Source organism: Polypterus senegalus, chromosome 10 (assembly GCF_016835505.1).
Source record: "Polypterus senegalus isolate Bchr_013 chromosome 10, ASM1683550v1, whole genome shotgun sequence".
Taxonomy (NCBI): domain Eukaryota; kingdom Metazoa; phylum Chordata; class Cladistia; order Polypteriformes; family Polypteridae; genus Polypterus; species Polypterus senegalus.
The window spans coordinates 11159689-11220636 of record NC_053163.1 but is presented as its reverse complement, the minus strand read 5'-3'; the positions used below and the strand labels follow the sequence as shown (position 1 = coordinate 11220636).

Sequence of the window (60948 nt, the reverse complement as noted above, 5' to 3'; positions counted from 1 at the left end):
CCTTGGAGGTCAATCATCACCCTGCAATCGGATAGTAGACGTCACGTAGTATTTGTGTACCAAATTTCAAGTCAATAGGTCAAACGGTTTGCGAGCTACAGGTGATTTAAAATCCTGGACAGACAAATGGACAGCCACGGTAGCGTGTTAAATATAAAGATTGGTTGCATTTCTTTTGGTTTTCCAATGGGAGCCCAGACAGATCAAGTGACTTGCTTTGGGTCACACATTGTCCGTTTGCAGGATCTGAACCCGCAACCTCAGGGTTTGAAATCTTTTTGTGGAACCTGGGTCAGCTGCCCCATTTGCTGTTTTGCATCATATGGTCCTTGGTAATTCCAACAATGGAAAATGTCTCTGGTGCCCCCCTTCCCTTGATGCCCTAAACATGTACTTATTATGCTTAATGGTTAATCCTGCCCCGTCCAGGTAGCTCCTCTGCCAGGCGCTTTACCGTATATCCCTCGTACAGGAGCAATACAATGAAACGCCTTACCTTCTGAATGTCGAACTTGGCATTGGTCACACATGTAATCTGAACCTGTGATTACAACTTGCACAATCTGCTCTTATTAAACACAGAACAATGACAGCGCAGGTGCTGAAGAGAAAGAAAAAGTTTATTTTGACGATTTCCTGGAGTTTTGTCAAATATTAAGTTAGCGTCTATTGCACTTGTATGTGTTTAAAAGCAATGTTAAAGGTGCTATATACGTAGAAGTTACTTCTTTATTTTTATGATTTAAATGTCATGATGAGTGCAACTCACTGTGAGGAATTCAGCTTAGTGAAATGATTCAGCTCTTTTGTACAAAACCTCTCAGAAGTTCGTTCATTTGGTCATGGTGCTAAACAAATGATATACAATCAATTTTCCGTGCTTTGATTGAATTCTCTTTAGCGCTTTTGATGGCTGGGTGGCACAGTGGTAGTGCTGCTGCCTCACAGTAAACGAGCCAACGTCTTCAGTTGGAATTCATGCCCGATCTTTGCCTGTGTGGAATTTTCACCTTCTCTTGGTGTATTTGTAGGGTTTCTTCTAGTTCAGTGTTTCTCAACCTTTAAGTATTTGCGACCCGAGTTTTTATAACAGTTTTAATTGTGCCCCCCTAACATTTTTTTGAAATGTAGATGCTTATTTTATTATACATACTTAACTTTTATCGACATTTATCTAACTCTATATTTATTTTTCTAGTATCAGAATGTAGTTTAAGTTAATTTGTTATAGTTTCATCCATCCATCCATCCATTTTCTAACCCGCTGAATCCGAATACAGGGTCACGGGGGTCTGCTGGAGCCAATCCCAGCCAACACAGGGCACAAGGCAGGAACCAATCCTGGGCAGGGTGCCAACCCACCGCAGGACACACACAAACACACCCACACACCAAGCACACACTAGGGCCAATTTAGAATCGCCAATCCACCTAACCTGCATGTCTTTGGACTGTGGGAGGAAACCGGAGCGCCCGGAGGAAACCCACGCAGACACGGGGAGAACATGCAAACTCCACGCAGGGAGGACCCGGGAAGCGAACAGATTGTTTTTTCATATTTTTGATTCTTGTTTCCTTTTTTTCACATCTTTGCGCACCCCCCTAGGGGGGCCCACCCCACAGGTTGAGAACCACTGTTCTAGTTACTTTTCCTTCCAAATCCTTAAAGATGTGTGTGTTAGCTCAATGGACAACCCAGAGTGGGCCCTGTAAGGGAGGGGTGCCCTGTACAGATGCTGTCGGCCCCCTTCCATGACTATGAATTGATTAAACGGTTTTTGAGATGTTATTCTATTATTTTTTTTAATGTCAGAAAACTTTTCTAACCCGCTTAGCAGGGTTGTAGGGGGTGCGGGAGCCTATCTCAGCTAGCATAGGGCACAAACCCTGGACAGGACACCAGTCCATTGCAGGGCCAACAACCACAATTTAGCATTGCTAATCCACCTGACTTGCACGTCTTTGGACTGGGGTCCGAGTTCCCTTAGGAAACCCACACAAACACAAGGAGAACATACAAACTCCATGCAGGGAGGCCACTGTCTCCGTTAAGTGGAAGTGCCAGTCGCTAGGGAATACCAACACCACCACTAAAAATGATAATAATAATTCTGTTAAATTCATATGACCAAGGTCTCAAACGGGAACAGGATCCAGCGTAAGGACTCAAAACTCTACTCATTCTCCTTTTTCGAACAAACTCTGGCATCCCTGACCAATTTTGGTCCGTAAACTATTTGTACAGCATTTATGAGTCATATAACAAGTTGTTTTGTTCTTGTTGATTGGAAAAAAGAAAAGTTTAGTTTTGGAAAAGGATCTCGGAAAAAGGACAATTAAGCAGCGCCAGAAAACCATATGAAGTCGGGTGCTCATTGGCTCATACGCCTGCTGCTGTTCTCCTCCATTGGAGGCGGGCTGTTTAGAGGAGGACTGACAGGCGTTCTTATTACGTCCGATCGCGATGAAGAAGAGAAGAGAAGAGTGAATCGGCGATAAGACTGCGCGACCTCACAGCTTTCATTACCTGGACGAGGGGAGCCGATATACGGTAAACGAACTAGCTTTTTTCTGTACGTATTCATGTAGCCAAAGAACTGAAAATAAATGTCTTATGGTAGGCGTTTATTACATTTTACGGCAGGTGAGGCTGTAGCTTTTGGGGTAGCAATCCTTAATACGCTCGGTAACTTCGGCACTCCGCCAGAGCAGTCTTATGCAATCGCCTGGAGCAGAAGGATGTTATCCGTCTTGAAGACAGTCTGTGTACTAGTCGTCCGTTGTTTTTTTTGTTTAATTCTCTTAATATTTGCGATTGTTAGAGGCTCTCCCGGAAGTGTGCGCACAAAGAATAATAAACCCATTGGTGTCAATCTATCACTGGCCAACAACAGGGCATCAAACCAACTACTGTAGAATGTGGGCAGTGGAGCTCATAATTATGCGGTCGGGTTCTTTGGACGGTGATTTTAGGAATCCGTGGAGTTGGCCCTTTATATGCCAAGGAGATGAGACATTATTTCTGCTCTACATAAAGCTCATATCATAGATTCATGTCGAACTCGAGTTATCGTCTGAAAAGGCAGTCAAAATATAGAGATAAATCAAAAATCTGTGTTTTTAATGTCTTTCTTCATATCCGACCCTTGGCATTAGGTGACTTAGGCAATCGTAAAGAGACGGGAGTATCTCAAATTTTTCAAGTTTTTTATTTTATGCCGTACGTCTCTAGCCTGAGTTTTGGCAGCGTGTGGGCACACATGGGTGGAACAGTCAGTGCCGTTCGAAGTCCGTTTGGAACCCTTGGTGAGTTGACGGACGTCACCAAAATCCCCTTATTTTTCACACCGTCTAGTCGGTATTATTTTAGGCTTCGACGATCTGGCGGGGGTGTCGCTCTAGTTGTCCGGGGCATGTACTCCTGAAAAAACAGCGCCCCACCATGGACCATATGGTGCATAACTGCAAATGGTGTCGCTGAAACAGGTTCCACAAAAAGGCGCCCCCACATTAAATTTAAAAAATGACACACTGTATCATACCATATCACATATTTATGATCTGCTTCTCGTAAGTCAGTTGACTTAGCGGGTGTTTGCTGACTGGCCGACCAACCACAAGTGTTACCTGTTAGATAGTCACCTACTAATTAGATTGCGATTAAAAACAAACAAACAAACAAAAAAAAAAAACAGCATGTAATACTCCGATCTGCATGCCAGATAAACGAACCAACCGCGTCAGACCTAGACGTGGACGAGGTTCGATCGCCGTAAGGGGATGCAAGCGGGCTTACACCTGACGAGCTCCAATAAGGGCAAAACACGTGTCGTGTAGTCATTGTATTATTTGGCAGATAGTGTATCACATATCTATGTTCTACATCTAGTAACTGAGAGGACGTGGCGAATGTCTGCCGACTGGCCGACCACCCACAGGTGTTACCTGTTAGGTAACCACCTAATAATCAGATAGCGATTCAGTCTTGAAAAAGGCATTTAAATAAAATAGTATATAAATTAAATCAAAAATAATAATATATCAATTAAATAATAGTAATAATCGATGGTAATGATATATGTTCATCTTGGGAATACTTCAATAGAATCTGTGGGGCACCAAAATCATTTAAGTGCTTATGACCTGTAACGGTCTTAACCCCGCCCCGCCTCAGCGTGAATGGTTCCAGAAAGAGCCCTTATTCATTTAGATTTGCAACAGGCTCCATACAGTAAATAATCATGAAAAAGATGGTAACAGATTTGTGAAATATTTTTGTTTCATCACTTTAAAAGGACTCTGTCTGCGTATAATGACACTCGGGTCGAGAGAAGCTCCGCGCGTCAGGCTTGTGGGGTTCTGCAGTTTCTGTATTTCATTATTTTGCTGGGTCATCCGCATGACGGTTTTCTCTGCACCTCAGAATTCCCCACGCGAAACGCACGAGAGAGAACCGATCTGCAAATTAACTAAATGGTCAATGAGGGAAAACTGCGCCAAGTGTGAGAACCAAAGCAGGGCATTATTCCTATGAAGTCTTTTGCGTTTTCTCAAGCAGTTGGCTGTTGGAGGCGAGGGAATTTTTAAGATGCGGCGATTTGTTTGCCACGCCCCCTTTTCTTTACAATTAGGCATCTTCACTTTCTATACTCAAAATAGTTCATTACGTGCAATGACGAGCTCTTTTTCATTGGTGGTCTTTACTTGTGAGTATACGTTTAAGTGTTTTATGTAATTGTTTTAATGTACACCTTTGCTGTCCCTTTATTTGTGAAATAAACAGTATACAGCATGTACAATTCAATATTTATTGAATCCTGTTGACGGTTTATTTTTAAATCTTGATAAAAAGTGATACTCCGTTAAGAGTCTGAGAGTGTTCAATGCTTTATAAGTGTATGGGCAAGATGGTGGTGGTTGGGTTAGAGATGTTTGAATGATGTTACTCAGCGCCCCAAAATGATGAGGTCCAGTGGTCTCTGTATTAATGGTCTTCGATCTTAGAATATCCATTTTACCTAAATGAGTGCCACATATTTCATAACAACACGAAGGCATCCATGCATCCATTTCAATAATATCCACTTGCAGAGCCATAGCTATACGTCACCTGCTGCTCATCCAGTTTCGGAACCCTCTTTGCCCATGGTACATTGCAAAAAATAATAAATAATAATAATAGAACACCGCGTACAAATAACATTAACTATATACCTAACGAGCGGAGTTAACAATTAGACAAGTGCCTATGGCCCCAAAGTAGCAAAAGGATCCATGATAAAATGCATTTATGAACCATTTTTTATTTATTTTTTAATTTCAAACATATTCAATATGCGGTTATAACTCTTATTTTCAATGAACGTCTGACAGCGTGGGGCTCACCCCGTTCAGTCCAGACTACAATGGACTGCTCCATGTCTAACTGTAACACTACTGAGCAGTCTGAAGTGAAGCCTGAAAGAGTAAACTTCTAACATGGCTAAGAAGAGAAGCTTGTAGTGTAGCAGGGTCAGTGCGTACCAATATATACAATAAAAAAAGAAGTTATTGACTAGTAAATGAGGCAAAGGTATACTCAAATGGTGGAGAAAAACGAAAACGAGGACGATAACTACAAAAAAAAGTTGTAAAGCTCACGAAGGTCATTTCTTTTTTCTTGAAATAACCTGCAACTTGTTACTAGATATTTTTTTAGATTGTCTTTTTAAAATGTTGCAACAAATCCCGTAGCCAAAGAGGAAAGAAAGCAACTGGATAATGCGCTGCCACTCTCCGCGTATCAAACACTCCTGATTGTAATAATGAAAGCATCGCCTCGGACAATCGGTGGTGGGCAAAGCATGAAATGTGGCACAAGTGCAAAAAGCCCGCGGGCTGCTTGTAGAAGTATTTTTATATTCTGTACCCAGGGAAGCTTATTCAGGCCGGGAATCTCTATAGGGGCCACAGGCCACACAATTCAGTTTTCTTGTCCGGGCACAAACACCATTTTGTGTTGGAATTTTTTTTTTTTTTTTTTTTTATGAATGAGGAGACATTAGATTCAGCTTTTACACGTACATTTTAATTTTACTCTGAAATATTAGTCTCAAAACAACCTAAAGTGTGGAACACTTCATAATTGCAAACACAATGTAGTTCTGTAATATTTATATCAAAACAAATGTGCAAACAGCGAACCACAAAAAGTCGTTGCCAATGGAGTTCACAGTGCAGAGATTAGGTTTGCAATTTCAACGGTGAGTCTGCAATCTCCACAGCCGAGCCGCTGTCAGTGTCTGGATGTTAATGTCGAAGACTCTTCTTCCACAAAGTTTGAAGCGTTAGTCAAAAAAGACCACTTTGAAATTCTTCAATGGACAAAAGACTCAGAAAATGACTCGGTGCCATAGAATTCTGTCAAGCATTTTTTTAAAGAACGTACTTAGTATACAAAAAAAACTATGAAACATTTCATGTAACCTTTATGCAGTCATTCTGTCATCATGGCGCTAAGGTTTAACTGTCAGAGCGCGAGAGACGCACTTAAAATATTAAAGTAAAGTAAAAAAAAAACAAGGCAAGTTGATTAACAAACTTATGAAATAAAGAAGACCAGGTACATTTAAAAAATCAAATCACTCCACTTACACACGTGTTTCATTAATAATAATAAAAAAAATAATAAAACATTTCGTGTAGCCTAAAAAAATGGTAAAAATGTGACCATACGCTACACTTCATTCAAATTTAAAACAAAAATAAAATAAATACACGGTTACAAATACCAAAATCCAATACTACAGAATGCGGAATGTCGGGTGTCTCTGTGGCTCTGTGCGTAAATCAGCAAAAAGAGGACCGTTTTACAAATCGAAATATGTGCAGGTTAAAAGAAGATCTATAGGGGAGGATTATTCCTATACTTGCTAGACATGCAACTCAGACTTCGTCGTGAGTTTGTATTTTGATTTCAGGATTTTGAAGACTGTGAGACAGATTTTTCAATTTTTTCGAGCTCCTTTTGCTGTTAATATGGGCGACTGCGACTCGTGACAAGAGGGCGAATTCACAATAAGCTCACTAAAGTTTCTTTTAATGATTTATACAGACTGCTCTTTGTTTATCCCCCCACACGGTTTTGCAAACATACTGGTAAGGTATCATTAAGGCATCCATTTCAATTGTGCTCAGGCGTTTTATAAAAACAAATAAATTACTTAAAAACACGTATAAATCCACATACCCATAAATTGTTGCAGCATCCAGCATGCTATTTAATAGTAACCAGATTCATGGTCATGACCAGAACAGTGGCATCAAATTACTGTTAATGGTTAGTGTTTGAGCATTGCCTTTAATAGTTTTTAATAAAACGTTTTATAATACAAACCATTTTTTGGATCATTTTTGAGATTAACACATACTGGGTTCATTACACACACACACACACACACACACACACACACAGAGTTTATTGAGACTGCTGCATGAGTCATTATTAATAATTTGTCCCGCTTCCAGAAAAGTCTGGTCACCCCTTCTTTACAGTAAATATTACAGAAAAGTGCAATCAATGGGATGTATGAGGGCATCATTCTTATTTTTGCCTTGGGCCCCCAAATAATTAAATCTGACTCTGGTATACTTTCACAGTAAAAAAAAACAAAAACAAAAATGTATTACAATATGCAGTTAAAACAATTATTTTAAACAGAAAAAATGCACACACATTTACAGGTAAGCAGTGTTTTAGCTGTCAGCCTCGCTCCCTATGCTTGCTGGTTTAGGCTCCAGTTCCCCTGCAACCCTGGACAGGATTAAATAGGCTTAGAAAATTATATGGTAGTATCATTAAATTGTTTCAAAGAGCAAGACTATTTTATGAATCATTGTTGTGTTGCTGTTCATTTACAATCACACAGAATTCAAAATTTTTGTAAAGTAAGTATTTTTACATAAGGAACATCCTCTTGGCGCTCCGGTTTCCTCCCACAGTCCAAAGACATGCAGGTTAGGTGGATTGGCGATTCTAAATTGGCCCTAGTGTGTGCTTGGTGTGTTTGTGTGTGTCCTGCGGTGGGTTGGCACCCTGCCCGGGATTGGTTCCTGCCTTGTGCCCCATGTTGGCTGGGATTGGCTCCAGCAGACCCCCGTGACCCTGTGTTTGGATTCAGCGGGTTGGAAAATGGATGGATGGAACATCCTCTTTGCAGCAATACTGTAAATTGTTCCTGATGATCCCCACACCTATCCATGCAGGCGGCGCAGTGGTAGTGCTGCTGATTTGCAGTAAGGAGATTGTGGGTTCTCTTCCCGGGTCCTCCCTGCACGGAGAGCACTTTGAGTAGTGAGAAAAGTGCTATATAAATGCAAAGAATTATTTTTATTAGGAAATAAAAAACCTTAGAGGATGGATAGCAGACTAATTTTTCTGTGAGTGCTGGATGTTTTATTTTTTTGTGGTTATGGAAGCTGATTTATGGTGAGTTGTTTTTGACAAACCTGCAAACCTGTAGCACACCCTACGTCACGAAAGCAAAATGTAGAGTTTCTGTTAAACGGTTTAAAAAAAGTGTAAAAGCTATTGTCTGACAAACAAAAGCAGTCATTTCTTTGATTCATTTTGTTAACTTCATAAAAGTGTATGAATTGTGTTTTATAAACTAAAATATATATCGCCAATTTTATTAGTATGAGTTGTATTGATCTAAGATAATTATAATATATACATTAAGTAGTGAAGCATATAATGATTGAATATTAATTGTTCATTTTACTGATATGAACTGCTCACTGGTCTACTATTCTGACAGTTTTTTGATGATTAAATGATTGGAAGCTCAGGTGTTGTTCCCGCTTTGTTCCCAGTGATTTCTGGGATAAACTCCAGCTTTCCCTCGACTCTACCCTGGATAAGGGGGCAAAGAAAGTGGATGATTGGATCTTAGTATTTGTATAGTAATGTATTGTACTCTTATTTTAACTGTATTATAGGATTATTTTATTATGTTATTTTTGTGCAAGTAGTCCCATTTCTCATTCTTGTATTGGGTGTAGTCATCTTGATGTTAACTTAAAAACTCTGTTAGGCTTTTAAAGAGCCCTACGATATCAAACCTATTCTAATTATATCACTCACATTATTATTCCAAACCTTCTTTGTTAATCCCCCTTACTATGTCCAACTTTTGAATAGGTTAATCTGTTAAGAAAAAGTATATAATAATGAAACAGATTAAAATGTAGAATATATATTAGAAAAAACAAGGAAAAATCTAAATTTTAAATGATGTTTGTGACAGGTCCTCTGATACAGTCTTCCTCAACTTCCTGCAATCGACTGATATGATTCAAATCAAGACTTGGCTTGGTGAGTATCCCTAACTTCCCTCTCAGTGAATGGGCAGGTGCTGATTGTGTGCCATACTTTAATGATTTAGGAGTAGATACAATTTTAGGAATTTCTATACAATACCACATGTGCTAATTGGTTGTCTAACACCTCAAAGAGACTGAAGATTCTAAAAAGGCCCAACTCTTACCCTGTTTGAAAAGCTTAGTAATATTTTCTTTTTATTTACTAATTTATCAAGGCCCACTCCCAGTTTAAAGAAGTGCTCTGTATCTGGATTCTGTGTCAAGTAAGCACAAAATGAGCACAAAGCAAAATAGAGATCTGCCCTCTTGTCTGGTCTGAAACCAATGAGCAGCCCTCACCAAGGGCAGCCTAGCCCCAAACACAAAATGCACAAAGAGTTCTAAATTTGAAAATATCAAAATAAATGCTCAAAAAGATAGGAGAGAAGAAGAAAAAAGTAACAAATCTTTGGTCCAAAAGGAAACACAACAAAGTTCCCTATTTTTAAAGACTAATTTAAAAAAAAAAAAAACCTAAGGAAGAAATGTAAGGCAAGAGCAAAATAAGTTTGACCAAAAGCACACAAATCCAACAAATCGCAAGCCAGAAATAGTAATTTTAAACAAAAGCAGAGGTTAAGGTGAGGAAATCCTAAAATGAGACAAAATCACAAATCAAAAAACGTTATAACTGCAGCTTCTCCTTATATACTGGTGGGGCTCGGTCCCTAGCTGCATAATTAGGTGGCCCGCCTCCTTAGGATCCATATACAGAAGACACTCCTTCACAAACAGTATAAATCAGACACCCATCTATATGTCAGCAGTTAAATTAAACACATCTTGATTTGGACACCTCTAGCTTTGGCAAAGACTTATCCACAAGCTTTTCTAAAGCAGTGGGCAAATAATTGTAATACACACAACTTAAAACGAATAACATTTTAATGTGCATGGGGTTATTTTGGTCACTTTTCTGTGAGTGACCACTGAATTAAATTCTTGTTTATGATGGAAAGAATAACCCATCAGCTGCACACATTTGTTGCTGCATGTATTCATTTCTGTATGTATTTGACAACACATGCTTTAGTCTCATGCTTTTTTGTCGGTTTGCCCATCCAAATCTTCCTTCTTTTACTAATCTCAGTCCATGTACTCTTTGGAGCCTCTGCATTCATTAAAAGATCATGGACAATCACAGCTCACCAGATAGTAAGGGGACATCATCTCTATTTGCTACCCTTACACCAATAATGCACAAATTATTGTATTGTTCTTGTACGTACTGAATGCATCATTCAAACATTCACTGTGTAATTTAAAAAAAAAAACAATTTGTTGACTTCAAAAAAGGTAATTGGAGTCGGGAGTTCGCAAACCTGGAGTCCAACTAATGAACACAATTGGGGATGTGGTTTCAGATCTTGCCTGAAGAAGGGGCCTGAGTTGCCCCGAAAGTTTGCATATTGTAATCTTTGTAGTTAGCCACTAAAAGGTGTCATTTTGCTTGGCTTTCTCTTCAAATGACTTGAAATTTTGCACACTTACAAACTTTTCATGACGATGCGTGAATCAATAATCAGTTTCAATGATTGATCAATTAATCCGTGTTAATTAAGAAATGAAATTTTCATGTGAAGCATAGTTCAAGGTTTCACCAAAAGATGACACTAGTAACTGATAGAAATATTAAAGGAAGTGTTAAAATATTGATTACAAAATTATACTAAAACAAACCCAAGTCTAAAAAGTTGAAAATAATATATATATATTGTGATGTATGGCCGGCCGTTCATCCCGGCCAATACCCCCAAGCCGCCAGATGGAGCCGTCCCTGCAGTATGGAGGTTCCCCGAAGACCAGCAGGGCATCATAGACATTGGAGTTTTTATACACAGCCCTGACTGGTACCATGGTTGCCTCTAGGAGATGCTGCAGGGAGGAACATTGTTTATTTACCCTATGCCCCGGAAGTATGTCCGAGTCACATGGACAAGTGGAATGACGTGCTTCCGGGGTGAAGAAAAGGACTTTTGATCTGACCCGGAAGTGATAGAAGATCACATGGACTGGGGATTGGAACACTTCCGGGTCAGGGACTATAAAAGGATTGTGGGAGCTCCCAGATGGCGAGCTGAGCTGGGTGGTAGGAGGGCAACGCGTCTGGGAGTGGTGGAGAGTTTATTATATGAGTTTTTGAGTATTGAGTATTGTTTAATGAGTATTGTGGAGGAGAGGGTGCTTTGTGCACTGTGGCTTATAAATAAAGTCATCTTTTGGACTTTTATCTGGTGTCTGGCGTCTTGGACAGGGGTTCAAATGGAGCAATACTGCCCCTATCTGTCACAATATATATAATATAAATATATATGTTTATATACAGTGCATCTGGAAAGTATTCACAGCGCAACACTTTTTCCACATTTTTTTTATGTTACAGCCTTATTCCAAAATGGATTAAATTAATTTTTTTCCTCAGAATTCTACACACAACACCCCATAACGACAACGTGAAAAAAGTTTACTTGAGGTTTTTGCAAATTTATTAAAAATAAAAAAATGAGAAATCACATGTACATAAGTATTCACAGCCTTGGCTCAATACTTTGTTGATGCACCTTTGGCAGCAATTACAGCCTCAAGTCTTTTTGAATATGATGCCACAAGCTTGGCACACCTCTCCTTGGCCAGTTTCGCCCATTCCTCTTTGCAGCACCTCTCAAGCTCCATCAGGTTGGATGGGAAGCGTCGGTGCACAGCCATTTTAAGATCTCTCCAGAGATGTTCAATCAGATTCAAGTCTGGGCTCTGACTGGGCCACTCAAGGACATTCACAGAGTTGTCCTGAAGCCACTCCTTTGATATCTTGGCTGTGTGCTTAGGGTCGTTGTCCTGCTGAAAGATGAACCGTCGCCCCAGTCTGAGGTCAAGAGCGCTCCGGAGCAGGTTTTCATCCAGCATGTTTCTGTACATTGCTGCAGTCATCTTTCCCTTTATCCTGACTAGTCTCCCAGTTCTTGCTGCTGAAAAACATCCCCACAGCAGGATGCTGCCACCACCATGCTTCACTGTAGGGATGGTATTGGCCTGGTGATGAGCAGTGCCTGGTTTCCTCCAAACGTGACGTTTGGCATTCACACCAAAGAGTTCAATCTTTGTCTCATCAGACCAGAGAATTTTGTTTCTCATGGTCTGAGAGTCCTTCAGGTGCCTTTTGGCAAACTCCAGGTGGGCTGCCATGTGCCTTTTGCTAAGTAGTGGCTTCCGTTTGGCCACTCTACCATACAGGCCAGATTGGTGAATTGCTGCAGAGATGGTTGTCCTTCTGGAAGGTTCTCCTCTCTCCACAGGGGACCTCTGGAGCTCTGACAGAGTGACCATCGGGTTCTTGGTCACCTCCCTGACTAAGGCCCTTCTCCACCGATTGCTCAGTTTAGATGGCTGGCCAGCTCTAAAAAGAGTCCTGGTGGTTTCGAACTTCTTCCACTTACGGATGATGGAGGCCACTGTGCTCATTGGGATCTTCAAAGCAGCAGAAATTTTTCTGTAACCTTCCCCTGATTTGTGCCTCGAGACAATCCTGTCTCGGAGGTCTACAGACAATTCCTTTGACTTCATGCTTGGTTTGTGCTCTGACATGAACTGTCAACTGTGGGACCTTCTATAGACAGGTGTGTGCCTTTCAAATCAGGTCCAATCAACTGAATTGACCACAGGTGGACTCCAATTAAGCTGCAGAAACATCTCAAGGATGATCAGGAAAAAACAGGATGCACCTGAGCTCAATTTGGAGCTTCATGGCAAAGGCCGTGAATACTTATGTACATGTGCTTTCTCAATTTTTTTATTTTTAATAAATTTGCAAAAATCTCAAGTAAACTTTTTTCACGTTGTCATTATGGGATGTTTATATGTAGAATTCTGAGGAAAAAAATGAATTTAATCCATTTTGGAATAAGGCTGTAACATAACAAAATGTGGAAAAAGTGATGCGCTGTGAATACTTTCCGGATACACTGTATATATATATATATAAAATACTTTTTAGAAACCACACTTATATTAAGTTAAAAGTAAAAAATAAGTCTCTCATACATCACTTGTAAAATAAAAGCATGGGTGCTTTTCATCAATCATCCATCCATTTTCTAACCCGCTGAATCCAAACACTGGGTCTGCTGGAGCCAATCCCTGCCAACACAGGACACAAGGCAGGAACCAATCCCGGGCAGGGTGCCAACCCACCGCAGGACACACACAAACACATCAAGCACACACTAGGGCCAATTTAGAATCGGCAATCCACCTAATCTGCATGTCTTTGGATTGTTGGAGGAAACCCACGCCGACACGGGGAGAACATGCAAACTCCATGCAGGGAGGACCCGGGTCTCCTAACTACCAGGCAGCAGCGCTACCACTGTACCACCATGCCGCCCATTTTCATTAATCAACATTCAAAAAATACTTCTTAAAATCTTAGCAAAAGCGCCCAACTTTTATTTTACGAGTGATGTATGAGAGACTTATTTTTAACTTTTAACTTAATATAAGCATGGTTTTTAAAAGTATTATATATATATATATATATATATATATATATATATATATATATATATATATATATATATATATATATATATATATATATATATATATATATATATATATTCTTGTCTATACTCTCGACTTAGATTAAGGTCAAATCAAAATTTTGACTAGTGTGAAAGATGCTCATAGACAGACACCGAGACAGCTAGATGTCCAACACACACACACGCACTTTTTATTTTCTTTTCGGTGCACAACACACCTGTACACAAATCACTAGTAAACTTAGTACTTATCTCTTTTTTCTGCCGCTTCTACTCTTCTTCCACCCGATTCCGGTTCCCAGAGTGGAGTGAGGCGGCCTCCTTTATGCTGCAACCGGAAATACTTCATGTGAGTTCAGCTCCTCTTCTGGCAGCACTTCTGGGTGTGGTGGAAGGCGCCCCCTGGCAGTGGCCACAGACCTCAATGGGGTTGAGCCTCCAAGCTCCCAATCCGTGGCCCTGATGTAATCCAGGGGGGCTGCGCCCCAGGAAAGATATTGCCCCTCTCCCAATTCATCCCGGTGGGGCAATGTCCCCTGTTATCTGCCACAATAGTTAATGCGGAAAAGCAGGTCAATCCAAAGGGTTCACATACTTCTTTCCATTTTATCTTTTGAACTCCAAATGGGCCATGGCTGGACTGGGATATATATATACTTTGCCACCCAGAATCAAATTACTACCTTTGATTTCTCATGGCATGAAAATGTACCTTGAGAAACGAAGCATGAGGGCAATCTGTAAATGATTTATACAAATAAAAAAATCCTGACCTGATCATGTTGACTTTATTCTTCACCTTACAAACCCTTCACATTCCACTTCCTGTGAATCGCTTTGTGAAAGCATACTTTGTATTGTCTTGTTAAAATGTAATGTTTGACTCTCATTCTGAAAATGTCATAATGAGCATCTGGTTAAGATAATAACTAGTGGTGTCACTAAGGTTGAGGTCAGCTAGGACCTTAATGAAGGCTAGATAAAGATAGGCCCCCTGGTTGACTTTATGTACCAAACTGCTAAGCAGAGAGTTGATCATACTTTAAACGATACAGAAGGCAGACACCTGGCAGTTTAATGGCACTGAAATAATTTCAATTATTAATGGCGTGTGGACACTCGATCATTTCATTGAGTTTCCCATTGGAGATTTTAGCCCATGGAATCATCAAGAGATGATTTTGGCTGAAACACTGCACAAAAATGTATACACTTTTGATGATGTTGCATAATACGTTCTGCACCCCCTTAGTGACACCACTGAGGGGGTGCTTAACAAACTAAGGGAATAAGTTAATATCTTTACTTATAAATTAGGGCCATGCCTAATTTGGCTTGACTATCAGCATTTCAAAAGACACTTGTTAATATTTTCTTAATTTTTTTTTTTTGTATTTTGCTCTCTCTCTCTTTCTCTTTCTTTCTTTATTTCTTGCTCATGGAATCAACACAAAATTCTTCCTTTCCTTATTTGTACTATAGTTAGGTAGGCCTAAAGTAAAAAGATTGGAAAAGCCATTTGGACATGAGGTTAAACTGAAGTATTTTCCAGAAAATTTAAACAACTGCCTGCTTGATAGAATTCTGAACGTGTGGGATATATATATATATATATATATATATATATATATATATATATATATATATATATATATATATATATTTTTTAAAGTGAAATATGTTGGCCCATGGTCCTAAAGTGAAAGGCAAATTAAAGCCAAGTTAAAAGATAAGGAGCTTTTGACACTTCTTATGTTTTGTAAATAGTACAAACCCTAATTTGGCAACCTTCTCAATTCTCTGCATACATTTTTGTCTCTGGGGTGATCGTCCATTCTTTTTCCTGGACTTTGTATTGCATGCCTAAGAGCCATTGTGTTTGTCTGCTGCTTAGTTGCTCTGTTATCAGGATGACTTCTAGCTTGTTGGTTTGGCTCAGCATCTTGTCTGCTTATTCCTTCTTGTTTCACATCACTTGAACACCTTCTGTGATGTGCTTGACGCTCAGCAGATATTGCGGTTCGTCTTTATCTTTCAGTCATGTCACTTAGCTATGCATTCACTTTGCCATAATATACGCTGTCACAGGCGGCTTTGGGTAGAGCCCAGCCGGGATGCCCAAGCGGATCAGAGGAGGGCTGGTGCCTCCTCCCGACCACGAGGGGGCGACCGCCTTGGTTTTGTGGGTGGCCTCGGGTGAGGGGCTTGGAAGCCCAACCCTGTAGGGGCCTGTGGCCACCGCCAGGTGGCGCCCTGGCGGCCTGAAGAAACCTGGAGCTCAGCACTTCCACCACACCAGGAAGTGCTAGGGGGAAGAAGACAGAGGACACCCAGAGGGCTTCCGGGTGCGCAGCCGGCACTTCTGCCACACTGGGGCGTGTCTGCGGAGGAATGCCGGGAAGCAGCTGGAGCCCATCCGGGGTGTGATAAAAGGGGCCGCCTCCCTTCATTTGAGAGCGGAAGTCGGGTGGAAGAAGGACGGAGCTGGAGAGAGGACTGGAGGCAGCCAGAAAGGCATTTGGTGACTGTGAGGCCTGGACTTTGGGGAATCGGTGCTGGAGGCACTGGGTTTGTGCACTGAAATGTTTACTGTATATAGTGTAAATAAACGTGTGTTGGGTGCAAAACGATGTCCGCCTGTCTGTGTCCGGGTCCCGTTCACAACCCACATGCACAGATAATTTTGCTGAGGTTGCCGATCTCTAAAGGTTTTTTGAATGTCCAGAAGATATCCGGTCATAAGCTTTCAGTTAAGGCCAAGATCAAGGTTCCAGCCTCAGTAGTCTGTGAATAATCATGTAACAGATGGACAGACCTTAACATTTTATTATACTGGCTGTGCTATTCCCATCTGAAATGCGTTGAAATTTAATTAATCAACATGGACCTGTCATTTCAATGGTTTTTCATTTGATTCTCTTTGTTCTAGTGATATGGGGCCTGCTATTATTTTGCTCAGTCAGACTGCAAGTCCAAGCAGATGGAGAACTGGAGAAATGCTTCATCGATCCCAACTATGAACAACTGCTAGAAATTGCTAAGACTGGTCTGAATAAGACAACTTCCCCTAAGCGCATCATTGTGGTTGGGGCTGGAATTTCTGGACTGACTGCAGCAAAACTCCTGGAGGATGCTGGACATGTGGTAGGAGCATTTTTATGTTTCCTATGAGGGGTAGGAGTCCAACTGAAACCCCAAAATATACACAAGTAGCCTTGCTTTCTGCTAGTCAACCAACCATTACAAGAATTAGAAAAATGAAGTTGATTAGGCAGTTCTGCGTTTATTGGGTCAACTGTCTCTACCTGGGATGAGCCTCTGAAAGTGGTAGTAGTTTAGGTTGAAGGGGCTATAAACAGTTTCCTGCTTTTTCCTCTCTCTTTAACAGTGCAGGTCATCTTTGAGGACCAAACTGCAAGTTATGTCCCTCTCCATGGCCCACATCACTCTTGGTACAGGCAGACCTGTTGCCACCTTTGTGTAATGGAGGATATGAAGATATCTTTGTTGATGGAGTTGGACTAATTTGAGATAAATGGTTCATTTTTTTTCAGCTGATTATTAATAGAACTTCATCTGATGATCTCTTTGATGACTTACAGTGGGTACGGAAAGTATTCAGTTCTATCTTGGTCTCATTAGACCAGAGAATCTTATTTCTCACCATCTCAGAGTCCTTCAGGTGTCTTTTAGCAAACTCCATGCGGGCTGTCATGTGTCTTGCCTCTCCTCAGTATGTGGAGACAACCAGGCAAAGGTAACCAGGTAAGTTACATTCTCAAATGGTAAATAGGAGTTGTAGCTTCCTGGATACCCTTGTGAGTATACCATTGATAGAAATAAGATTTTGGGATGCTGAAGAGTTGGGATATCCCAAGTTAAAAACCATTTATTGTTTTATCATAATCACAGTCATCATCATTATCATTATTAATATTATTATGCATCATTAAGCCACATTAGTTCGCTCTGCTGCCTGATTGCTTCAGGAGAACAAATCCCATGTTTCTTGAGGTTGTATGTTCTTATATCTGTTTGGCCCTGTCAGTGTGTCCTCTGGCTTCTTCAAAAAGCCTAAAGCCTAGTTTATACTCGAAACATCTATGATGAGTGTGAGGGCCACGTGGAGAAAATGACATCCAATTTGGAAAGATTTGGTGATTTCACTACGTGGTATGCACAGAGTATGCTCTGCGATGGACATGGCGTGACGTGAATCCGAAATGGTGAGGCTGTTTATGTTGGGTGCATTAATGATGAACAAACAGCTGAATATGATGCAACAGGTTATGAAAACATAAGGGACAGATACAAAATCATTTGAAATACACCTGCTCATCATGTCGGTCCCCCGTCACAAGAATATTAGATTCGCGCTTCGTTCACCACTTTCGGTCAATAGTTCTAACACTCCACCTTCTCCTTTTCCTCCTCTTAAAGTCAATAATAGTAGGCACAACAACTCTTCTGCCATCAGCAGAGTCTCAAACACTCTGCTGTCACATTTTTAGCTAATCAACAATAATAAGAAGGTGCTGTAGAGCCCGTTTTCATCGGGCTCCCACCTCATCTGGAAGTGCTTCCTGACCATGCTTACAGTACACCAGACATATCCCCGAGTGTTACACGAAAGAAGCCAGCTGCCTTAACTCCTGGAGCAGGAAGATGAAAGTTGCTGGGAGGCAGAGAAAAAGAAGAGAAAGACAAAGACTACTGCTTTGTACTAGAGTTTCCATGAAAAAAGAAAACTTTGTTTGTGGCAACTTGTGTTCAGAAGCTTGTTTGGAGAGTGGGAATGCTCCCTGCTGGCCACAAAGGAATCATGACTTCAGAATCATCCTGTGATCATCCCTTCCTTATTGTGCGCTATTCAGGATCATACATCTAAATAAATTAAATATTTTGACATTCCCGTGTGAAATTTACCTGACTCTAGAGCAGGGATGCCCACACTTTTTCAGCTTGCGAGCTACTTTTAAAATGACCAGGTCAAAATGATCTACCTACATTAAAAATGCTATATACTGAGTATCAGAGGTGGATAGTAACGAGTTACATTTACTCCGTTACATTTACTTGAGTAACTTTTTAAAAAAGTTGTACTTCTAAGAGTAGTTTTACTGCACCATACTTTTTACTTTTACTTGAGTACATTTGTGAAGAAGAAACGCTACTCTTACTCCGCTGCATTGGGCAACACTTGACTCGTCACTTTTTTTCCAGTAGATAAAGCCTGACAGATAGTTTTCAATCTGCTCTGTGTAGCTTATGCTGTCAAGTTGCGCACACGCCTTCCATTGCTTATCCAGCTCTGACGCAAGGTTTTTGGATGTTATACACATCAAGGCGCTGCACCTTTGAGGACAGATATTTCACTTTTCGTTTGAAAGCATTTACTGAGCTAATCATATTGACCGTGGTTTTCTCTTTTCCTTGCAGGTGTAAATTAAGCTCATTCAACATGTTGGTCAGATCGGAAAAATATGCCAAGTCTGGCGGCCATCGATCGCTATTAAATTGCTTGTTATTCTGCATTTTTAATGACAAGGAGAAACTTCTTTTTCTCCGGCCAGGGGTCTTGAAATCTCAGCAGGAAATTCTCTCTAGCCATCTGCCTCAACTAAGGCATCTTTTATCATCTCTCCATCTTGGAAGGACATCTTATGCTTAATGATCGAGTGACTCACCCAGAACGATGCTTCGGTGTGTCTGCCTTTGCTTTTGAATTCATCCGAGTGAAAAATGACGGCTGTCCGATTAACTGCGATTTTAGTTCCCTCTCTTTTCTCTTTCTCAGATCGCTGGAAGGAAGTCAGTTTCGTAGTTTTTATGAACAGTTCGAAAGTGCCTTTCCACATTTTCCTTCTTTGGAATAGCAATGATAGATTGACAGATCAGACAAACGCACTTCGATTGTGACATTGTGAGAAAGAAAATCCTCTTTCAATTCCAAATCCAGCCCATAACCAACCATTTTTTTAAAATCCCTAGTTGATATAAATTGGAAGGCTAACTAGATCACAGTCGGAGTTTTGTAGTAACTCGCGCGTTTGATCGTGCGTGCGGGATGACCAATTTGTTAGAAGGAAAGAGATCTCAGACTGGCAGCCATGTATGCCAATCAAGTGTCAAATGCCATAGGGAGGATATATGATAGACTAACATTTTAAAAAAAAAAAATGTTTTTTGAATGCAAAGCGATCTACTTGCACTGCCTTTCCGATCTACCAGACGATCGCGATCAACGTATTGGGCACCTTGGCTGTGGCAATATGTTTTATTTCTTTCTGTCCTCTTGGGTCTTTTTGATAGGTTACAGTGATTGAAGCAGATGACCGTGTTGGGGGCCGTGTGCGCACCTACCGGAATAAGACTGCTGGATGGTATGCCAATCTGGGGGCAATGAGGATACCCGCCAGCCACAAGTAAGACCCTTCTACAATATTTTATGGGATGAGAGGGATGGGCAAGGGGTAGTAGGAGCTTTTCATAAAACTGCCAGTACAAAAATAAATAGCTAAGCAATCAAACAGGCAAAAACCAGTCAACCAAAGCAAATAAACATCACACGAAGCAAATCAAAAAGGAGTGAGAAAAAAATGTATTTATGGCCAAATCCACAAAACACTCATTCATGCACAGAGTTGTGGGACTCTTTAAATCAACTACCAAGTCATATAGCTGAAGTGGAAACTTTTAAAATATATTAGGATGAGGTATTGGGACAGTTTAGTTTTTATCTAACCAGACAACCTTGATGTACTGAATAGTATCATTTGGTTTGTCAGAATTCTTCTGTTCTTACATGTTCAAGAAACTAAACAACCAAAAAAAAAAACCAACGATAACATCCAAACAAATCACCAAGCATCAAAAAAGCCAAGCATCTGACTGAGCAACCAATTAAGTGAGACACATCATAGACAACCATTCACATGAGCAAACAAACATCCATCTGGGGAAAGCAAATAAGTGACTAAGCAACAACCATACATCTAAGAAAGTGAATGATGAATGAAGAAATCACCTAAGCGATGCACAGCCCAAAAAACAAGCAAAGCAGAGGAAAGAGGCAAGCAACCAAGACAGAAAATGAACACCCAGACAGACAATCTATGATCTGAGCAAACAGGCAATCAAGCAAGAAAGCAAAGTGATGAAACAAATATCCAAATGAGCAGCCATTCAAATAACAGTCAAACAAACGAGCCTCAGAGCAATTTGGCTTTTGAGCCATTTGGCCATCAGACTAAGCACACTGTCCTCACTGTGAAACCAGATGGTGGCAGCATCAATCTATGGGGATAGTTTTCTGCAGCAGGCCCTGCAAGATGTCTGAAGGATATCAAGCATAAGGCCAGAACTAAACAGGAAAGGCTTCAAAACAACAATGTTAATGTCCTGAGGTCAGAGTTATAAATTTGTCATAAGCACAGAAACAGGGTGGAAATGTGCATACACAACTTTTCATGCCGAAGTCAGCATTTACAAAAAATATGCAGCATTGGCCCTCTTAAAAGGGAACTAAAGTACAGTTTGTGTATCATATTTATCACTTCTGGGGTTTAATATGTTTCTTATGCTGATGCACATCATAATAATAGCTCGGTGATATGAATTATTATGTGCATGAGTCGTCATTTAGCTGGTTTAGCTGTATTTTCCTACTTGATCAAAGGTGTTGTCATTTCTCAGTTTCTCCAAAATGTTGCTTACACATTGATCAGAATTGCCTTAAATATACACACATTCTCCCTTCAAGATTTCTTTAATGAATCCTGCAGCATGTTCTCTTGGCACAGTCGTGCAGAGTGTAGCACAATGCGTCACGACTGCTCTACAATTAAATGAATATCTTCATTGTAAATGCATATGAATGAGGTTCATTAGCATAATCCATATATGCTTGTTCAAGGGTGGCAACCAGACGGGGTTTGAGGCAGGTTCACATATGCAGATTAACATGGTGAGTGTGATTTACAAAAGTAAATTGCGTAGAAATGTTTGTACGCCAGGTTTTATAAATCACATTTTTTCTCTTTTGGCACATTTTCCCATTTTCTGATGCAAACGTATTTAAATGCTTGAATCTAGGGAAAGTTTCAGAAATGTGACCCCCAGAGTGACTGAATCAGAGTTCAAATCTCAGTCTAATGGAGAATCTGTAGCTGGAATTGAGAAGAGGCTGTGAACTCACGATTGACATGCAACCTGACAGAGCTTGAGAAATTTTGCAAAGAAGAATGGGGAAAAATGTTTCCGATTTTGGGCTGCCATCTGCTAAATAAATACTTCCTCAAAGGGGGTGAATAATTATAGCATCAGTTATTTTTTATTTTATATTTATAACTAGCAAAATACCCGTGCTTCGCAGCAAAGAAGTACTGCCTTAAAATTTTTATTAAGAAGAAAATTAAACCTTTTTAAACTGAGGGAAAATATACCAATAATTATTTGTTAAGGATCTCTTTGTATACCACATTGTGAGTTCGGCCCTCCGGTTGTAATATGACCAAGCTGTGCGCTGAGCTTACTCTTGAGTATGCAACATACAGTTGGCCATGTGAACAGTAATCTTGTCTCAAATCTCACAGCTTGGATTGCTGCTGTCATAATCGGTTTGAGTTTCATGGTTTGTTTCAAGTACGACAGTATTTGCAGGACTTGTGTTGAAGTGACATTCAGCAACTGTCAAGCGTTGTAAGCATACAACCAGTTTTATCGATAACTTCACATCCAGCTTTTAAGAGTTTAAACATTCATAAACATCAAAGTGTCCACTACTGAAATCGTCACTTGTGAATCTAAGATGTTTAAGAGGCATTGCCGGTTGTTGAAAAGGTGTAAAATATTTGGCCATTTCGGTACACTTGAAAGCGACAACCGAACAATTCAGTGGCAGTCATCAACTCACATGCAGATGCATAGGTGAAGGGCTTAAGCATTTCACTCTTCTAGTGCTCCTGTGTAGTATAATTATCTCCTGTACCGTCATCAGTCCACACCTTGAACCTGTCCCAGTCATTCAATACATAAGACACAATGTTCCTCCGGATATCAAGAGTGAGCCTGATATGGCCGTGCAATATGTGACAAAGAGAATGGAAAAGGCAGGTGCCATCTCCGAGCATGGAAACCACTCAGTAAGTGACAGTTCTTTGATCGATGGTGATCACCTCGATAGACATGTTAATACGGGTACGGTTGGAATGATAAAGGAAATGGGTACCTGAACACTGTAAAGTAAGTCTAAAATACCTACACAATAACTATAATCATAATAAATGAACAATAAAACATTGGAAAAGCTGTGGATTAAATAAAAAGGCTGTAGTTATTAGCAGGGAGACGTGAATCCCGTGGCGAAGCAAGGAAGGGAATGTAGAGACCAGAGCGACGGATGGCCTTATATAGGCAGGCAGCCAACAACGTGGGAGGGGTTGGGATGGGGGACCCAACGCCGCCTCACACGGTGACCGAGCTGCAGGCTATGAATGTATATATGTACGTAAGTAGGATTCAGTTAGTGTTGGGAACCCGCGTACCAAATTTCTTGGAGATGGGCCCATAAGTAACAAAGACCGTTGAAAAGTTCAATATGGCGGCCGACAGTGGCATCATACCACTGAAATAAGTACGTACATTGGTTTCGGTTAGCGCAGGAAAGCCGTCTGCCAAATTTTGTGAATATGGGGCCATAAATAAGAAAGTTCAACATGGCGAACGTTGTCAACCGTTATGACCGTTACGCGTAGAATTTCGAAGTGAAACCTGCTTAACTTTTGTAAGTAAGCTGTAAGGAATGAGCCTGCCAAATTTCAGCCTTCTACCTACACAGGAAGTTGGAGAATTAGTGACATTGGAAAGTTCAATATGGCTGACAGTGGCGTCATACCACTGAAATAAGTATGTACATTGGTTTCGGTTAGCGCAGGAAAGCCGTCTGCCAAATTTTGTGAATATGGGGCCATAAATAAGAAAGTTCAACATGGCGAACGTTGTCAACCGTTATGACCGTTACGCGTAGAATTTCGAAATGAAACCTGCTTAACTTCTGTAAGTAAGCTGTAAGGAATGAGCCTGCCAAATTTTAGCCTTCTACCTACACGGGAAGTTGGAGAATTAGTGACGTTGGAAAATTCAATATGGCAGCCGACAGTGGCATCATACCACTGAAATAAATACGTACATCGATTTTGGTTAGCGCAGGGAAGCCACCTACCAAATTTTGTGAAGATGGGGCCATAAATAAGAAAGTTCAACATGGCGGACGTTGTCGACCGTTATGACCGTTACATGTAGAATTTCGAAATGAAACCTGTAACTTTTGTAAGTAAGCTGTAAGAAATAAGCCTGCCAAATTTCAGCCTTCTACCTACACGGGAAGTTGAAGTATTAGTGATGAGTGAGTGAGTGAGTCAGTGAGGGCTTTGCCTTTTATTAGTATAGATTAATTTAGAATACTTTGTTGAGATCTTTTTATATGCGGAAATTAAAATTTTTGCTTTGCACCCTCCCCCACCATCATCTGTGGGGGAGGAGCGAAAGCTTTAGATTCGTCAAAAATTTCGATATCCGGTTTTTGATGGATCTCGATGTTTTAGGGTCCCCGGACACCGAAAACCATTAATAATGTTTGTGTGTCTGTCTGTGTGGGTGTATCTGTGTGTTACAGCTAAAATGGGTAGACGGAAAAACACCAAACTCAAAATTTAAGCCAGTTATGAGATGATGATGTGCTGATTGGTTTCTGAGCCAAATCATGTAAGAGAAAAAAGCACTCTAGAGGAATCCTCAAATACCGTAACTCTGCAATTAATGATGAATTCTTCTCATCTATTGCTAATGACCTATTCTATGATAAAAAAAAGATCAGCAGTAGATCAGAAAGATCAGAGTGGTAAATAATTACTGAAATGTTCTAGAATAGTTTTGGAAATTTGGTTCCTAGGGTGCAAAGCCTACTGATGCTCACGTCCGACTTTTTTCTGTTGATCAGTGTCAGAAAAAACAAATTTAATTCAATGTAATTTAATCTCTTTATATATTAAATCCAGCATGCGTCTGTCTGTCTGTATGTCCGCTTTTCACAAGAGAACTACTTCATGTATTTTGATCGTTTTTTTTCTATAATTTCCTAGAACATTCTTGTTGGTTTTGTGATTTCTCGCATCATTCGATGATAGCTTGAATGTGGCATCAATTTATTTGCGCAAATCTGACAGACAGGCTGCTGGCTGAGGGGAAGGGGAGTCGGGAGCTCAGGAGTGGATAGCCGGATGGGTGGAGCCCTCCTCACTCACGTGCCAGCCTCCATTTGAATCGCTCCACCTCTTCCACGTGTTGGAGCGTACCTTGCCTATGCTTAGCTAGCAATACCTCTTTGTTCAGCAGACATCATCACCTACAGATTGTAAAGGAGCAATGTTTAACGTTTTTGAGAGGGAGATCACAGCTACGTGTGTTTTAGAAGGTACCAGCTCATTGGCAGAAATATCACGGCCTCGTGCACTTCTCCCTCTCTGATCAGAGCTGATCACGATCAGATACAGTGGCAACGTTTGATGTTGGAGTGTACCAACCTTCTGCTTGGCCAGAGATACCTTACCAACGTTTTACATTTTTATTAAAGAGATCACAACTACATTCTCACCCCTGATAGCAAAACCAAAAATATTGTATATCAAGAGGCCCTCAGATATGAAAACTATCAATATAAATTCTTCTCAATATTAATTATTACATTTTTAAAAAATGTTTTTTATTGATTTTTTAAATTTGGAGCCATGGGGGACAGTTTGTATTGTATAATAATTAAAAAAGCTTCCAAGAGGTGAATGCTTTTTATAGGTACTCCATTACAGTGCAACATATAAAGAATCATAGATGCCACAACATTCGGGCAATGAGATGGCAGCTTGTTTTTTTCAAATTCACACTCTTTTTTACAGTCATTACCCATTAATTAGTCATTGGTGCGTAATATGGACAAATATGCACAACCGGTCCTCCATTTTCATGACTCCATCTTGCCTTTGGTTGTCCATGGCTTTTAGGCAAGCAAAACAGGTTAAGGTAACAAATGTCGTCATAACATAAATCCCTGAATCTGCTTCTCCTCTTTTATTTTTTTAATTTTTGCATTCAGGATTGTGTTAACATTTGTAATGAAGTTTGGGTTGAAATACATCCCATTCATTCAGAACAATCCCAATACGTGGTTTTATGTGAATGGGGTAAAGAAGCGGAACAAAGAGGTACTGGAAAATCCCGACATCCTGGGCTATGGAGTGAGCGACTGGGAGCGTGGGAAACTGCCATCGGTGCTTCTGAAAGAGTCCTTTGCCAAGGTAAGTGGTGGTCTTTCGAATGGCTTTAAACTAAAGTCTGTTTAATTGTTTTTGTGATTTTTTTTTATTGTAATTGCCTTTCAATGCACCTTGTGTTAATGTATGTTGCAAATAAAGCTGATTGTTAAATTGATGTGCCATCATTCTAAGAAGTAAATCACTCATAATGGAAATCACAATCAATTATGAGAAGCGGGACAGCATCATCTGCAAACAGTGGCAATAAGTGAATAATTGATAAGGTTTTGGCGATTTTGTTAAAATCATAAAGTGGAGAGGAGACTACCACTCTGGACACTGGAATGATACAAACTGCTCGGCCTGAGTCTTGTATAAAAACTACAGCTCTGAATCGAACACTGTTGTTCTGTCAAAACTGATTACCAAGCTCCTCAACTTAGGGTTTAGCACCTCTGAAATTGAATTTTGAACTTCCAGTTGGAAGATTGGTAGCATTAACCCCTCTCCATTTACCCTTGACATTTCACCTCTTGCTGTGTGCCCAAACTCGGGTCCACCTGCAACATTAAATTTGCTTATGGCGCCACCATCACAGGTGTTATCGACAGTAATAATAAGATGGCTCACAGACAGTAGATATGTCTTCTGAAATAGTAGTGCCAGGACAATAATGTCTTCGTTGCTGTGATGCTGGAGAGTTTTCATAACAGAGGCTGCTGATCCTGTGATACCAGCGGTATCCACATTACAGAAAAGAACCACTTAACCCTTCATATGACATCTTTTTGAGGTGCATACCCTTTTAACTGTTGAGAGAAGGAGTCACAAATATGACGAACGGGGTTGGGGCACCCAAAAAGACCCTTGAAGGCAGGCTAGCCCAAATGAAGCACACCCAGTCCAGTTGACCAAAGACAACTATCTGATTGCTTTGATTTGGCTAAGAGCAAAATGTGGAGAAAACAGGTTTCGCAATTCAAAATATAAAGAAATGTAAAAACATATGTCAAAAATTTCCTTACAAGAGAAAGGACTACCACAAATCCCTGGCTTGTAAACAGAATAACAACAAGGAATCAATACAGAGGAAGAATTTATTGAACAAAATAGGAGAAACAGAGGAAAAAGAAGTTCATTTAGGACTGAAGCCAGGAAGCACTTCTTTATTGAAGGAGTTGTGGAAATCTGAAATCAACTACTAAGCCATGTAGTTGAAGCAGAAAACTTGACAACTTTTAAGATGTATTTGGATGAGGTATTGGGACAGCTTAGCTATTATTTAAAAAAAAAAAAAAAAAAATCGGGAGTGATCTCCCCTCGACTTTCTCTTATACTCATATATGAGGATGGATATTTGAGGAGTAAGCCGCAAGACAATGATTATATTTTTAAATCATGTACATTAAAGAACCATCAACAACAAATCAAATTAATAATATATTGAACAATTATTATAAAAGTAATGTTGAATAAATCGGACTCTGCAGCTGCATGAATAAAATGTAAAGTATCACTATCAGTTAACGGAAATAGCCCAAAAGTTGATCTACGTCTTGTCCCTAATACTTGTATGCAAAAGTTTGTTAACCTAAGTGAAAGCATACTCAAGTTATCGTGTTTACATATACACACACAGACCTGATTTCAAATATGGTATTTTTCGGACTCAGGGAGGTCTAAAACGTTGAGATTCATCAAAATCTCGAAATGGAATTTTTGGACGATTACAATACTTTCCCTATACTTTGTATACAATAAAGTAAAAATGAACCTGATGGCTGAATGGTCTCTTCTCGTTGTCAAATTTATTATGCTTTTCTTAGGCAAAAGAGCAAAAAAGGATTAGCCTAATTAAACAATCTAAAGCAACCAATGTCCAGTATGCAGATCCCCAAAGGCAAATCCAAATTAACATGCAAGAAAATCCAGTAACCAGTAAACCAACATATAATAATAATAATACTAACAAAAAGACTCCAAATTAAAAACAAATTAACCACTGGCTGGATCTCTCACAGTGGCTTCCAGACTGAGACTCACATACAGACCTGCATAGTCAATCTGCGGATACCATTTTTGTCTTGGGCATGTGGAAAGAAAAGCAAGGGCAGACATAAAGAATTTCTGCAAACTCCACAAAGACAAGGATCAGGAGCTTAATTCAATCTCATAATGCTTCTTCTTCTTCTGGGTTTGTATGGCGGTTGGCATCTCATAATGTTCTATGATGTAGCAGAGCCTCAAACAGAAATGAATGAAAATATAAACAGATTGCTATTTTTTTCAGGTTAGAGATGATCTAAAGAAAAGTGGTTATAACTGCAGCAAAGTAATGGAAGAATATGATTCCTATTCAGTACAGGTAAGGAATGAAACCTATTTTTGCATGCAAAAATTTTTTTCCTCATCTTTCATGGAAAATAAAGGATAAAAATTTGAGTGCTTGATAGTGAAGAATGGAGGAACATGACATTTTTGGCCACCAAGAGTTGCTAGACCTGAGCTTTGTGACACTTCTCTTTTTATACTTTAGAAGATTCTGCTGGCAATTAGTTTCCGAAAGAATTAACAGCAGTGTTATTTTAATGAACCTTCATATTATGTGTTGACCTTGCAGATGACTTCATTAGTATCATGTTTCAGTTCGTAGTAAGACAAGTGAGATAAGGATTTAATATGACAGTGGCACAGATAAGAAAATGATTTCTATCAGTGGTTTGCCATGTCTGTTAGATATTTCATAGTATCTATTACCAGAACCATAGTAGCCTCCCTAGCGTTACGTTTACCCCTGGAAAAACAGTCAAAAAAGTTACATTTTTTTCAACAAGAAAAAATGATATTGTGTATAACAGAAACATGTAAATACCAAAATGTGTACGTAAATACAGTGAGAAAGATATGTCTGGAGTCCTCTGCTGTACTGATGCAGATTTAGCACACATCCTTTGTGTGATGTGTTTTGAGACAGTCAGCGGCTCAATCGTGACAGTAGAAGTGTGTTTTTTGTGCACTTATAATAATTCTTCTATTGTTTATGCATGAGTAAAATGCCAATGCCTGATCCACACCATCAATCCATCCATTGTGTTATTGTAGGCTACCACAGCACAAGGCTTAGTGACTTCCACATTTCCCCGACACGAACATTGACAGTTTCCACACTGTGAACAGTGAAGTCTTTCTTGTCCTTACACCTGATTGCCATCATTTTACCTTTTGCATATCGTGCTGGTTCAGTTGTACAGTGCAGTATGCATCAGTTTTGCTATCCTTGTCAATGCTTGATGACCAATACACATTGCCGTCAGTATTACTTGATTCAGCTAATGTAGGGCTGTCAAACTCAGAACCTGCTACAGGTTTTTGTTCCAGCCGCTTTCTCCATTAGTAACCAGTGACTGCTGTGAATCAGACTTCTTTTGGTTAATTTTAATTGACTTCTTAACACTTGGACCTCTTAATTGTTTCTTTTTTTATTTATTAACTAGTAGCTCGTATTCTACCACACCAGACATTTTTAAAAGTAATGTTTTTTTTTCTTCTTGAGTTCGCCATTAGAATGTTTTGTGGATCAAAACAGATCAATATTTATCACACTTTCACGGGATGGATACACAGGTGCAAGTCAGATCAGCTTAGCTTGTAATGTTGGCTCACTTTGTATATCATTATTGTTTGACTCCTGAATTAAGGATCTCTTAAAAAGCAAGCAAAATAAAATTGAGGTGAAAAAGTCTGTTTCGTTATCAGTAGTAATTGTCTAGTAAATAACAAAGTGGCTTGAACAAAAACCTGCAGCCATTGCAGCTCTCCAGCATATGAGTTTGACACCCCTGAGCTAATGGTTTCAAATTCAATTTGCTCTAAAACTGGCTTTACAACTTCTTGTTCACACACCATTTTGTTTTAGTTGAAGGCGTCGTCCTACTCACGAATATTGATAAGTTGCCATTAGAATGGCAAACTTCATTGAAATATTTCTGATTTATGTGCAGTATAATTCTATTTGATCTACAACATGGCAGCAAAATAATATCCTAAGTGTTATTTGGGCTTAACGCTCTACATTACAACAACTATATACCTGGAGACACTCGGGCTTAACCATATTTACATAGAATTCTGAGCCGAGATATTCTAGGAATTAATACCAAGGAGGTTAAAGAAAAATAAAAAAAAGAACAAAAGTAAATCAAAATTATTTACCTAATAGTTTTTTTAAAGGTTTCTCAAGCACAAATCTCTCACTAGTCGTATGCTTAAGTGGTCTTAAGATTCAGATTCCCTGTTCTGTGCTCAGCCATCTTTTATACTGGGAACATCAAGATGTGTAACCATTATGTCACCATGGACACAAAATTGTACTACTGCAATATCACCTTGATAATGATAAACTATTGAAAAATTAAACTAGTACCTCAGGAAACCTGTGAAATTATGGAGAATCGAATCGAATTGATAACTAACTCTCTTCTAATGATTTGCTGGTCTTCACTTTACATACATACTAGGGGGCTTTGCCCCCTGCTTGCTTCGCTCACCAACCCCACAACAAATCCCCCACCCCTGGCCTGCGCTACACGCCAGCCACTTCACGTCTCTGTCACTCACGTAAATAGATTTCACTTTCACCAAACAACAAATCTTTTAATTATTGCGGATACGCCTCTTCATTGGGAAGAAACACTACTTTTCTTTACGATGTTCTACTTTGTCATCTACTATTTGTCTTTTATTTCTGGCCCTGGGCATGGTTAAATCTCTTGGCACAAAGTCTTGTCTCGTGGGACGTGAAAGTATCTTTCTGAGAAGGTCACGTCTCGTCCCAGGCTAAAAAGTCTTGTCTCATCCCAGGATTCATCTATACTAATAAAAGGCAAAGCACGCACTCACGCACGCATTGTGTCTTATGTACTGAATGACTGGGACAGGTTCAAGGTGTGGACTGATGACGGTACACGAGATAATTAGACTACACAGGAGCACTAGAAGAGTGAAATGCTTAAGCCGTTCACCTATGCATCTGCATGTGAGTTGATGGCTGCCGCTGAATTGTTCGATTGTCGCTTTCAAGTGTACCAAAATGGCCAAATATTTTACACCTTTCGACAACCGCCAATGCCTCTTAAACATCTTAGATTGACAGGTGACGATTTCAGTAGTGGACACTTTGATGTTTTAAACTGTTTTAAAGTTATCGATGAAACCGCTTGTATGCTTACAACGCTTGACAGATGCTGAATGTCACTTCAACACAAGTCCTGCAAATACTGTCGTAATTGAAACAACCCATGAAACTCAATACGATTATGACAGCAGCAATCCAAGCTGTGAGAAAACAGTAAAAAGGAGGTGTGTTAGATGTCGTGGTTCATTTTCTGATGCAGCTAGACGATAACAAGTTTCTGATGCTGCCGCCAAATACTCACAGAAAAATCCACAAGTTTATAAAGACGCTGTCGCTAAATACTCGCAGGCAGATCCACAGGTTAATATTGGGAATGCCTGTTAAAGTTCTTAGATTCACAAGTACCGATTTGGGTACTGAACACTTTGATGAGGGCGACACGGTGGCGCAGTGAGTAGCACTGCTGCCTCGCAGTTAGGAGACCCAGGTTCGCTTCCCTAGTCCTCCCTGCGTGGAGTTTGCATTTTCTTTCCGTGTCTGCGTGGGTTTCCTCCGGGTACTCCGGTTTCCTCCCACAGTCCAAAGACATGCAGGGTAGGTGCATTGGCGATTCTAAATTGTCCCTAGTGTGTGCTTGGTGTGTGGGTGTGTGTGTGTGTGCCCTGTGGTGGGCTGGGGCCCTGCCCGGGGTTTGTTTCCTGCCTTGTGCCCTATGTTGGCTGGGATTGGCTCCAGCAGACCCCTGTGACCCTGTAGTTAGGATGTAGCAGGTTGGATAATGGATGGATGAACACTTCGATGAATGAAACATGTTATCTTTACAACGGTTGACAAACATGGAATGTAACTTGAACACATCACGTCCTCCAAATACGAACCTGATTGAAAGAAATAATGATAATGAAATCCTTGATGACAGCAACACTCATAACAGTGACAAAACAATTACCTTGACAATCACGTTATGTTATTTTTAAAATGTTTCCTTTTCTTTTTCAGAACTTCTTTTACACACTACTTCTCCGCTCTGAAGTGCGGGTATTTTGCTAGTATATATATATATATATATATATATACACACTGTATATATAATGAATTTTTGGTGAATACCTTTAAAGATGGATTGGAGGGAAAGGATTGACAGGTGGATCACAATTGCTATTTTTTTGCATTCAAATTTACCTCGATACTTCTATACCGAGGTTTGACCACATAACACTACATAAAGGGGCCCACCTAACTACAGTATCATGGTCTGCTAAATTCTTCTGACTGTATCCCTCCACTACTTAAAGCACCCTTGACTTTTCATATTGACTCCTCATTTTGTCCACACACAAGTGGTGGCACAGTTTTTCCCAGTTTACCTTGTTCATTTGGAACTTCTTGTTTGACCACATATAAATGCTGGACTCTGAATTTACGTTTTTTCCCAACAGATAATAGTAGCCTTTGCCAGCTTTGAAGACAATTCTGGAATAGGGAAATGTCAGGGTAGATACAGTAGCTACTTGTAAGAACATGTGCTTACCATGCTGTTTGTGTCTCCTCAGGAATATTTCCTTAGAAGTGGAAATCTGAGTCAAGAGGCTGTGCGCATGATTGGGGACATGGCTTATGACACCAGCTTCTTCTACATATCCATGATTGAGAATTTACAAGATAGCCTTGGGGTGAACTTAACGAATGAGTAAAAATAATCTTCTGCAGATTCCCTCTTCTATTCTCCTATTATTGGCCTTCTCTGTCTTGCTGCTTTCAGAATGCTGATACACCCCCCTGTGCATGTTACCCTAAAGCAGGCTGGTAAATAAACTGAGCACTAAGGTGAGACACCACCCATTCATCTATTTTCTGCCACTTATCCAGGTCCAAGTTATGGGGGAAGCAGTCTAATCAAAGATGCCCAGGTGTTCCTTTACCCCACCTCCTTCTCTGCCCCCAACTCTTCCGGGTTGATACTCAGGCATTCCCAGGCCAGCTGTGCCATATAATCTAACTATTGTGTCTTGGGCTGCCCTGATGTCTCTTCCTGGTTGAACATGCCTTGGAATCACCTCCCCAGGGTGGTATCCAGAAGGCACCTTGATCAGATACTTGAACCACCTGAACTGGCTTATTTGAATGTAGAGGAGCAACTGGCTCCACATTGAGCTCTTCCTGAATCTCTGTGCTCATCACTCTATCTCCAAGGCTGAGCTCAGATGCCCTATGAAGGAAATAATGTCTGTTGCTAGTATCTGCTATTTAGTGCTTTTGGTCACATCCCACAGCTCATTACCATAGGTGAGCATAGGAATGAAGATCATTTGATAAATCAAGAGCTTTGCCTTTTGGCTGAGCTTTCCATTCACCACGCCTGACATGTACAATGTCTGCATGACTGTGGATGCTGCACCAATCCACCTGTCGATCTCCTGCTTCCTTCTTCCCTCACTTGTGAACAAGATCATGAGATACTTCAACTTTGCTGGCTGAGACCTAGACATTCTCATCTGGCCACTTCACACTTGGCTGCAAACTGCCCCAGTGCATGTCTGAGGCCACAGCACAAAGAAATCAGTAGGACCACATTATATGCAAAATGCAGAAATGTGATCCTGAGGTCACTGACCTGAACACCGTCCACTCCTTGCCAGGGCTTAGAGATTCTGTCTATAAAATTTAAGATTGGCCATCACTTAGTACTAATTACTTTTAAAATATAATGATTGTCCTGTGTTTTTGCAATATGTGCAATAGGGACAGAAACAAAAGCATATTTTTTTCAGGTATTATCCTTTCTTACTTAATTGCAGGCGATACGCAGATTAATTGTTAGGTGCAGAGCAGCACTGACTACAACAATGTTAACCATGAAAGTGAAATCTGGTTAACGGAATAAGAGTCAGAGGGATTCCCATCAATGCAGAGTTTTAGTTATTTTCAGTGAAACAACAACACAAGGACAAAATCCAGAAATAAAACAGTCCAGTGTTTGCTTGCAAGGGTGTTTTTTACTCTCTTACACTTCAGAAACTCAGGCATACTTGAAAAATCAAAGGGGTACAGATAGAGTACGAGATTATGAATAGTCTAAAGGGCAATAAATCAGTTACATTTAAACTCTGAATAGATGTTAAAAAGGTGAACAATTATACATTCTGAAGTAGTGATCTAGTGTGAGAACTGGATTTTACAGTCCATAGTGAGCTTGTTAAATTTGGAAATGCAAATGAAACAAGCAGACCTACTGTTCTAAAATAAAATGCCAATTAAAACCAAGTTAAAGATATAGAGCTGTTGATATTTTGTATGTTTTTGAAATAGTCGTTTGTTGTTTCAGTTCTTCCAGAACTGAACTAGAATTGTACGAGGAAGATACAAGGAACCCTATCAGAAATGGCTGATGCTAAGAGTAGTGTCCAGCAGGGGTTGGTGCTTGGGCCGCTGCTGTTTTTATTATATACTAGCTGTCCCCACGGCTCTGCCCGCGTAGTAGTGAAACAGGACAAACTTTAAAATTCAATAAACAAACAGGTATCACTAGCTAAGTGGAGGCAAGATACACTCCAAAACGCAGAGGTATAGTGACTCAAAAGGAGGCTGGAGCATGAGTGAGGAGGGCCCTGCCCGGCTCCCTTCTCCTGACTTCATGATTCCCCCTCCCCTATTGGCCTGCAGCCTCTTTCTCAGAATAGAGCTAACATTTCATTACTGCAAGCAAACTGTGATTCATAGTGCAATGAGAGAAGTCGCAAAATCAACCAGGATGTTCAATCAAATTATGGAAAAAAACCCGATATAAATCCATTAAGTAGTTCTCTCGTTCGCTAGCTAAGCAGAGGTAAGGTACACTCCAAAACGCAAAGGTATAGCAACTCGAACAGAGGCTGGCACATGAGTGAGAAGAGCCCTGCCCGGTTCCATACTCCTGATGCCACGTCACTCCTCTGTCTTGGAATAGAGCAAACATTTCACTCCTGCAAGTGAACTATGATTCATAGTGCAATGAATGAAGTCGCAAAATCAACTACAATGTTCAAGCAATTATAGTAAAAAAACCCGATATAAATCCATTAAGTAGTTCTGTCGTTCGCTAGCTAAGCGGAGGTAAGGTACCTTGAGGCTGGTGGGTGCGTGAGTGAGGAGGGCCCTGCTCCCCTCACCTTCGTCTGCTGTATCTCTCTCGGGTTCGTGCGAATAAATCGGTATTGCAAGTGAACTGTGATACTTAACGTAATGTGAGAAGTCGCAAATTCAACCAGGATGTTCAAGCAAAGTAAAAAACCCGATCTAAATCCATTAAGTAGTTCTCTTGTGAAAAGTGGACAGATATACAGACAGACAGATGTTGGATTTTATATATATATATATATATATATATATATATATATATATATATATATATATATATATATATATATATATATATATATATATATATATATATATATATATATATATATATATATATATATATATATATATATATATATATATATATATATAGAGAGAGAGAGATATAAGTGATTTAGATAAGAACATAAGTAACAAGCTGGTTAAATTTACAGATGATACCAAGCTTGATGGATTAGCCAATAATCTCAAATGCATCGAATCATTACAGAGGTACTTGGACAGCATACAGGCTTGGGCAAATGTGTGGCAGATGAAATTTAGTGTAAGTAAATGTAAAGTATTACACACAGGAAGTAAAAATGTTAGGTTTGAATACACCACAATGGGAGATCTGAAAATTGAAAGTATAATTTATGAGAAGGATTTACAAGTTTTAGTAGATTTGTCAAGATCAACTGCCAGACAATACAGTTTACAATACAATATACAGTTTATTTTTGTATAGCCCAAAATCACACAGGAAGTGCCGCAATGGGCTTTAACAGGCCCTGCCTCTTGACAGCCCCCCAGCCTTGACTGTCTGAGAAGACAAGGAAAAACTCCCAATAAAAACCTTGTAGGGAAAATGGAAGAAACCTTGGGAAAGGCAGTTCAAAGAGAGACCCCTTTCCAGGTAGGTTGGGCATGCAGTGGGTGTTAAAAAAAGGGGGTCAATACAACACAATACACAGAACAGAACAAATCCATAATACAGCATAATAATAAAAATTTTAGAAGTACGGAGCAGAATTTAACAGTAGATGTTACATAATAAGATTTGGATATTTTTAGAGTCCTGGAGACCTCATCCATCAAGCTACCTCCCCATTTGGCCATGCCACGACTGAAACGTTGCTCCGATGAAAGGACCCCGCTTTCCCATGATTCCTGTGATCCTCCATCAGGGATGACTTTACCATAGGCAGGCAAACAACTTGGCAGGTGGGCCGTGGCACCAATTGCCACATTTGGGTACCGAGAACAGAAAGAATAGGTGAGGGTTAGTATTCAATTCTAACTATCATGTTACTTATGTTTTAGTGCTAATAACTAACAACAGAGATGCAGTCTGTACAGTTAATCAGCAGCTCTAGTCAGGATATGCTAAACTGAAGTAGTGAGTCTTCAGCCGGGATTTAAAGGCTGAAACTGAAGGGGCATCTCTTATAGAAGCAGGAAGACCATTCCACAGTTTAGGGGCCCTGTAACTAAAAGCTCGACCTCCCACTGTTATTTTATTAATCCTTGGGTTAATAAATAAAGACAGTGTTCAGAAGCCATTAAGAAGTCTAAGAAGAGAATGTGAGATTATGTAACACATTGACGTGTGGAGTACAAGTCCGAGGAGGTTCTCCTCAAGCTGTATAAAGCACTGATGAGGCCTCATCTAGATGCCTGTGTGCAGTTTTGGTCTCCAGGCTATAAAAAGGAAAGGGCAGCACTAGAAAAAGTCCAGAGCAGAGCGACTAGGCTGATTCCTGGGCTACAGGGGATGAGTTGTGAGGAATGATAAAAAGATCAGAAACTTTTCAGTTTAAGCAAAAAAAAAAAAAAAAAAGATTAAACGATGACATGATTGAGGTGACCCTGTGTTTGGATTAAGCAGGTTGGAAAATGGATGGATGGATGATTGAGGTGTTTAAAATTATGAAGGGATTTAGTCCAGTGATTCGAGACTGTGACTTTACAATGAGTTCATCAAGAACTCAGCAGCACAGCAGGAAACCTGTTGAGGGTAAATTTTGCGCAAACATTATTAATTTTTTTGTTACACAAAGAACCATAGACACTTGGAATGTTTGACCAAGGAGTGTGGTAGATAATAGGAGTTTAGGGACCTTCAAAACTCGACTTGATGTTATTTTTGAAGAATTAGGTGGATGAACTGGCGAGCTTCGTTGGGGCTGAATGACCTGCTCTTGTCCGGACTGATCTAATGTTCTAATCTATTTTATTACTTGTGGTACTCATCACTTTGGTGAACTAGTGCTTTTCAAAGAAATATTGATCTAAGGATCTAGAAGCAATGCTTGCATATGGTTGTAAGTTTATAGTATTTGACAATCTTCTTGTTTGTTCACATGCTATTTCTTGTTATTCTCGCTCTTGCATTGTGAACCTGCAAGATTGTGACTTGTATACCTACACTCACCTAAAGGATTATTAGGAACAGCATACTAATACGGTGTTTGACCCCCTTTCGCCTTCAGAACTGCCTTAATTCTACGTGGCATTGATTCAACAAGGTGCTGAAAGCATTCTTTACAAATGTTGGCCCATATTGATAGGATAGCATCTTGCAGTTGATGGAGATTTGTGGGATGCACATCCAGGGCACGAAGCTCCCGTTCCACCACATCCCAAAGATGCTCTATTGGGTTGAGATCTGGTGACTGTGGGGGCCATTTTAGTACAGTGAACTCATTGTCATGCTCAAGAAACCAATTTGAAATGATTCGAGCTTTGTGACATGGTGCATTATCCTGCTGGAAGTAGCCATCAGAGGATGGGTACATGGTGGTCATGAAGGGATGGACATGGTCAGAAACAATGCTCAGGTAGCCCATGGCATTTAAACGATGCCCAATTGGCACTAAGGGGCCTAAAATGTGCCAAGAAAACATCCCCCACACCATTCACCACCACCAGCCTGCACAGTGGTAACAAGGCATGATGGATTCATGTTCTCATTCTGTTTACGCCAAATTCTGACTCTACCATTTGAATGTCTCAACAGAAATTGAGACTCATCAGACCAGGCAACATTTTTCCAGTCTTCAACTGTCCAATTTTGGTGAGCTCGTGCAAATTGTAGCCTCTTTTTCCTATTTGTAGTGGAGATGAGTGGTACCCGGTGGGGTCTTCTGCTGTTGTAGCCCATCCGCCTCAAGGTTGTGCGTGTTGTGGCTTCACAAATGCTTTGCTGCATACCTCGGTTGTAACGAGTGGTTATTTCAGTCAAAGTTGCTCTTCTATCAGCTTGAATCAGTCGGCCCATTCATTCTCCTCTGACCTCTAGCATCAACAAGGCATTTTCGCCCACAGGACTGCCGCATACTGGATGTTTTTCCCTTTTCACACCATTCTTTGTAAACCCTAGAAGTGGTTGTGCGTGAAAATCCCAGTAACTGAGCAGATTGTGAAATACTCAGACTGGCCCGTCTGGCACCAACAACCATGCCACGCTCAAAATTGCTTAAATCACCTTTCTTTGCCATTCTGACATTCAGTTTGGAGTTCAGGAGATTGTCTTGACCAGGACCACACCCCTAAATGCATTGAAGCAACTGCCATGTGATTGGTTGATTAGATAATCGCATTAATGAGAAATTGAACAGGTGTTCCTAATAATCCTTTAGGTGAGTGTATAAGCCATCTTGTTTGCCTGCACATCAACTGGTCCATATTCAAGACTACTTCTTGCTTGTCAGTTTGCTAAGTGTCTTGGCTTCTTATTGTTTCTCTTTCTTCATCACTTAAGCACCTTCTACAATTTGCTTCATGCTTAGGAAACTGTTTTCACAGTAAATGAGTTTCTGTTAGAAGATTCTGCAGCTTTGTCTCCCAAAATCCACTTCACCAGGGGTTATTAAACGTCCTAACAACAATTTTAAATACATATTTCATATATTGTTCTGTTTAACAGAAATGACCCAACAGCCAAGTTAAATTTTACTCAGTGGTCACCTGTTGAGTATCACTGTCCTAGAAGCTCATATCAGGGGCCTTCCTTTCTGTTGTTTTTCCTTTTACCTACTATTTATCTAAGCCAGAAATCAGTTTTGCTTTCTTCTAAATCCTCTTCTTCTTCTCTATTCCAGATGCTTTGAATTAGAGGGAGGGATGGATAATTTACCCAAAGCCTTCCAAAAAGGTCTCCGTCAAGTCTTGTTGAACTCAAGGGTCTCTAAAATAAAACAAACACCAGAAGAGGTGACCGTGTTCTATGCTGATCCCAAACGGCCATCTGGCCTGCAGAGTATCACAGCTGACTACGTGATCCTTACACCTTCCGCAAAAGCATTGCTGCTCACAAAGTTTGAACCACCATTGTCAGTAAAAAAAATGTCGGCTTTACACGCCATTCACTACACAGGAGCAACAAAGATTCACCTTAACTTTAGGGAGAGGTTTTGGGAGGATGAAGGTATCTTTGGTGGAAAATCAATCACTGATCTACCTTCTAGATTCATCTACTACCCTAGTCAGAACGCATCACACGGCAAAGGTGGGGTCCTTCTGGCATCATACACAGAATCTGATGACTCTGATATGTTTTTGGCCCTGAGTGATGAGGAGTGCATGATGATGGCTTTAGATGACCTTGTTCAGATCCACGGAGAGTATATTCGACCTCTCTGGGAAGGTGGGGTGGTGATGAAATGGAGTTTACACCCGTACACCCTTGGGGCTTATGCTGCTTTTACTCCCTGTCAGTTCACAAAATACTCAGCTATACTTGTCAACAATGAAGGCCGGATCTACTTTGCAGGAGAGTATGTCCAGCCTATCCACGCCTGGATGGAAACAGCAATGAAGTCTGCAATACGTGTGGCTAACAACATCAATAGCCTGAGCTGATAAAACAGATACGCATTGAACTAGAAATGATACTTTTCCAAAAAAGAAATCCATTGAACAGAATCATTCCTTTTTGTACGTTTTTGATTAAGAAAATTATATTCTTAAATGTTTACAAAAAGTAAATTGAATGAAAAATATAATTTTTCCATATCTGAAGTTTATCATTTGAGCAACTAATATTTCCATGATTAAAAAGCAAGACTATTCGTCACAGGTGACAGATGTTTGAACACGACACTGAAAATGTGTCTGTAAGATGGGTAGAGGTCATCTGTGAGGTTGGAGTTGGTTATTTTGAGCAAAACCAGAAATCATAGACTGTTATAGGTGTATGAGAGTAACTAAGAATTATTATGAGTTTAAAACAGACAGGGAGATGATAAAGGCAGGACTGCAAGAAGACGTAGTCAGACATGCCAGAGTCAAAAGTGCTTCCTTTCCACCCTCCTCCCTTACTGATTGCATAGCAGAAATCAAATCCTGGTTTTCTTTAAACTTTCTTAAATTAAATAGTGACAAAACTGAGGTTCTCCTCATTGGTACAAAATCAACATTATCCAAAACTGATCATTTTTCATTTTTTATTGATAATTCCTCTGTCTCTCCTTCCCCACAGGCGTCATCCTTTACTTTATCCTTTCAGTCTCACATCAATAACATTTCCCGGTCTCCATATCTCCACTTGCGTAACATTAATCGTATTCTTCCCACCCTCACTCGCCACACCACTGCTATCCTTGTTCATAGCCTTGTCACTTCTCGTCTGGATAATTGCAATTCCCTTTTCTTTGGTCTTTCTCACAAATCTCTTTATGAGCTTCAACTGGTCCCGAATTCACCTGCCTGCCCTGATCATTACTAGAACCCCCTCTATTCACCATATCACTCCCATTTTGCAGCAGCTTCATTGGGTTCCAGTTCAGTTCCGAATTCAATTCAAAATTCTCCTACTAACTTTTAAGGCTCTCCACAAACTTGCCCCTCCATATCTGTCTGACCTCCTCCATGTTGCCATTCCCTACCGCACCCTCGGATCCTCTTCCTCCTTCCACTTGACTGTCCCCTTCATCCGTCTTACCACTGTGGAGGGCACAGCATTCAGTTGCTCTGCTCCCTAGCTCTGGAACTCACTACCACCTGAGCTTAGAAATATTGAATCATTTTCACTTTTCAAATCTAAACTTAAAACTAATTTTCTCTTGATTACAATTGCTCTGTCTGATTTTAACTTCTGTATTTTACTTTTGTTTATAATCTGTGTTTTATCTATTGTTCGGTGTCCTTGAGTGTTTAGAAAGGTTCCTACAAATAAATAAAATGTATTATTATTATTATTAAAACCAGATAGAGTGTTAACCAAGAGTCAAAGTTAAGAGAAGAAGTTTTTAATAATGATGGAACCCAAAACGAACCTCGCTATTTGATTTTTAAAAATCTAAGCTAAACCAACAAAGTTTATCCAGTGAAGGACAGCACAGAGCGCGATCATCGCCACATTTATTTCTTCACTTTCAATGTCATCCTCAGTGGCGACAATTGTGGGCACATAACAGGGACCAAAATGGTGTTGCATAAGCAAAGAAAAAAATAAAATGAGGTTGAAAATTAACATTATTAAATTGACAACAAATCCAAAAGCTAATGCTAAAAATTAATTCTCCTTAATAAAAACTAATAATCAGCGTAGGAAAATGCGTATACTAGTGACAAAAATGCTAGAAAGATAATCAAAAAGAAACCAAAATCATAAACAGTTTACTCAGATTAAGGTAAATAACCTGGTGAAGGCAGAAATCCGGTTTGTTAATAATTTGCGTTTACATGTACCTTTTCCTTTGGTAAAGCGTTATTAAACTGCACAGAAAAGAATTAAGACGTCATAATCGGCAGCTGTGAATCGGAAAATCAACACAAACACCTGTCATAATGTTGTGTTTAGTAAATCTTTTTTATCAAATTATTGCTTTATTTATAAGGTTCTGTTACCGGATTGCATGCAGCACACTCTTTTCTGCTTGGCTGTGCGATTGAGCCCTGCAATGGACTGACATATTGGTACGTGTGCTTGTTGCCTTACTACTACTTACACTAATTGCTGCTAGAATATTAATAACATTGGTATTTTTACTTCAGTAAGATATATATTAGGTTACTCATCTCTTTATTAAAAAAAAAAAATCTCGGGACGAGATGAGACTTTTTTCCTGCGACGAGACATGATCTTTTGAATAGAGACAGAGAGACACTTCCACGTCCCGCAAGACGGTCAAGTCACGTCATACTTAAAACCTTTGGAAGCAAGTTCCGTGAGATGGTGACTTTTGCAAGTCATGCTGTACTTACAACTATTTTCAAACAAGACCACGGTCATCTAATCTCTCAGTTGTTGGAATGCTTTTGGCAGACACACTTCCTAACTCTCATCTCTTAAAAATTTTATACGTTCTAGATGACAAGTCAAGGACTAAACAAAGAAGAAAGAGCAGCATGTCGAAAAGAGACCAAAAATCGTCGGAGAGAAAAGAATGAAAAAAAGAACAAAAATAATCTATGTCCAAATTCTGAAATAAGAAAAGTAATAATCAGGTTGTCCCGCGAGACTAGACTTTGTGCCAAGAGATTTTAAAGACAAAGTAGAACATCGTAAAGAATTCAAGAATGTTGGCACGATACACATGCAGAAGAGGTTGGAGATAATGGAAGTTGGAAAATTCGAAAGTCTCAACAAAATGAGAGTAAAGATCGCAGTAGCGCAAAAATAACGGAAAATATTACTTTGTGAAATAACTGAATAGCGAAAAGAGACCGAATAGTGTTTGAGGATGTCTGGGGGATAAGAGAGACATGGCAGTGAGACCAAAGGACAGCTGCTGTACAGGCTTTTAAATGTTTGACGCTCCACATGATATGCAGATCACGCAGCATGGCAACAGCAGCAAGCAGCAGCTGATTGAGCAAAGAGGAGCTAAAAAATAAAAACTTATTTGTTTCCCATTGTATCACCGTTTAAGAGGGGTTTCGGAGGAGTGACTGAATCTCCTTGGGGGTGCGTTCAGCCCCCCTCTTCATAATGACACGTAGCACTGGTGGGGGAGCAAAGCCCTTACTTACTTTAAAAAGTAATCGGATTACATAACACATTTCTTTTATCACATTATCCTACTGACAAAAGTGCGATAGACATATGAGCCCCGACAAAACTGCAACGGACAAATGAGCGCCGACAAAACCGCTAACTGATTTTCAACAAATGCGCGCCGACAAAATCGTGAGAGAGGCCAAGAGAGTGGGACGCGTACGTGCGCATTATGTACACATTATATGCTAGGTTATAACTGTTATAACTGCTGATGGCATGCCGCGAACAAATAACTCAGTCGAGGGTTGGCATAACGCGTCGTATACAAAGCGGAATTACCAGCAGTCAGGCAGCCAGCAAGTCTGAATACGCTCAACTATCAAGACGTCTTGCTGCAATTCTTCCTACATATGCAGGGCGTGATCTTAAGGACTATCTGCGTGCCGTGCTGATGGCATGCCGTGTCTCATAATATTGACTTCTAAAATAAACATTATTATATATGCTTTAAACTAGTAATTCATATTTAATGAAACTTTCGCGATTTTGTCTGCGCGATTTTGACACCGCATTTTAATCGGCGCTATTTTGGCGGCGCTCATATGTCTATCGCCAAAATGTCGGGTCACATTAACCTACTGCTCTTGAGATTGTGTTACTGAGTTTAACACTGATCATGCAACTCATAACATAACATAAATGTAGCAATTTATGAAATACTGAGACAGATTATTTCAGCCAAGAGAGGGAATAATTGTTTATCTGTGTTCCTTCACATGGCACTAAATTACTTACGGCCGACAAGTGTAGTTATAATTTAGAGCCACCACCTAGGTTTTGTAGGCTTTAGGCTTTAGAATTTGGGATAAGTGTAGCTTATTAACAAAAGGAAAAAGTTTAGTGAATATGCGATGCAAGTATTAAGCAACCAAAGTGCTACCTTTAACAAATGCCCAGGGAGAACAAAACGCTGTCTGTATTTCACAGTACAATACAATTTATTTTTGTATAGCCCAAAATCACACAAGAAGTGCAGCGATGGGCTTTAACAGGCCCTGCCTCTTGACAGCCCCCCAGCCTCGATTCTCTAAGAAGACAAGAAAAAACTCCCAAAAAAATCCTTGTAGGGAAAAAAATGGAAAGGCAGTTCAAAGAGAGACCCCTTTCTAGGTACTGTAGGTTGGGCGTGCAGTGGGTGTCAAAAAGAAGGGGATCAATACAACGCAATACACAGAACAGAACAAATCCTCAATACAGTATAAAAATAAAAATTTTAGAAGTACGGAGTAGAATTTAACAGTAGATGATATCACATAATATGATTTGGATTTGTTTAGAGTCCTGGAGACCTCATTCATTAAGCTGCCTCCCCCATTTGGCCATTCCACAGCTGAAATAGCGCCAATCCGCCCTGACTGTGAATCAGTCCAGTGATGGGGATGAGCAGGGGGCAGAGTGATTTACTGGTGATGTTTCTGGGCCGGTGGGCGCTGCCATGCACATCTTTTCAAATTGTTATAAATAAATGCACACTCATTTAGTAAATCCATAAAAAGATGGCCCCTCCCCAGGTTGTACAGCCCCACTAAGCATGCAGGTGACCATTGTAGGGGAAAATTAGACAACTCCCTCTCCTAATGGGACAACCTCGTATGTGTGAAATAGAAACTGCCCATCCTATCATCCATTTTCGGAACCTGCTTATAGCATTTGACTCTTTTTCAATGAACACCAAAGGTTAATGCAGAAAAAGGTGCTGCTGAGAGAGCAAAGGTGAAGCAGGTAAAATTGTGCTGGTGAAAGATGCTGCACAATGTACGAAAATACCAGTTTAATTTTGAACAGGTGAGAAATGTTTTCATCTGTTAACTTTACAACACTGCATTGGTTTACAACTTCAGTAGTAGTAGGCAATGGCAAAGCAGTCAGCTAGCTACAGTATTGAATGTGATTGACTTCACAGTCTGTCAAATTGTTCAGAGCCGGTCAATCCATTAGGCGACCACTTAGGCCAGCGTTTCAGTAAGTTAAGGGGCCTTTCCATTAAATATGCGCTACGGACAGCTTGGGGTGCTGTTTTGGTCACTAAAGCGGAACTCCACATCAGAGATTTCAGGTTCTTAAAAATGTATAGCCCAAGGAATGCTTAAACATAATGAATTTCCCCCAGAAATAGCCTCAATACATGAGGTAGACAAAAGGAGTTACGTGTCTCTCTTCTTTTGTCACAAAGATACAAATTAAAGAACAGCCAGGTTATTTCTCACAAATGATTATATTTTAGTACGTCCAATCTCCATTTCACAAACATGTCATCTTTACTTCTCTTCTTTTTTGGCAGCCGCCATGGCAACCGAGTTATAATATCCCCCACCTCTGGATTGGGGGTGGGCTAGTCTGTATCATGTCACTCCACAGCTGAAAGGCAGTCCCACTCCACTCCCTGGGGCAAAAGTGCAACATTGTGGTGCTGTGGTGTGATGACAGGATGGAGGTTTATGGGTATTTTCAGTATTTGCAGATAATTATGTGACCGGTGTGAAATGTTATTATGACCGGAGGATATGAAGAAAACATCTATGGAAGGATATACAACAATACATTATAGCTTTACAGGTATCATGTATTACTGTATTGCACAATTATAATTAGCCATGGTACATAGTAGTATACACTACATAGTGGCAGTCCTGTTAATTACTTAATTTCTTTGTTATTAAAGTTGAGGCTGATGCTGTGTAAAGAGAGGACATTAGTTCAACTAAAGGATCCACACCAGAAATAAACAGAGGGTTGTTTCTTTTGGGGGGCAGCATGGTGGCACAGTGGGTAGCACTGCTGCCTCTCAGTTAGGAGATCTGGGTTTGCTTCCCGGGTCCTCCCTGAGTGGAGTTTGCATGTTCTCCCCGTGTCTGCGTGGGTTTCAGTCCAAAGACATGCAAGTTAGGTGCATTGGCGATCCTAAATTGTCCCTGGTGAGGGTGTGTGTGTGTGTGTATGTGTGCCCTGCAGTGGGCTGGCGCCCTGCCCGGGGTTTGTTTCCTGCCTTGTGCCCTGTATGGGCTGGGATTGGCTCCAGCGGACCCCTGTGACCCTGTAGTTAGGATATAGCGGGTTGGATAATGGATCAATGTTCTTTTGGGTACATGACAGAGGAAACAACAACTGAGGAGGATAAAGAAAGATATTCAGGTAGATGGAAAGGATGTAGAGAAGGCCACTACAAGCTTTGGTTACTTTGGAAGTCTCCAGTCCAAAAATCTGGATCTTTTTTTTCCTGCGATCACCACTAACAATCCCCAAGACAGAGCATGTTGTGAATGTGGTGAAAGTAATTGGAAAGCTTGGCCTTAACTACAAAGCTGTAGCTATCTGTTCTCTACTAATACTCTTGATCATGAGTACCTGTTGCTTCAGCATCTACAAGGTGCCAGAGTGATTCTTCAGAACCATTCCCTGAAGACCCATCCATTATTTAGAAGCACAAACAGGCTCCATAGAATGGATAGTCATAAGTAGATGGTAACAGATTTGTAAAATACCAGTGGGTCGCGATTTTAAAAGGACTCCATATCAAGGTTTTCTTAATCTGTTAGTTTCCTTCTAGGTAGTCTACCATACATTAAAAAATGTTGTTTTTTCCCTCTACATTAGGAAGTTTTTCAAAGCACAAAGAAACAACTGCATATGCAGAAAACCCTTCCCTGAATGAAATAGTGCTCGGCCAACTAATGGTTCTGTGAGACACCACGCAGCCCAGTAAAGAACCATAAAGTGCCATTTAAGAACCATTATTTTTGACATTGTACGTTAAAAGCAACAACATTTATTTCTATAGCACGTTTTGATATGAATGATGTAGCTCAAAGTGCTTTACAAGATGAGGAAAGAAAAAAAAGAAAAACTATAACACTTTGGCAATACTAATTAACAAAGAATAAAGCAAGGTCTGAAAAAATAAAAAAAAGCCCCGGAAGGCTGGAGTTAAAAACAAAATCTGCAGGGGTTCCAAGGCCATGAGACCACTCAGCCCCGTCTAGGCATTCTACCTAACATCAATGATCTCAACCAGTCCTCATGGTTTTCAGGCTTCATGTGGAGGAAGTAGAAGATGAGGGTCACGTGGACCTCTGGCCTTCAATCCATTAATGTAGGGATGGCATGGTGCCCTGATCAGGTGGTGGTGGCTCAGATCATCACCACAGAAAACCGAAAAAAGAACAGCAGAGAAAGTAGGGGTTAGTACTGATTTTGGAGCCATGAAAGGAAAAAAAGATAATTAAATGCATATACAGAATATCAGAGTTACACTAAAATGAAGCTATGAGAAAGCCACATTAAAATGTTTGGTTTTTAGCAGTTTTTTTTTTAAAGTGTTCTACTCTATTAGCCTGGCGAATTTCTATCGGTCAGCTATTCCAGATTTTAGGTGCATAATAGCAGAAAGCTGCCTCACCACTTCTTTTAAGTTTAGCTCTTGGAATTATTTGGAGATCTAGGGTTATGATTTGGGTTAAAGGTGGAAAGCATTCAGAGATATAGGATGGAGCAAGATAATATAAGACTTTATAAACCATAAGAGTATTTTAAAGTCAATTCTAAATGACACGGATAACCAATGTAGTGACATCAGAACTGGAGAGATGTGTTCGTATTTTCTTTTCCGAGCAAAGATTCTGGAAGCTGCATTCCGCACGAGTGGCAATCGGTTTATGTCTTTTTTGGGTGGTCCTGAGAGAAGTGCGTTGCAGTAATCTGGTAGACTGAAAACAAAAGCGTGAACTAATTTTTCAGCGTCTTGCAAAGTTATAAGGGGGCTAATTTTTGCTAAAAAGAGTAAGAGACAGCTGATTTTGGTGTTGTATATCTCTTTTGTTTGCAGTTACCATGGCAGCCAAGCAGTAATGTCCCTCATGCGATGCGAAGCATGCTGCAGAGGGCGCTCCTGCTACACAAGCGTTTCACTGTTTATACTTGCTGTTTTATACTTACTTATACTATACTTATACTTTACGTAAATCTGGAAGAATCCACCAGGTGGCAGTGTGAGATATTATCACGGTGTGAACAGGTTCGGCTTCTCTGTGTTATGAATTGCCTGAAACACTCATTAAATTCCGATGACACCTTACAGCAATATTTCTGAAAAGGATGTTTAATGATTAAATCCATCAATCCAGGGATGTGTCCATTCCAGCTAGCATTGGGCACGAGGCAGAAACAATCCCATCGCAAGGTGAATACCTGTACCTACACACACTGGTGTCATTTTAGCGTCACCAAATCTGAATATCTTTGGAAGGAAACTGGAGCACTCTGTGGAAACCCAGTAGGAAACATGTAAACTCCAGGCAGGGAACACCAGCGACATGACTTCCTGCGAGACAGCAGTGCTACCGCTCCACTACCGTGTCACCCTTATGTGTGTAATTATTAACAGTATTCATTATTTAAACGAAATTAACGATTTATCTGTAAAATGTAACATACGTACTTTAATGCATTTCATCATTAAAGTGATATCAAGTATAAATCTAAGGATTCTAAATGTGCAGAGAGTTGGACTATCATACATGTAATGTGTTCTGTGTGGTGATCTACTGCTGTTTGCCGCTGCTGTCAGGTCAGGTGGAAGTCCCAGAAAAAAAGACGGCACAAAAGATGGTATGTGAGACTTTTAAAATGAATTGCATCATTACGATTGGGAATATGCCACGCTTGAATATAAAAGCACCACGAATTCATTTGTATGTTGCTATTTTGCTTCACCACATCGAATCATTCATCAAACACCGAAGCGCGCACATCGATCCCGTAGGATCCGCATGGCAGCTTTCTGTCACATGTAGATAGTAAACAGAGACTCTGACGTTACATTCCATCTTTTATCACACTGCTCCCTCCCCAACTTTTTGCTGGTACTGCAACTCGCGCACATGTCACGTTCATTTCTGAGGACCTGCTCAGAGGACACGTCAGAGGAACGCGTGGCAGCCATGATGTGTGCGCATACACGTTCTGAGCGTGAAGTATGAACGAACCCTTACACCCCAAAGGAGTGAGGGTGGGCTGGTCTGTATCATGTCAGTCCAATTCTGAAAAACAGACCCCCTCCACCCCTGGCCATGAGGCTGATCCACTTGTGAAAAGCGGTTTCCTTTACGTGGTCCGCAAATTGTCTATCAGCCAGTCAGTAAATCAATCAGGGATATGTAGGTTTATATATAAAAGATTTACCTTGTGATTTGTGAACCTCCCTATTCATTGACATGACCTTTTCTTTAGTTCTTTTTCAAATAAAAGAGGGATCTATGAAAGAAGCATTTTGTGGTGAAGGATTTTATATACAGTATTTAAGTATTGTACAACTAATGTATAAATTAAAGGAAATTAAGCTGTGGGGTAACGTTCAGTTTTTATTTTAGTCACTTAGCATTGCACTTATAGTGTTAAAGATCTTGGGAGAATAAAGTTTCAATCTATTAAAAGAGAACTCTGTTAGTTAGAGGTTAATTTAAAAGTACAGAAGACATGCCTCAGTCAGAAAACCACAGTCCTAACAATGTGTCTAAAGGTGAACTGATACCTGTCATGGGAAAAAGACCCAATGGAGAGTGTGTGACAGAAACCTAAACGAATGCCAGAAGAAAATTAGGCTTAGGAGTTATTGACTCCCTCGAAAACAGATAATGAATTACATTTTATACCAAAAAAAATTGGACAATTATACATTTTATTTAATAATTTATTTATTTTTTTTAAAACAAATAGTTTTAAAGCGTGTTATCATTTTTGAACACCAAAGGAAACATTATTCATTATCTGGAGGAATAGGAAGTGGACACTGCCAGGCCAGATCAGTTCACTCAAAGACAGCCTCTCATCCGTCCTTGCATCAGGGTGGGTTTTGCTTCTGGTGATTTTAAATCACAGTTGTGAATCGCGCAGGAGAGCCGCAAGTGGTTCAAGTGAAAGAATGAAGAGCATAGGAGAGAGGGGGGCAGCCCTACCTCACTCCCCTGCAGATGAAACAGTAACCAAACCTTGTTAGTTCAGACGGTAAACCTAGTCTAAAATCATCAGATTATATAGAAGCATTTTATATTTTATGGAATGCCGGTAAATGCATTTCATAGTACAATTTAAATAGGTTTTATAAGATGAAACAGCTTTCTGAGTGACTGAAAACAGATGCAACATTTTATTCACAATGTATACAGCAGAAGTCTTTACAGAAAACTCTATATACTGTATATAAAATGCTAAGGGTTGTGTCTGTCTGTCAAATAAAAAGATGCAAACCACTTTGCCTTGAACCTGCTGACAGTGCAGCACATTGCACTGCCATTTAGACACATCGTTAATCCACAAAACAACATGATCAGTGGACAACTGATAATTTTTAATCCGTGGTTGACTGATTGTATTCATTAAATATAGGGATAAATAGTAGCAATCATAAGAAAATTCAAAAGACCACCCCCTAAGTGATAAAGTATAGATAAAAAGCCTTATTAAACATAATTTAGGAAACATAACTTCCTTATTAGGGATTTATGTTGATTCTGCAGAGTGGCAGCAGTTGTTTTTAATATGGGAATCAGGAGAAAGAGCAAAGTCAGGAAAGCATACTAAAGTTGTTACCAGGATGTAAGCGTCATGATTTGGAGTCTCAAACATAACAAAATGGATGTGAAGCCTCAAAAAGGACCATGAAGGCAGAGCTTCCACAAAGAAATCCAGCTGGCCTCAAAACTCCTAACTGCAGGCTTCTAATCTAGCAGACCCCTAAAATATATAATAAAATAATTAGAAATGTCCCTAAAATTTCAGGAAATCTCCACAAGAGGAGGGAAAACCATAAACCCTCAACTTGTGCACAAATGAGCAAACATAATCTTCATAAATGAAGGATTTATTAACAGAAAATAAAAACGCACAAAAATTCTGAGTACAAACAAGTTCAAATCACAATCAGGAAGATGTAATCCTTAAACAGAAGCAAGAAAATCACACAAAAACTAGTAAGTCTAACAAAAATAGCAATACTTAGAAATACTCCTAACCCAAGTGCAATGATTTCTTGATCTGAAGGTCACTGTTGATTTGCTACTTGGTCTGTAAACAAAAAATTATTAAAGAAAAATAGCATATTTGTGGAAATATAGTGCAAAATCAAAATATGAAATATGTATCACTTCGCTAGAAATGCAAAATAACCAAAAATTGGCATTTCTGGCTGACTAGGTTATGTATATATATGATATCTATACAAGCAGGTTGTATATACAGTATATTTTTATACAACTTTCTAAGGTGACAGGTCAGCGTTATGTCACAACTCATAGAATTCTCTGACTTGGTAGAGCTTTTATGTGGAATTACTTGACTCGGAAATGTGGATTTTCCATCAGTTCAATAGCGGTTTAACGCAGGATTAGACAACAAGGAAGTACCTCCATGGAGCACCATTGACCTTCCCTGACAATAGCATGGCAAAATAATGGTGGCCATAAATAATACAAGATGGCACCACATGAGAAAGCCGGAAATTGTAAAAACGCATTGAAACAAAAAATAAGTGTTACTATTGGATCCCTGTGTCTAAGAAACCCTGAAACCACAAATATTTAATTTAGGAGTCCCCAAAGCCAAATCCAAGAGTTGAATCATGACAAATTTGTTTTAATTGCTAATATTATTATCAATATATATATAATAATCGCGAATACAAGCGGCTGAAATGAGTTTCCTCCGCAGGGTGTCTGGGCTTTCCCTTAAAGATAGGATGAGAAGCTCAGTCATCCGGGAGGAGCTCAGGGTAGAGCCGCTGCTCCTCCGCATCGAGAGGAGTCAGATGAGGTGGCTGGGGCATCTGATCAGGATTCCTCCTGGACGCCTCCCTGGTGAGGTGTTCCAGGCACGTCCAACCGGGAGGAGGCCCCGGGGAAGACCCAGGACACGCTGGAGGGACTATGTCTCCCGGCTGGCCTGGGAACGCCTTGGGATTCTCCCGGAAGAGCTGGAAGAAGTGGCCGGGGAGAGGGAAGTCTGGGCCTCTCTGCTTAAGCTGCTACCCCCGCGACCTGACCTCAGATAAGCGGAAGAGGATGGATGGATATTATTATCAAATGAATTCTTTGAATGTTTGTGTAATTTGGTGTGATTTGAGTACACATGGAAACCATTTTTGGGGGACAACAAACATTTTAAGCTTTTTCCAGTTAAATGAATACCTCAGGGTACTCCAGTTTACCTTACTACTTCCCAAAGATGTGCAGGTAAAGTTAATTAGTGATTACAATTTCATCCCGGGGCGGGACGGTGGCGCAGTGGGTAGCGCTGCTGCCTCGCAGTTAGGAGACCCAGGTTCGCTTCCCATGTCCTCCCTGCGTGGAGTTTGCATGTTCTCCCCATGTCTGCTTGGGTTTTCTCCGGGTGCTCTGGTTTCCTCCCACAGTCCAAAGACATGTGTGCTTGGTGTGTGGGTGTGCCCTGTGGTGGGCTGGCACCCTGCCGGGGTTTGTTTCCTGCCTTGCGCCCTGTGTTAGCTGGGATTGGCTCCAGCAGACCCCTGTAAACCTGTAGTTAGGATATAGCAGGTTGGATAATGGATGGATGGGTGGACAATAAGTGACATAATATTATGTCACTTTGTCACTATATGTTATGTATTGTATATTGTTAGTTTATTTTTAAAATTGAAGCTGTTTCTATTTAGCCATATTATATTTAAAATTTAAGTTGTTCTCTTTTTTCTTAATTGCTTTTGTAGTTTTCTATACTTCTTGTATCTTTTTCATAATCTGAGTAGTGAACCAGTTTGACATTTATTTCACTGTATGTTGTACACTGTATGTTGTGCATGTGACAAACTGAGAAATCTTGAACCTAGGACCTTGGGTGGTGCCATGGTTAGAACAGGTGGATCTCGGTTCACTTCACTTCATTCCCTATCTGTATGTAGTCCATGTTCACTTCGGTGTTTCCTTCTCTAAGTATCAGTTAAACTGGTGGCTCTAAGTTAGCCCATTATGAGTAAGTGTGGAGTGTGAATGGTGACAGACTGGTGTCCCCGTCTCAGGTTTATTCCTTATCTTAATGAGCTACAGGTTCCCTTGACAAGATATCAGAAATAAAAATGCTTCAAACCATTAGAGACAGCTGTTCTAATTATGTGGTCTCACTGGAAACTTTCCACAATTGTCGCTGACTCTTGTTTTTATTTTTAGACCTCCAATGCTTTCTTCCTTTTTCCAGAAATAGTAATTAGTTGCAAAATGTTCTCTTGATGGGCACATGCCTAACTTAATCCAAAAATAGTGAACATTTTTAGGGGTTGATAAGAACCTGGTGTGTGTCTTGAATGAAACTCTGTTTAGCTGAAACATCTGGATTACTTCTCTAAAGGGAATTTAAGGGTGTGACCGCACTAGATTTCCCTCAATGTCAAAACTGTTTGATCCCTGGGGTTGGATAGCTCTCCTAAGTTTTGTCCAAAACAACTTATGACCATTCGTATCCTCCGGCCACTGCAGATATGTCTTTTTACGGATGATCCGGCGTAGCTTGTGGTAAGTGGAGAGCATGTGAGGGGATAGTGGTTCAAGGAAAATGATGACCAGGACATCCTGATGTTCCTCAAAGAGCCTGTGGAGGGCCACCTGTACCTCCATGGAGCACCATTCACTGAGGAGATAGTTTGAAGACACCACACACAGTGTTTTCCTACTGGTATACACTGCATCCACGATGCTGCTCACAATTGGGTTGCCAGGAACAAAGTCGCGATGATGGAGGCACAGCCGGCAGTCAGCTTGATCCGAACTCCCCTCTAGATTGGGCAACAGCTGCTCTAGAACCCAGACTTCATCTTTTGAGCTATACGACACAAAAGCATCATACCTGGAAGAGAGAAGTAGGACAAAAGATGCTAAGTGGAAAATGTAAGAACAAATATTACTTGCTGGATGCAGTTTTACAATAAATACAATTGTTTAATATGATCTTACTGTATATATGTGACGATTGTCCAGGACATGTATGAGTGTGTGAGACTTGGGTTAAAAATAGTATTGTTGAAACAGACAAGATCCCAGTTTAGAGTACGCCTGTACCAGGGATCTTCTTTAAGTCCTCTTTGATCTGGTTTTGGATGTGTTAAGTCATTAGATAAAAGACCAGCCCTCCTGGTGCAGGCTTTACACTGATGACATTGTGTTGTGTAGCAACAGAAAATAAGTAGTAAAGAGGAGGTTGGAACAACAACAACAACACCAACATTTATTTATATAGCACATTTTCATACAAAAAACGTAGCTCAAAGTGCTTTGAATGGAGAAGGGCTTTGGAAGATGGAGGACTGAAGATAAATAAGAAGACATTATGAGGATTAATTGTGATCAGGATTCAGAAGTTTGCCTGCAGTGAAAGCTATCAAAAACAGTGGATATATTTAAATATCTAGGATCATTGATAACCCAAAATGGGGAACTGAATGCAGAGATAACCCATAGAGTGCAGTGTGGATGGATCACGTGGAAGAAGGTATCAGGAGTATTGTGCAATCAAAGAATTAGGGCGAGTTTAAAGGTTTTTAAGACAGTGGTAAGACCAACAATGATGTATGGAGCGGAGACATGGACAGTGAAAGGAGCACAGGAGAGCAAGTTGGATGTGACAGAAATGAAAATGTGGAGATGGATGTGTGGATTTACAAGAGACGTCAGAATAAGAAATAAGAAGATCAGGGTTACAACACAAGTGGAAGAGAAGTCTAAGAAAGGACAGGACAATAGGTTGAAGGGGTACGGACATGGGATGAGGGGAGAGTGATGATGAGAAAGTGAGGGAGGCCAAAGCAAAGTTGCATGGATAAAGCAAAAGAAGATCTAAATAAAAAGGGATTGACTGGGAAGGAGGTACAGGACCGAGCTGTATGGAGAAGGCTCATGAAGCACATCAACTCCACAAAGAAGTGGGAAAAGATGAAGGAGAAGAACAAGTTTAATATGATCTTATCATATAATTATGAAAATTAGAACAAGGGCACTAAAAAAAAAAGGGCACTAATAATCAATCTTTTCTCTCTCTCTCTCTCTCTCTCTCTCTCTATATATATATATATATATATGTATATATATTGTGGAGCTAACCCGGACACAGACAGGCGGACATGTTGTTTCTCAACCACCACACGTTTATTTACAATATTTACAAACACAGACCCAATTCAGTGCACAATCCCCAAATACACAGTCCTGGCCACAAATGCCTCTCTTTGGGCCGCCTCCACACCTCCTTTGTGCTTCGTCCTGCCTCCTCCCGACTCCAGCCTCGAATGAATGGAGACGGCCCCTTTTATACAGTTCCCGGATAAGCGTCAGGTGTTCCCGGCATTCCTCCCTTGGCCACGCCCCAGCGTGGCGGAAGTGCCGGCTGTCCTCCCGGCTGCTCTCCAGGTGCCGTCCTAAATCTTCCCCCCAGCACTTCCTGGTGTGGCGGAAGTGCTGGGGTAACAGGTCCCCAAGGCATTGGAGTGCCACCTGGCGGTGACGAGCCCCGGACACAGACAGGCGGACATGTTTAAATGCACCACCACATGTTTATTTACACTATTATGTACAGTATAAAGTGCACACACAACCCCCAAAGTCCCCAAAAGTCCAGGCCAATACTACACTGCCTCTTTCTCTTCAGGCCGCATCCTTGTCTCCTCCATCGAATGGAGGGAGGCGACCCCTTTTATACACACCCGGATGTGCTCCAGGTGCCTCCCGTCAATCTTCCACTGGCACTCCCCAGTGTGGCGGAAGTGCTGGCTGCGCACCTGGAAACATTCCGGGTGTACCCGGTCTTCTTCCCCCCAGCACATCCGGGTGTGCTGAGGTTCAGGGCTCCAAAGGCACCGGGGTGCCCCCTGGCGGTGACCACGGGCCCCTAGAGGGTTAAGCTTCCAAGCTCTTTACCCGTGGTCCCCAAAGCCATCAGAGCGGTCACCCCCTCGTGGTCTGGAGGAAGCACAAGCCCTCCTCCGGTCCTCTTGGGCATCCTGGCTGTGTAGCAGCCCCAGCCACTCACCACTATATATATATATATATATATATATATATATATATATATATATATATATATATATATATATATATATATACTCAGCAAAAAGAAACGTCCTCTGACTTTCAACTGTTTTTACTTTCAGTAAACTTAATGTGTAAATATTTGTATGAACACTAAAAGAGTCAACACCATAAGACATAAACTAAAAATGTTTCACAATGTGTCCCTGAATGAAGGGAGGCTCAAAATCAAAAGTACCAGTCAGTATCTGGTGTGGCCACCAGCTGTTTGAAGTACTGCAGTGCATCTCCTCCTCATGGACTGGACTAGATTTGTCAGTTCTTGCTGTGAGATGTTACTCCACTCTTCCACCAAGGCACCTGCAAGTTCCTGGACATTTCTGGGGGGAATGGCCCTAGCCCTCACCCTGCGATCCAACAGGTCCAAGACGTGCTCAATGGGATTGAGATCCGGGCTCTTCGCTGGCCATGGCAGATCACTGACATTGCTGTCATGCAGAAACTCATGCACAGCACTTTTTGCCACTCCTGTCTGGTCCAGCGAAGGTGGGTTTGTGCCCATAGGCGGCGTTGTTGCTGGCGATGTCTGGTAAGGACCTGCCTTACAACAGGCCTACAAGCCCTCAGTCCAGCCTCTCTCAGCCTATTGCGGACAGTCTGAGGACTGATGGAGGGATTGTGTGTTCCTGGTGTGACTCGGGCAGTTGTTGTGGCCATCCTGTACCTGTCACGCAGGTGTGATATTCGGATGTACCGATCCTGTGCAGGTGTTGTTACACGTGGTCTTCCACTGCGAGGATGATCAGCTGTCCTTCCTGTCTCCCTGTAGCGCTGTCTTAGGCATCTCACAGTGCGGACATGGCAATTTATTGCCCTAGCCACATCAGCAGTCCTCATGCCTCCCTGCAGCATGCCTAATGCACGTTCACGCAGATGAGCAGGGACCCTGGGCATCTTTCTTTGGGTGTTTTTCACAGTCGGTAGACAAGTCTCTTTAGTGTCCTGCGTTTTTAGAACTGTGACCTTAAATGCCTACTTTCTGTAAGCTGTTAAGGTCTTAACGACCATTCCACAGGTACATGTTAATTAATTGATTATGGTTAATTGAACATGCATGGAAAACATTGTTTAAACCCTTTACAATGAAGATCTGTAAAGTTATTTGGATTTTTAAAACATTATTGTTGAAATACACAGTCCTGAAAAAGGGACGTTTCTTTTTTTGCTGAGTATATTTAAATATATATATAATCCAACATCTGTCTGTCTGCTTTTCACGAGAGAACTATTTAACGGATTTAGATCTGTGAGAACTAGAATTCTGGCTGGGTTATAGGGCATCAAATCCTTATTTCTCTCAATGACATGCAAATCAATTTATAACTTTTATGTAATGTGTTTTTTCTGCATTTTTTGGTTGATATCCTGTCTCTCTCCATTAAAATGAAGCTAACATAAAATTAGAGACTGTCCATTTCTTTGTAAGTGAGCAAACTTACAAATTCAGCAGGGGATCAAATACATATTTCCCCCACTCTACATGAGATTTTGTGTGAGGAATAATTGAAAGTAGGTTGGTTAGAACAGCCAGAGTGAAACATTTTCATAAATGCCCAAAATATTTACCTAGAGGTTCGTCTCTTGAAATTTTACTGTCGAGAAGGCATTGCTTAAATTGTTCAGTTACCAAAATCTTTTGGTGAGGTGTGGTCTCCTATTGACGTTTAATATTGAAACTGGACAGGATAACCAGAATGATCCCACTATTAATACAGTATGTGTATTTCTCATTTTGCCTGCCTGGCCAGTCAGAGGTACCAGAATGTCCTAACCCAGTTTTACCATGGGATATGTAAGTGACTAATCTGTATCCAAATTACAAGGAAAACCTTGAATTTCTTACCTGTATCTTTGTTGGCCTTGCCTTTTCAGGTGGGTTTCATGGATCCAGGCACGGAGCAGGTAGTATCCATAAAGGAAATACCAACGTCCTTTACAATAAGCCAGGCTAAAGATGACTGTTGACAAAACCAACGTGCAGCTGATGCAAAAGGCCTGGAGCTCGAGCCTGGCAGAGCAGATGCTGGGGTCAAAGTTGAACAGATATTTCGAATTGTGTGGCTGCAGTGTTGGACACTTCATATGATAAAATGAGGGCACTTGAGTTGGGGATGTCAGGGTCCAGCTGAGGAAATCTTCATTTTCGCACACACATGCAAGAGGGTTATAATAAATATCCAACTCATCAAGATGAGGAAATAACTCCGCAAGGTTCAAAGTCACCACCTGGATCATGTTATTCTTTAGGTTCAGTTTAACGAGGCTTCTGCTTAGGCTATGGAAGACTTCGGATCGGATCTCTGTCATCCCAATATTCTCCAGGTCTATTTTCTGTAGCTTATGAAGACTGGCAAAGGTTGCATTGGGAATCAGAGACACGCCATTGCACATGTCACTCATCTTAAGTGCAGTGAGGTTACTGAGGCTGGCAAATGGCAATGTGTTCAGGGAGTACAGCTTGTTAGAAGAAATATCGAGGTAATTTAAGTGGTCAAGTCCAGCAAACAGATTACTAGGTAGGATGTGAATCCCATATGGCTCCTGATGATTAAGTCTCAGTCTCCGCAGTCTGGTCAAGTGTACAAATGGTGGATACTCCAGCTTTAACTCAGAGTATTGGAGATTATTGCTTGCCAAGTCTAAGATGTGGATGGAACTGAGACCTCTAAAGATGCCTCCACTGAGGCTTTTCAACAGGTTGCGGTCCAGGTAGAGGTTGTCCAGGTTGCCGAGTCCCTGAAAGGTGTCTGCCTCAATCCGTTGGATCTGATTTCCACCCAGATCAAGGATTCTAAGCTGTGTCAAGAAACAGAAAGTTTTTTTATAGAGTACTGAGATCCTGTTATTGCGCAGAAGTAGAATTTTGATTTTGTTAATATGGTGCAGCATAGAGCCAAAAACTTCTCCTATAGCATTTCGGCTCAGGTCCAGCTTCTCCAGCTTGTGCAAACCATTGAAGGCCAGTGTATGAATGTAGATGATCTGATTTACAGCCAGAGACAGGGTACGCAGATTGCTGAGTCCCTGGAAGGCATTTCCACCAATGGAACAGAGCCGATTGAATTGAAAAGTGAGGTTCAGAAGGTTTGGGAGGCAGGCAGATCCATTGGGAGCACACAGATCCACACTTCTGATTCGGTTATGAGCCAGCTTCAAGCTTTCCAAAAAGGTCTGGTTGCTTTGGAAAAGTTTGGGTTCCTCAATTTGGTTGTCAGAGAGATCTAAGGACTTGATTTTGGTACAGTTTTGTAATGCCTCTTGGACCTTCCCAAATGAGTTTTTGTTCAATTTTAGGTGACAGGTGGGTCTTGAGGACAGAACTTGACAAAGCATATGTAGGTGCTCAGAATCATTGTAAGACATTGAGCAAAGGCTGATGTTGAGAAGTCTGGGAGCCCATGTGCTTTTGAGGAGTGACTGTAGTTCCAGAGGACTTATTGGATTTCCACAAAGATTCAGGTAGATCAGAGAAGGGAGAAACAATGATGCCAGTTCCTTTGCTTTTGAGATGGAGTTATTAGATAAGTCTAACTTCAGTATCTTGTTAGATTTTCCACTTGTGTTAAGTCCCAGCTTGGATATATTATTATAAGACAGACTTAGTTCATTTACATTGGCAGGCAGTGAAAATTGAGACTCAAGGCTCTGGGGTCCAATACTCCTGGCTACCAACTTTCGAAGAGAAACAAGACAGGACACAAAAGTAATGCTTGAAAGAGGATTATGAGAAATGTCTAGCAGATCCAACCTCAGAAGTGGCCTGAAAAGGTGGTCTGGAAGGTTGCTGAATTTGTTACCACGCAGGACGAGTAATGTCAGGTTGGAGAGACTTGTGCCGAAATCTGACGGCAGGGTTGTTAGCCTGTTTTCCGATAGGTTTAGGCTTTGTAGCTGCAGGCCCCGCAGAGCGCCTTCTTGGATGTCCTCAATCTCATTCATATCCAGGCGGAGAAGCGTCATCTTGGGAAAAGAAGCAAAGTCCCCCTGTTGCAGGATCTTGATGTGGTTGGAGGAGAGATTAAGGTACTCCAGGTTGGTAGGAAGGTCTTGCACAGCAGCCCGTGTTTCGTTGATGGGCTGATTGACACAAGAGATCCGTATGGGCTTACCAGCATGCCGAAAACACCTCCTTAAACTGTAAGCACTGGTCTGAGCTCCACCGAGGCATACAAGCCAGATCAGATAAGAGTGAAGAGCCATCTCCCTGCTGAGTGATTCCCTCAGTTTGAACTGATCTTGTTTCACTCTTCTCCTTTTCACAGTAAGCCACTAAGAACAGAGATAGGGGGAAGTGGTTATGTTGTGTGTTTCCTTTATTTCTTACAAATAACGAAACTTTGTGGAGAGCAGAAAATAACATATATATATATATATATTATTAAAA

At 40.6% G+C, this 60948-nt stretch overlaps 2 protein-coding genes across 4 annotated transcripts; one reads left to right on the top strand and one right to left on the bottom strand.

Annotated features, from left to right (window-relative positions):
* The first annotated feature begins 2472 nt into the window (after positions 1-2472).
* LOC120536710 (L-amino-acid oxidase-like) lies at positions 2473-40851 on the top strand. Of its 3 annotated transcripts, none has more exons than XM_039765163.1 (8): positions 2473-2551; positions 9288-9355; positions 16870-17084; positions 20253-20365; positions 26089-26290; positions 28539-28613; positions 32936-33072; positions 39584-40851. In XM_039765163.1, the coding sequence occupies exons 2-8, from the start codon at positions 9331-9333 to the stop codon at positions 40341-40343; spliced, it is 1527 nt and encodes a 508-aa protein (XP_039621097.1). In that variant the 5' UTR covers positions 2473-2551; positions 9288-9330; the 3' UTR covers positions 40344-40851. The 3 variants fall into 3 exon arrangements, with proteins under 3 accessions (XP_039621097.1, XP_039621096.1, XP_039621095.1); XM_039765162.1 differs by lacking the exon at positions 2473-2551 and adding an exon at positions 2555-2573 and having other exon boundaries at positions 39584-40850; XM_039765161.1 differs by lacking the exons at positions 2473-2551; positions 9288-9355 and having other exon boundaries at positions 16839-17084; positions 39584-40850.
* Positions 40852-52982: 12131 nt separating this feature from the next.
* LOC120536709 (toll-like receptor 13) lies at positions 52983-60812 on the bottom strand. Its single transcript, XM_039765159.1, has 2 exons — positions 58408-60812; positions 52983-54330 (listed from the first exon to the last, which is right to left on the bottom strand). Exons 1-2 carry the CDS (start codon positions 60762-60764, stop codon positions 53841-53843), a joined length of 2847 nt encoding a protein of 948 aa, XP_039621093.1. The 5' UTR covers positions 60765-60812; the 3' UTR covers positions 52983-53840.
* Positions 60813-60948: the final 136 nt, after the last annotated feature.

Excerpts from the sequence above, each read along its gene's own strand:
- LOC120536710 (XM_039765161.1), top strand. The coding sequence starts at position 16,839 with ATGGTTTTTCATTTGATTCTCTTTGTTCTAGTGATATGGGGCCTGCTA. Across the intron at positions 26,291-28,538 it reads TGAAAGAGTCCTTTGCCAAG|GTTAGAGATGATCTAAAGAA; the intron begins GTAAGTGGTGGT and ends TATTTTTTTCAG. Across the intron at positions 28,614-32,935 it reads ATGATTCCTATTCAGTACAG|GAATATTTCCTTAGAAGTGG; the intron begins GTAAGGAATGAA and ends GTGTCTCCTCAG.
- LOC120536709 (XM_039765159.1), bottom strand. The coding sequence starts at position 60,764 with ATGGCTCTTCACTCTTATCTGATCTGGCTTGTATGCCTCGGTGGAGCT. Across the intron at positions 54,331-58,407 it reads CAAGGCCAACAAAGATACAG|GTATGATGCTTTTGTGTCGT; the intron begins GTAAGAAATTCA and ends TCTCTCTTCCAG.